General features: G+C 40.5%; 8 protein-coding genes across 14 annotated transcripts in view; 1 reads left to right on the forward strand and 7 right to left on the reverse strand.

The window, feature by feature from the left end:
• LOC148715220 (uncharacterized) overlaps positions 1-652 on the reverse strand; it is a 1,515-nt gene extending 863 nt beyond the window's left edge. Inside the window, exon 1 of the mRNA XM_088722541.2 lies at positions 1-652. This exon is cut by the window's left edge and continues 863 nt beyond it. Within this exon, the coding sequence (XP_088578667.2) occupies positions 1-652 (652 nt within the window).
• A 15,244-nt stretch (positions 653-15,896) lies between these two features.
• Positions 15,897-39,207, forward strand: LOC103723110 (protein disulfide isomerase-like 5-4). 4 transcript variants are annotated; one of them, XM_088723906.2, is made up of 16 exons: positions 15,962-16,097; positions 19,929-20,019; positions 20,747-20,841; positions 20,946-21,003; positions 21,468-21,583; positions 23,010-23,189; positions 25,997-26,054; positions 29,143-29,183; positions 29,289-29,363; positions 35,039-35,095; positions 36,060-36,126; positions 36,304-36,450; positions 38,012-38,239; positions 38,556-38,717; positions 38,791-38,868; positions 38,952-39,207. In XM_088723906.2, exons 1-16 carry the CDS (start codon positions 16,057-16,059, stop codon positions 39,027-39,029), a joined length of 1,572 nt encoding a protein of 523 aa, XP_088580032.2. In that variant the 5' UTR covers positions 15,962-16,056; the 3' UTR covers positions 39,030-39,207. The 4 variants fall into 4 exon arrangements, with proteins under 4 accessions (XP_038981867.3, XP_088580032.2, XP_089786877.1 ...); XM_039125939.3 differs by lacking the exon at positions 21,468-21,583 and having other exon boundaries at positions 15,897-16,097; positions 23,005-23,189; XM_089930751.1 differs by lacking the exon at positions 21,468-21,583 and having other exon boundaries at positions 16,016-16,097.
• A 477-nt stretch (positions 39,208-39,684) lies between these two features.
• On the reverse strand, positions 39,685-40,859 carry LOC103716812 (early nodulin-like protein 9). Its single transcript, XM_008804982.5, has 2 exons — positions 40,412-40,859; positions 39,685-40,311 (listed from the first exon to the last, which is right to left on the reverse strand). Exons 1-2 carry the CDS (start codon positions 40,581-40,583, stop codon positions 39,890-39,892), a joined length of 594 nt encoding a protein of 197 aa, XP_008803204.3. The 5' UTR covers positions 40,584-40,859; the 3' UTR covers positions 39,685-39,889.
• A 3,786-nt stretch (positions 40,860-44,645) lies between these two features.
• On the reverse strand, positions 44,646-45,212 carry LOC149768612 (uncharacterized). The gene has a single exon (XM_089930775.1). It carries the CDS (start codon positions 45,210-45,212, stop codon positions 44,646-44,648), a length of 567 nt encoding a protein of 188 aa, XP_089786901.1.
• Positions 45,213-49,848: 4,636 nt separating this feature from the next.
• LOC149768613 (late embryogenesis abundant protein At1g64065-like) lies at positions 49,849-50,424 on the reverse strand. Its single transcript, XM_089930811.1, has one exon. It carries the CDS (start codon positions 50,422-50,424, stop codon positions 49,849-49,851), a length of 576 nt encoding a protein of 191 aa, XP_089786937.1.
• Positions 50,425-50,884: 460 nt separating this feature from the next.
• Positions 50,885-51,544, reverse strand: LOC148715221 (late embryogenesis abundant protein At1g64065-like). The gene has a single exon (XM_089930828.1). It carries the CDS (start codon positions 51,542-51,544, stop codon positions 50,885-50,887), a length of 660 nt encoding a protein of 219 aa, XP_089786954.1.
• Positions 51,545-53,032: 1,488 nt separating this feature from the next.
• Positions 53,033-59,103, reverse strand: LOC103716813 (WAT1-related protein At5g64700-like). 3 transcript variants are annotated; one of them, XM_008804983.6, is made up of 7 exons: positions 58,790-59,103; positions 58,663-58,725; positions 57,213-57,329; positions 55,130-55,382; positions 54,797-54,955; positions 54,252-54,403; positions 53,034-54,165 (listed from the first exon to the last, which is right to left on the reverse strand). In XM_008804983.6, the coding sequence occupies exons 1-7, from the start codon at positions 58,960-58,962 to the stop codon at positions 54,024-54,026; spliced, it is 1,059 nt and encodes a 352-aa protein (XP_008803205.4). In that variant the 5' UTR covers positions 58,963-59,103; the 3' UTR covers positions 53,034-54,023. The 3 variants fall into 3 exon arrangements, with proteins under 3 accessions (XP_088580078.2, XP_008803205.4, XP_088580081.2); XM_088723952.2 differs by lacking the exon at positions 57,213-57,329 and having other exon boundaries at positions 53,033-54,165; XM_088723955.2 differs by lacking the exons at positions 57,213-57,329; positions 58,663-58,725 and having other exon boundaries at positions 58,790-59,102.
• Positions 59,104-66,250: 7,147 nt separating this feature from the next.
• LOC103716814 (uncharacterized) lies at positions 66,251-69,737 on the reverse strand. Of its 2 annotated transcripts, XM_088723969.2 has the most exons (4): positions 67,593-69,737; positions 67,380-67,513; positions 66,927-67,137; positions 66,251-66,669 (listed from the first exon to the last, which is right to left on the reverse strand). In XM_088723969.2, exon 1 carries the CDS (start codon positions 69,394-69,396, stop codon positions 67,738-67,740), a length of 1,659 nt encoding a protein of 552 aa, XP_088580095.2. In that variant the 5' UTR covers positions 69,397-69,737; the 3' UTR covers positions 66,251-66,669; positions 66,927-67,137; positions 67,380-67,513; positions 67,593-67,737. The 2 variants fall into 2 exon arrangements, with proteins under 2 accessions (XP_088580095.2, XP_089786880.1); XM_089930754.1 differs by having other exon boundaries at positions 67,380-69,684.
• Positions 69,738-70,328: the final 591 nt, after the last annotated feature.

Here is a 70,328-nt window from a genome sequence, read left to right on the forward strand (position 1 = left end):
TCCATGGCCGTTCGGAGGCATTTTCTTCTGTCAGGTCGAGCATAGCTGGGGAGTCGTCTGGCAAGGTGGAATCCACCAGGAAATCGGCAAGCACTTGGGCTTTGAGCGCCGGTCTAGGGCGGTACTCTAGACCGAATTCTCCGAACTCAATTGCCCACTTCGCAGTTCTTCCGGCACGATCAGATCGTTGCAAAATTTGCCTTATGGGTTGATCAATCAGCATGACTATGGTGTGCGCCTGGAAGTATGGTCGAAGTCTGTGGGCCGAGGTGACGAGCGCGTAGACAGTTTTCTCTAGCTTGGAATATCTAGTTTGCGCATCTCGCAGAACCCGGTTAGTATAGAATATGGGCTTCTGGATTTTACCTTCTTCTCGGACCAGCACCGAGCTTACTGTGGCTAGGGAGACCGCAAAGTACAGGAAGAGAATCTCCCCACACTGGGGCTTTGTAAGCAAAGGGGGAGTGGCGAGGTAGCGTCGGAATTCTTCGAAGGCTCGTTGACACTCCTCGGACCATACGAAGTTCTTGGGCTTCTTGAGGATTTTGAAGAAGTGAAGGCACCCCTTGGTTGATCGAGCGACGAATCTTTCAAGAACTATCATCCGACTAGCGAGCTGCCGCACTTCGTGGACAGTCCTCGGCGGTGTCATTTATAGTAATGCTCGGATATTTTCGGGGTTAGCTTCGATCCCCCATTGTGTCACCACGAAGCCGAGGAATTTTCCTAAAGTGACCCCAAAGGTGCACTTCGCAGGGTTAAGCTTCATTCGGTACCTCTAGAGAGTGCAGAACGCTTCTCCCAAGTCAACTATATGGTGACTGGCTGTCTGGCTTTTCACTAGCATGTCTTTGACATAGACCTCCATATTCCGCCCTATTTGATCTTTAAAGATCTTGCTGACAAGCTATTGATAGGTCGCACTGGCGTTCTTCAGCCCAAAAGACATGACCCTGTAACAATAGAGGCTATTGTCAGTAATAAAAGCAGTTTTCTCTTCATTCTCGGATGCCATTTGGATCTGATTATATTCGAAGAAGGCATCCATGAAGGTTAAGAGCTGATGTCCGGAGGTAGCGTCAACGAGTTGGTCGATTCTCGAAGGTGGAAAGCTGTCCTTCGGACAAGCTTTGTTCAGGTTGGTGTAGTCCACACACATGTGTCACTTTCCGTTGGCTTTCTTTACAAGGACAACATTGGCGAGCCAATCGGGGTAGGTGACTTCCCTGATAAAGCTGGCTTTAAGGAGGTTGTCGACTTCTTCAGCTACCACCTGTTATCGGTCAGTTTCCAGGCTCCGCTTTATTATAGACCCTGGACAGCTGCGGTCAGTGTTTGAACTTGCTGAAAAAGCAGGTCAAATCGCTTTGGCAGGACTTGTGGGACATGGTCCGTTGGTGCAGGTACTGCGGGGAGTGGATTTTGACGAGAGCGGCCGGGTGGCGAGATCCGGCTGTTCGATGCACTCTGAGCTCCGTGACTCCTTAGCCTCATGATCATGACTCAGGCCCTTTCTCCAGCGCCATAAATGTTGTGGTTCAAATTTGGCTCGAGGGTGACCACGCCGGAGGAGTCAAAGGAGCCGCCGGTGGTTGGAAGAAGAAGATGGAGGCCACCTCCTCCGTAACGGTGGCAGCGGACCTGCACAAAGCCTCACCGATGTTTCCGGTGAGGGCCCTCCGACGATCAAGTTAAAGTAGGGTAAATTTGGTCCAGCCAAAAAGTTTCTTAGAAGTTATTTGACCGGGCTATTTATAGTTCCGGTGGAGAGGCCCAGATGGTAGAGGCACTGTCCGCCCTCATCAGGAGAGGGGGGCGTGGCTCTGAGCCGAATGGCGCGCAGCTAAGGCTGGTTGATGGCGTGTGGTGCTGTCCGATCTCGAGGACGGTAGGGTGTTGACAGCCACAGCAGAATATTGCCGGAGTAGTCATGGTGTCGTCCTTTGACTGTCGAGGGCCAGCTATCGAAGCGTGGGGCAGTAGTGTTGTAATGTACGGCCACGTAGAATGGCGTGGGTGCACACATGGATGCAATTGTTGGCGAAGCCGAACCCGTTGAAAGGTCGCATCATGCGTTTGGCGAAGTCGGTTAGACGGGTGCTGAGGGTAGCTCGGCTCCCCGTATTCTGAAGTGTGCCCGGTGGAGCGCCCCGAGCTTGGTTGGGGCGGGTCGGCAAATATCCGAGGCCGATGGAGTTTTTGCCGTAGTCCGAAACCGAGCTGATTCTGGGCCGGACCGAGGATTCAACCGGTTGGTATTGGCGTTCATTGGGCCAAAACTAGGGGGCCTTTTAGCTGTGGGCTGGACGATCCATTTTACCCCCCATCACAAGGTCTTATTACTGTGTTACCCTGCAAACAGAACTAATCCAACATGTGCAAGTGCAATTTGTACCCGATTTCTTCACTTGCGAGGTCGTATAACTTGGTTCTTTGCAAGTGTAACTAATCCTTTGGCATTAGTCTTATGTGAAAGTCGATAAGTGGCTTTATTGTATGTGGAACTTTGACTAACATATGCGTACCTCTTTGCATCGCACGAATCCCCTATCGCCATGTAAGATTGGTGCACAAGTAGGGAACGGAGTGACACCATGACTCCATATGTCGCCCTTTTTACTTGTAAGACAATTTCACATCCAAGCTATATCAAAGCTTTTTTTTTTTTGGCATCTATCCACTTTCTAAATAAGGTTTAAATGGATATGAGTGACATGTACCAAGTAACCTATGAAATTTTAATTTTTTTTCCCCAACTGAAAAACTGTTTTTTGGAAGCATTCATGAGACAACATGTATAAGTTTGAAGACTTGTTGGATTGGAAAACTTATATAATTGGAACAAGAGAAAAAAATAGAAATACAAAAGGAATAAAGAAAATAGACGAATACGCTGCTGATTGAGTCCCATGACAAAAAAAAAAGACTTAAAAAAAGAACCATAATCAAATGGACATAGCGACAATGCTTCTCAGCCATGTTTTTACACGGTCCCACCCACTCGTCAACTCAATGAGATCTCTAAGTATATTTCCAGTGTTCTCCTAGGACTCCAGACCATGCAAGTCTCCAGCATTATTTTTTTAGAAAAAAAAAAGGAGAGTATATTTTGAACCCCTCAAATTTGCCCATATTTCATGTTCAATCCTTGGGCTTTAAAAAGTCTCAAGTAAATCCTTGAAGTTACACCCTTTCCTCAGGCCCCCACCATGCATGCCCCTCCATGCCTGACTCTGTTTCGCCTTCTCCTCGTTCTTTGTTCGCGTCATCCTCGCCCTTGTCAATGTTGGTAACACTTTCCCACAAAGACACTATTGGGGAAAGGCCTCGGAAGTACACCAGTTGCCTCCCAAGTCTCGGAAGCACAAGATTGCTGAGGAGCTCAGGAAGTAGATCGATGCATGGTGTGTCCAAGTCTGGGGACCAAGCCAAGGAGCAGATGGAGCAGAGGAATTATGAGATTGCCATCAAGGTGTCACAGCTCGAGGGCTTAGGAAGGAGGTCCGGAAGAAGGATATATATGGAGATCGAACGCCCTTGTCGGACTCTGTTCTGATGAAAAGAGATGGATATGCATGAGAACTCATGGACTTCGTTGGAAGGAAAATTTATGAGCTGGTCAAGGCTTCAGCGGAAAAAGTGAAGGATACGGTAGAGAGGAATAAGGTTCAGCGGCTGAACCATGTTCTTTTCAGAAAAGTCGTGACACATTTGAAAGAAGAGTAGGAAGCCACCAAAGTGGTAGTCTGGTGATAAAGGGACGATAATTTTATCCGAGTTATTCGGGTTCGAAATGTGCGGGCGTCGATTAAATTAAGGGACCGGATGCCCCAAATCCGGACGGCTTGTTGGCAGATATGCTTTCCTGTCGAACATTCTCTGGTAAAGGAGGCCTAGTGGGGGCTGTTACGCGGGTGGGCTGGTCCCTCCCCCTCCTCTCCTATTGATTCACCAAAAAAAGAAGAGTACGAAGGATGATAGTTTTCATCTAGAAGTTGGAAGATAAAGTTGGTATATTTATTTATTTATTTATTTTTTAAGTTAAAACTCCAACAGCATAATTGGCCATAGGGAAAGAGGATGAAGTTTGCTCACTTGCTGATATAATTTCTTAATTGGATGTTAAATGCTTCAGTTGTTTTGAACTAGAGGCGAAACTGAACCGCATTGAACCTTTTTGATGTAAATATCGTAAGAATTATAGTCCAAGAATTGCTGCATCTCTTCTTTATAGCCTGGTGCATTGGAAAATACTATAAAGGAATCTCAACTCAAGATGATTGAACTGTAGCATTTGGTTGAAATGCTCAGGTATGTACCTTACTTCTTGAAAAGTTGTCTACCTGCACACTTAATGATGACATCTATGAATATTGAAATGAGGGTTAGCTCCATGATTTTGTTCCTTACTCATTCTCAAATACCATATGCATTAGCTAGTTGTCTGGTTGGCGATTCCTTCATTTATATTGGTTTTAGTAGGGGATCACCCTTTGAGTCCAGCATCTATGGTTTGAATCTTGTGCAATGAGTTGGGATGCCAAAACCTGAAAAAAGAGGCTTAGCTTACTTAGGAACATTTTATGGATATGTATGTCCATGCATTTAGTTCTGACAAGATATGAAGCACTCCAAATATGATTCCAAGCCAAGTAATTATATCTTATTATTGTGGTTCGAATTTGGCCCGAGGATGACCACACCGGTGGAGTCGAGGGAGCCGCCGGTGGTTGAAAGGGGGAGACGGGAGCCACTTTCTGCGCGACGGTCGTGGACCTGCACAAAGCCTCACTGGTGTTCCCGGTGAGAGCCCTTCGACGATCAAGTTAGAGTGGGGTAAATTTGGTCTAGCCAAACATCCCTTAGAAATTACCTGACCGAGCTATTTATAGCCTCGGTGGAGTGGCCCAGGTGGCGGAGGTATTGTCAGCCCTCATCATGAGGGGGCGTGGCTCTGAATCGAATGGCGCGCAGCTCAGACTGGCTGGTGACGTGTGGTATAGCTCGTTCTTGAAAATGGTAGGGTGTTGATAGTCACGGTAGGGTATGGCCGGAGTAGTCAAGGTCCTGTCTGACGGCTGTTGGCTGGTTATGGAGACATGACACGGTAGTGTGGTGAAGTACGGCCACGTAGGTGGGCCTAGGCCTGCACATGAGTGTGGTCGTTGGCGAGATCGAGCTCGTTAAGTAGTCGCGTCATGCATTTGACGAGGTCGGCTTAGCGGGTGATGGGAGCAGCTCGGCTTCCCGGATTCCGAGATGTGCTTAGTGGAGCGCCCCGAGCTCAAGAGTCGAAGCTTATCGTTAGGGTTGGCGCCCCGAGCTTGGTCGGAGCGGGTCGGTGATTGTCTGGAGGTACCCCGAACTTGGTCGAGGGAGTCGGCGAATGTCTGGAGTTGGTGGAACTTTCAGCGGAGTTCCGAGGATGAGCTGGCCCTGGGCCGAAGTGAAGATTCAGCCGACCGTCGTTGACGTTTACTGAGCCGAAACTGGGCGGCGTTTTAGTTGTGGGCTGGACAATCCATTTTTTCCTCTATCACCTATCTAATAATCTGACAGATTAGTAAAATGGTTGATGGTGTCTAGATTTTTTTTGGGTGCTTGAACAAAATCTATGATTCTGCAAAATCTTTTCCTGTTTGTTTCTCCTCAAGTAGTACTTTCTATTGCCACCATGTTTAAAGTGCGTGCCATATTGGAAGTCCTAGATTTGTTAGGATCAGATATCTATCTGGTCCAGCAACCCAACCCAATCCACAGATGGCAATGGTGCTGATGTTACAAAATTGATAGTTCGATGAACAAGCATCGAGGGTGGTCTATTGAGGATGAGAGGGGCAAAGATTGGGAGGAGATTTGAGAAAAAGAGTATCGAACCCTGAACCCATCATTTGGGTCGACCACATGACACGGCCACATAACCCTAAGGCGATACCCTAGAGATCATGCAAGGTGTAAGATGAATAATTTTCAATAATTTTATAAATTTAAATCAACAGTTAGTAAACAAAATAATCTAACTAAATAAATCCACAATGATCAAATAACTAACTTGTTCGATTACAAAATTTTCAACTATTCATTGGTACTAGAAAATAAATTAACTACTAACTCTAGTGCTCGAACTTCATGCTCAACCCCTCCGAAACTATGCATCTTGCGACTCTGGAAAAAAAATGTAATAGATAGACATGAGCTTTTCAGCCTAGTAAGAATTCTCCATGCACGCACACTAGCATAAATATGGAGAATATCTTTTAGCAAATATAAAGCTAATAAAAAATAGTAAGATTTGCGCATGAATAATCTAATGATTGAATAATGCTTAACAGATCCAATGGTTATATTTATAGAGCACACATATAAGCCATGACAACATAGAATTCAAGTTTAAACAAATAGCGATTCAATTACATGCATATCACCATAAATGAGAATCTCGAGATATATGTCATATATCGCCATAGTTCTATGTAACACATCATGTATCACCCAATCAGCAATTCTATTCAACAGTAATTTAGTGAGGGTACTTATCGTTAACTGATTAATATGTTCCAGATCCTAGAAATATTATCGTTCCAATTAACATCTTAGCCCACAGTTGATATCATATATACCATGTTTCTCGCATGGCAGCTAGTCCAAATGCCCCTCTTTTTCCTAATCATATAGTTATGCAAAAATTTTATTTTATTATAATTAAACATAATTTATCATCTTAATTTGATTTCAGCATTAGATTAGTCACAACCATGCTCCAGCCCATGATAGGCTAAATACATGTCATGCTCCGCCCATGGCCGACAAAAATATCACATTCCACGGCTGACCCACCACGTTTCACACATGATCGACTAGTCCAAATGCCTTCCTTTTTTCCACCCTTATAATTATGTAAAGTTTAATTTAATTATGTCACAACTATGATTAAACATAGTTCATTATCTAAAATTGACTTTTTGGTATTGGACTAGTTACAGCCATGCTTTAGCCCATGGTAGGTCAAAAAAATGCTATATTTTAGGCCAAGACTGACCCGACACATACACCACGTTTCTTGCATGGCCAACCAATTCAGATGCCGTCCATACCCCATCATATATCAAAGTTTTGATTTTTCTTGATTTATAGTCTACATGATCAATCACCAATTAATAAATTTCATAAAAAGTGACTAATTAAGACCATAATCCTTGCAACATCACATCAACACATAATACACATAGTGACATATAAAAAAATACTCGTAATTATGCAGACAATAACATAAATTATTTATTTTAATAAAGGATATATAATGCAACTATTTATAATTTTTTATGTGTAGATGATTGTGTTGAAGAATTCTTACCTCTATCGATGATATACTCAAACATTGAGTAATCATTCCACTCCTCGATTTATGAACTCGAGGATACGGTGTCATGTTCAACACTTTTTGCCTAAATGGTTGTTCCTCTACAGAATTAGGTCGCATCCTCAGATTAATTATAAATAACCATGGTTAATATTGAAATATTGTAGAAGGATGAATAGATGGTCATATAATGTCGGCCTAGAACCCCTAGTTTACAATACCGGCTTCGAATCCTTGGTCATGCAATATTGGCTAGGGGTGGCAATCGGGTCGGGTCAGACATAAACGGGTCGGGTCAGATGTAGGTCGGGTCAGAAAATTGTAAACCTAAACCCGACCTGTTTATTAAACAGGTCAGAAAATTACAACCCGAATCCGACTTGTTTATTAAACGAGTAACCCGATCTGACCCATTTAACCCGTTTAATTAAAAAAAAAATTGGGGCAGCCAGCCCTAGTTTCTTCACGCTACCGCAACCCACTTTCGTGGCTCCGCCTTCCCTTCCTTCCGTCGACCCGCCAACGACCGACTCCTCTCTCTTCCGCCGATGATCGAGGATTCCAAGGAGTCGGTCGTTGGTGGATCGAGAGAGGGAGAGAGACGAGAGAGAGAGAGGCGGGAGGTTAAAGCCGTAAAGGAGAAAAAAAAAGTTTCCTTCTCATCTTCTTCCCCGATCGGCCTCCCTCGCCACAGCTGCGCCTGAGCCGCCACCCCGCACCACCCACGGCCTCCGCCTTGCCGCGTCGCCGCCGGAGCTTCACCGGTCGAACCATCGCCTCCAGATCTGCCGCGACAGCCGCTGTGCCGCCGTTGCAGCGCCGCACCGAGTCGCCACCACTGAGCCCTCCTCCTCCTGGCGGCTCGGCGACGACGACGAGAGCGCTGATCGGGATATCGGATTTGCAGGTGATGATGAACAGAGACTGGATTCGAGGCTTCGAGCGGTGACGATGGGAGCGATGGATTCCGGATATCGGAAACGGATTAGGAAATCAAAAGGCCCAAAGGGGAAAATTGTTTTCTGAAAACACTATGGCCATGATTCACTGATTTGTAAGGGATACAGATTAAAAAATTATTTAATATTTATAGATTAAATAGGTTAAACGGGTCCAATAACTAAAATCTGTATCCGATCCAATTAATAAACAGGTTAAACGGCTCAATCTGTTTACGACCCGAATCTGTTTAGGCCAAATCCGAACCTGTTTATGGCGGGTCGAACACGAATCTGGTTGGCAGGTCGGGTCATATTTTGCCACCCCTAATATTGGTCCGAAACCCTTCCAAGGATCAGCTTGATTCCAAAAGACAGCTTTAGACCCATCATTGGTCTACTAAAACATGTAGAGAGAAAGAGTAAAACATGTAGAGAGAAAGAGTAGAGAGAGTGGAAGAGTGATAAAGAGAAAGAAAGAGAGGAAAGAGAGGAAAGAGAGGGAACCCAGGTTCTCTTCTCAAAAGAGAAAAAGGAAGAGGCTTTAGGAACGGCAACGACACCAGCAACGACCCAAACGACGAGCCATGACCGGTGACGATTGGCCAGATGGGAAGAAGAAGAGAAAGAAAAAGCAGAAAAGAGGTCGAAACACGGGAAGGCTTTGTTCGACTAAATCCGGCGGTCAACGATAAAAGCATGCCTGCCCATCACGGTTGCAACATCCATGGTAGTCGGTGGCTGACGGCGACGTGGAAGAAAAGGAAAAAAACAAAAAAAATAGGGGAGACCCTATTTTAAGGAGTTCTAGCCATCAGTCGATTCAAAAATGGCCGATAGTGGTGGCCTTAGAACTGTGAAGAAGGGGGAAATGAGTTTAGTGGTCATACCTCATCTCCGACGAAGCACCAGACTCCTCATGCCCGACGAAGTTTGGGAAGAAGACAAACTCCTGAAAAAATCTACTTCTTCCAAGACACATGAGGCATAAATAATGTTTTTCTTTCTTTGCTCTAAGATTCGTGCGAGGAGGACATTGGGCCAGTCAATGGATCGAGCTCTTAGAGAGAGATTGGGGGGCTGAATATGGATATGGGGAGGATGGGGCCACGAGGTCACGATGGATTTGTTCTAGTTCCATTTATCTCTTCCCATCTCATCACCTCTAGATATTGAACTTGATTCAGAGTAGTGGCGGAGAGGAGACAAAGGAGAAGAATGGATTTAGTGGAGTCCCATGAACGACTCTAAACCCTAAAATATGGGGTATTTTAGTTCTAAATTAATTTGAAGTCATTGTGTGTTGGTCATATGCTGTAATATCTTAATATCAGGGATAGCTGACAGGATCTATTGCAACAGAAGTAATTTTAAGCAACCAATTGAGACTTGTTAAAATATAAGGGTGCATGTGAGACGTTGAGGAAGTTGAGAGGTCAAAATATAACTTTATTTATTTATTTTATATAAAGGGAACGGTGCGTGCTCTAACACTGCGTACGAGGCCCGAAGGGAGAGAGCCTCATGTTGACGGCACGCCTCGCGTCGACGGCGCGTACCGTGCCAGTGCTGGGTCTGCGCACCGCGCCAAGGGCGAGCTTGGTGCTGGGGCCGCGCCCCCTGATTGGGGCGCGAGGCTCTTGGACGCGTAGGGCCCGCGAGCCCATCTGCAGGCCTTGGTGGTGCTGGGCCCTGGGGCTGGCCGTGAGCCCAGGCCCCTTAGGCCTAGCCTGTAGGGGGGCCATAGGGCCAGGACATGGGGGGCCCACGGGCCTAGGTTGTGGTGGGCCCACTGGCCCAGTCAGCCTTGGGGTCGGGGGTTCTGACTAAGCTGGACTTGCTGGCCCAGGACGAGCAGACCCTGGTTAGGCCCCCTGAGGTACCAGCAGGGCCTTTCCAGTACAGCCCACCCTGTCAGGAGTTGGAGTCAGGGTTGGGGACCTCCCTGCCTGTTGGCCAGGACCTCCCCATGTTTGGCATGTCGAGCGAGCCGCGGCCATGGGATACTCATGAGGGCCTTGGGAGTGGCCCAAATGGGGTCTTCGGTTTGGCCCTCCACCCCCGACCTCGGGTATGCTGAAGGACGCTACCTCAGGTAAGTGCAAGGCGGGGGGGGGGGGGGGGGGGGGGGCGTCCCACACTTGGAGGGGAGCACGACCGAGCCACTGTCGCCAGAAGGGGGTACAGACCATTCTACTATCGTGCAGCGTGTCAGGGCGGCAGTTATGCATGTCGTATCCACTACATACGACGAGGAGGAGGAGCGGGGTAGCCTGGGCGTCGAGCTTGAGGCTGCCCCCGCGACCCTAGGGAAGGATGAGTCTGAGGCCGACTATGTGAATTGTGATCCATGATGATTCTCGCTTGGAATTGTAGAGGGGCGGCCAAGCCGTCCTTCATGTCTTCCTTTAAGCGGTTGGTGCAGGTTCATTGTTCGGAGATCTGTTTCCTCTGTAAGACTCGATTATCTAGCAAGGGGCTTAGACGACTGAGGCGACGCCGGAAGAGGGACTGGGAGACCTATGCAGTTGATTCTCAGGGGTGTCGGGAGGCATTTTGGTCTTGTGGAGGTGAGGAGAGGCGATAGTTGATGTTTTCCACAACTACCCCCAATAGGTAATCTTAGTCGTAACCTGACGCTGCTCCGTGGGTGCTATGTGGTGTGTATGCGAGCACGGATCAGAGGGTTAGGAGAGTCCTCTGGCAGGAGATCACCAACCTGGCTGCCCAGGGTATCTCGATGGTGGTGGTTGGTGACTTCAATTGTATCCAGAGTGAGAGTGAGAAGCGGAGAGGTGCAACCTTCACGGATAGAGTGGATAGGAGGGAGTTCTGTGATTTTGTGTCGCGGAACGGCCTAGTAGACTTAGATTTTTCCGGACCATAGTTTACCTGGTGGAATAATCAGTCTGGCAGTGCTAGGGTTTGGGAGTGATTAGATATGGCCTTTGCATTCTCAGATTGGATCCTTCGATTCCCTACCTGTCGGGTCAGTCACATACCTAGGATTGCCTTAGACCACTGTCCTCTACTACTTTCTACCTCATTGGGACCTACTCATCAAAGCCCCTTCCGCTTTGAGAAGGTCTGGTTGTCGTACCCATAGTCTTGGGATATTGTTCGCAACGCATGGCGTTTTCCGGTGCATGGGGATGCAATGCAACAGGTCTCGCGCAAACTAGAGTTGACCAAGAGACGTCTTCGCCGTTGGAGCCGCGAGATTGTGGGCAATATTTTTTGGCGATTGGAGGGGGCAGAGACCTCGATCGCTGAGTTGCAAAGGAAGGAAGACCTAGGAGGCGTGCTTCCGGAGGACGATATGGCCAATCTTCGGGGGCTACTAGCGACTCACCATTCGCTGCTACGACAATATGAGATTTTCTGGAGACAGAAATCTCGTGTGCAATGGGTAAGTGAGGGTGATCGTAATACTAGCTTCTTTCATCGGACGATGGTTATTCGAAGACAATGGAGCATGATCCACTCTCTGCGAGATGGGTCTGGCCATCGGGTAGAGGGTGAGCTTGCCATCCAATAGGTCTTACTTGATCTTTTCCGCGCCAAATGTACGAAGGATGAGGAGGCTAGTGATGGAGACCACCTTCTGAGGGTGGACGTGGGTGTTGGTGACGTTGAGAGTGCATCCCTAATCCAACCAGTGTTGGCACAGGAGGTGCAGGAGGCAGTCTGGGCCTTGGTGGAGGTATTATTCGACGAGCGGCGGTGGAGACTATTCAATGCTTCTTTAACCAGGCAGCAATGCCTGAGGATTAGAAGGCCATCTTCATCACGCTTATACCTAGGCGTTAGGATGCGGCTGAGCCTTGTCACTTTAGGCCCATTAGTTTGTGCAAAACCTTATACAAGGTTGTGGTGAGAATAATGGTGGGCAGGATGAAGCTCCTTTTGCCTGGTATCATCAGCCAAGAGCAGGAGGCTTTTGCAGCCGGTAGAAATATTTTCCACAATGTCATGTTGGCCCAAGAAGTGATGTGGGATCTTCAACGAGCACCGAACAGCAAAGCTTGATGGCAGTCAAGCTGGATATGGAGAGGGCTTACGACAGAATCAGGTGGAGTTTTCTCCAGTGGGCACTGGAGGCATACGGTTTCCACGGGCGGTAGATTGGATGAGTCATGGGGTGTGTCCGGGGGCCAAAGTTTTCTATCTTAGTCAACGGCACACTGTCATCGTTCTTCGAGTCCACCATGGGGTTGCGGCAGGGATGTCCCTTATCCCCATACTTGTTTATTATCTGTGCTGACATTTTGTCCCGTGCTTTGCAGAGAGTGTGCGCCAGTCGGGAGCTGGAGGCCTATTTTCTAGCACTGGGAGCCCGACCTATTTCCCACTTACTTTTTGTTGATGATTATCTTCTCCTGACCGGGGCACAGATTTTTGAGGCACGAGTTCTTCGCAAGGTGGTGGCGGACTACTGCGCGGCATCTGGCTAGAGAGTGAACTTCATGAAGTCAGCCATTTCTTTCAGCCCCAGCATGGAGACCAGAGTCAGATAGGAGATCTGGGGGATATTGCAGATACCGGAGTAGGAGGGGACGCTGACCTACCTGGGAGTCCCCATCACTGGCCGGAGGCTACGGGTGGCAGAGTGTTCGGGCCTGGTGCAGCGGGTTCAGAGTAGGTTGGATGGATGGAGGGCGTCCTCCCTATCTATGATGGAAAGATTGATATTGATCAGATCAGTGTTGGGATCCATACCGATGTATCTCATGGCCAACATTGTGGTACTGAAGATGATTCGATTAAGGATCGAGCGTCTTCTTTGGAGCTTCTTGTGGGGGTCACACAATGGAGACCATGGAGTGCATCTGGTGGCTTGGGAGCAGGTTTGCCTTCCTACTAGTGAGGGTGGTCTAAGGGTGCAGTCCCTTCTGGAGAGACGTGAGACTTTCATTGCTCGACACGCGGTTCGGTTTATGCTAGAGCCACATGGCCTCTAGAGTCAGATGATGGTAGCCAGATATGGTCGAGGGGTTTCAGAGGTGGCACAGAGATGTCATCGAGTCTCCTTCATGTGGCACGAGATCGGGAGGTACTTGCCGATTGCGTCGGCAAATACCAGGTGGTTGATAGGCGATGGCCGGAGTATTGATGTGACTAGCGATCCGTGGGTGGACACCCTTCCCCTGAGGTGTTGGCCGACCATGGTTGATACAGAGACAGTGGAGGGCTACGGGTGTGCAACCTCCTAGGACCAGGAGGGGCAGAGTGGGATGAGGCCAGACTTCGACAGCTGTTCGGGGTACCTAGCTGTGAGGATCCGGTCCCTTCCATTACCAGGATGTGGAGGGCCAGATGTCAGGGTTTGGGATATCTCAAGCCAGGCCAGTGTTAGACTGGGAGATCTCTACCGTGTTATCCAGTCGGAGCATGAGCCGGGGCCGGATTGTACTTGGATCTGGAGGTCCGGACTCCACCTGAGAGCAGCCCTCTTCTTATGAAAGGTATTCTGGGACCACCTTCCGATGAGAGCAGTGCTGAGCAGGCGTGGCTGGGGGATCCCCGCAGAGTGTAGGACATGTGGAGCTGAGGAGTCAGTGGACCATGTGCTTTTCCAGTATACATGGGCGAGGACGACATGGCAGTGGACAGGGATCCCGCATGGGGCTCGGAGTACGAAGCTACAGTTCCTTCAGGTGATATGGCAGTGGCTGGCCAGTTTGCGGACCTGCCAGGAGGGTATCAAGCGACTTGCACCGCACATCAGATCTGGCTGGCAAGGAATGCTCGTACTCTCGGCGAGCGCAGGGTGTCACCGAGGTTTGTTGCGGAGTTTGCTCGAGCACAGACCACAGAGATCAGGCCCACCTCTTCTTCAGATAAACCTTTGACAGCTCGGGACACCATGGGTTCCCTCTCTACTCCGGCAGCTCCTCAGACGGTGCTTTTCACTTGGGAGCCCCCACCCCCAAGCTTCTTCAAGGTCAACTTCGACGGGTTGGTGCTGGATGGCGGTACGCGAGGAGGTGCAAGCTTTGTCATACGAGGCCCGCACTCTAGGGTGGTTGCAGCAGGTGGCTGCCAGCTGTTTGATACGTCGGTTCCGGGGGCAGAGCTGCGTGCTGCCTGGGCGGGTTTTCGACATGCGTGGGTGGTGCTGCAGGCCAGTTTGATCATTCTGGAGGGCGACTCGGCCACAATTATCGGGTGGATACAGAGGGGGTCGAGGGGTAAGAGCATAGACCATCCCTTGATCCGCGACATAGAGATGATGATGAGAGATAGGAAGCCATTCAGGCCAAGCATGTATTTAGAGAAGCCAATGGGGCAGCCGACTAGGTGGCTATCTCATGGCCTACCACTTAGGGTATATCTTTTGGTTAGAGGAGGAGGAGCTGCCACTGACATTCCGCGAGTTATTGCATTTTGACTTTATTACTGCATGAAGCACCCGCTTTAAGCAAGAAAAAAAAAGAAAGGGAGAGAGCCGAAAACATCTCACTCGGTAGGGATCCCGATTCCTGATGGTGGGGGGGCCGATAGGCTAGTATGGGTCCCGATGGGACGGACGAGGGTACGTGCCAGTGACCTCCGTGCACTGATCGGTAGGGAGCCCGTTCGTCGGATCGAGGGTGGTTGGATATGGAGGCTGCGGATTCACCCGCGTGTGGCTTTATTCATCTGGAAGGTGGCCTGGGGCTGCCTTCCTACGAGGAGTCTGTTAGTTCGGCGTGGCATGGGGGTCTCTCAGTATTGTGAGGAGTGTGCAGAGGTTGAGGAGACGATTGAGCATGTTCTTCTGCAGTGTCCCAGAGCCAGAGAGATATGGAGGAGGTCACCAGTCCTACTACCAGACTCGATAGTCTCTGTGCAGGATTTGATTCAGCTGCTGAGAGCTTCTATGCAGAGTCCCCTTTCTACAGAGGTGGGGATTCTGATGGCATACCTGGCCTACCACATTTGGTTGGACAGGAATGCCGGCCTATTTGAGGGAAGCCGGTCGTCCCCGAGGAGGGTGGTGGAGAGAGCTGTGCTATATGCGAGGGAGATCATAGCGGTTACCGTCCGATTTTCTTCTGGGATAGTCAGGGACACCTGGGGTACTCTCTACGCTGTTTCAGCGCCCCGGTTTGCCTGTGTTTCTTGGGTACCCCCACCCCTTGACTATCTCAAAGTAAATTTCGACGGTAGCCGGTCAGTGGATGGCGCAGCTGGAGGGGTTGGATTTGTGATCAGGGACCACCTTGGCAGGTTGATAGCAGCCGGAGGGAGGCGCACGCCAGGACTCACAGCGGTTGGGGCAGAGTTGCAGGCAGCCTGGGAGGGTATATCCTATGTGCGGCAGGTACTTGGTGCAGAGCGGGTATGCCTTGAGGGAGATTCATCTGTGGTTATCGACTGGATCCGAGGGGCGGATCGATTTGGGGATGGTCACCCCCTCATCCGGGAGATCCGTAGGATGGTGCTACTGTTGGGCGATGTTCAGATAGGACATGTGTTTAGGGAGGCGAACAGGGCTGCAGACTGGGTCGCCTCTTTTGTCGCTCGGCACTCTGGGGATTTTACTTGGATGTCAGCTTCTGATGTTCATCCTTTGTTGCATCTTTTATTTTTCCGTGATTTAGTAGGTTGTACTCAATTTAGAGCAATATGAAATGAAATGAGTAACCGCTTTTACCAAAAAAAAAAAAAAAAAAAAACATCTCACTCTCGCTCTCCTACTTCTTGGATTCAAATAACTGTCATCGGCTAAGGGCGGAGCCGCGGATCGTCTCTCTCATCCTCTCTCCGGAAACCATGATCTCCTCCAGCAAACTCAAATCGGTTGATTTCTACAGGTCAGATCTCTGATCCCTCTCCGAATCTCAGTCTAGATTCCCCGCCTCCTTGGTTCCCGACGAATCGGTGGAAAGTGGCGTTCTTGTCGGATTTTCTTGATCTTGTGATTTTTATTTTTTATTTTTACTTTTTCTTCCGTTAGAATTTGTCTTCAATGCTGTTTTCTTGATCGTTCTCCATGAATCTTGTTTTCTTGGTGATTGGCAACTGTTCTTTTTGGGTTTGGAGTCTCTGGATTTGAATAGCATGGAGAGTGAAACGAGTGTTTTGATTTAGACGAAGAATGTGATGGAGATTTGGAGGGTTGTACGGTGCTAATGCTGCGGGCTTTATTGATTTGTCTGTTTGCCATGGACAACACCGCTTAGTAGGGTTTGTGGAAGTGAGGAAAGGGTTTAGAGTAACGTGTGGTGAAGTAGGATTCATAGTATATTCATCAAGCTATTCGACTGCCCCTCTTACTTCTGGTGCCATCAGCAGATACAGACCTAGCCTATAGCGGACACCAACGCCTTGCCTAACTCATAGCAGCAGTAATGCTCCTATTTATTCCTCTTCTGCTTTAGAAAGAGAGTTAGCCCTGGCTAAAGCTTTTCAGAATTGACTTCTCACTGCCAAAACAGGATAACCATCAACTTCTAGCTTTGGAACATGTCCGATGCTCTGAGGAATCAACCTCTGACATAAGATTTCAAACTTTGCCGATGGAGGGTGGTTTTTAGTAGGCATAGGCTGGATCACAAAGGATAGAATTCCTGCCATCGGTTAGAGTCGCTAGACCGAGACCAGGGGATATAGCTCCAAGCCCAGCTTTTGAAGCAAACTTAGTAGGGTTTGTGGAAGTGGGGAAAAGGGTTTAGAGTAATGTGTGGTGAAGTAGGATTCATCATGTTGGACGAAGGAGATGGAATAAGGCGTACTCTTTGTTTATTTATTTATTTATTTTTTTCCTGCATGAGCATTTTGTGTTGTGAAAGGTAATTAACAGCTCTGCAGAGCAAGTTCTTATTCCAGTTTTATATGGGCTTTTTGTAGTAGGTTTATCTTTTCTGATTCTACCTTTTTTCCTTGGGAATGTTTTAATCCCACACTATTAGTTCCATGAATAATTTTGCATGAGATGAAAATAGGAAAACCAAATTCCCACTAGGTATAGCTAGGCTTTCATCAGCTTAAGTCCAATATCGAACTTTGATGGGCCAGGTGAAAAAATGTTGGATGAGGAATGGCCTTGGACCTTGCCTTATCATACTTTAATGACCTTGCATGCATGTGTGTGCGTGTGCGAGAGAGAGAGAGAGAGAGAGAGAGAGAGAGAGAGAGAGGTTGGAATGTGGGTAAGAGCTGGAGGTAGGCATGATTATGCAGCATGAGGGAAAGCTAGCTTGGCAAGTGGGTCATAAGAGTTCGAGCAAATTGGAAGGCATAGCCAAGCTGTCGGTTCTTGAGGCCTGGCAAGCAAGGTGTGTAGGCAGGCTGAGAAAAGCGATATAAGGTGGGGCTATAAGTAACATGAAGTTGTGGGCCATGCTATGCTGATAGTGTGGAGACAACAATTGATTTCATAAAGTAACTTGTTGGGCCTTACTTGCTCTTTCCATATAGGAAAAAGAGGAAAACATTCCCTATGAACAAACATGTATTCATGGCAATGTTTGGCAACAATACCAAGGTTATGAGATTGTTAGAGAAACAACTGTTGCTGAACAATAATGTTGCATATTTTTTGGGAAGACAAGTTAGGCTATGCCCAATTAGTGTTCATATGTAAAATGCTGATTGATTTGGCACAATTTTGACTCTGATGTCTAAATACACCTCAAATTGGAAATTTGGAAGGCAAAGGGGGTGTAAAGGAGGCAAGCAACAGGTTGAATTGGGTTCAAGCTTCAATGGAAAATCTGGTAGCTTACCTTTGTATTGGAACTATAATCTAGTGAGGACTTTATTGGCGAATAAGTTTATTTGAAAGCTGCAAGAGGGCTACACAAGTTTTCTTTATGTGATTCAGCCTTTATAGTGATCATGGATAAAGGCAACAAACCACGCTTTACTAATTGTAGTTTATTGAGCAAAGCCTGCGACAAGTGGTGACAACAAGAATTTAGCTACGGCAGCCTCGTGGTGGTAATTTAATTCAGTGTCAGAGATTTCTCATGTACAACAAGATTCTTTATTATATTTTTTTTAAAGCTTTAATGCTTTTGATCCTTTTGTTTGGAGCTCAAATGCCATAACCTGGGAAAGCACATGTTGGAATGAATGCACTTCTGACTAGGGCACGAGGCTAATATATATCTGCATATAGAATATGCATCCTTTATGCATGACTCTGTACTAATTGTGCATGTATATACAAGATCTATACACATGACTCATGTATTGACTCATGCAAAGTATAAAAGAACAGATTGAGTGACATCATACAAAACATAGTGTTATTATATGTCTTTACCATGTGTACTATATATTGGCCTACTTTGCTAATCAGCTCTAACATCTTTCTTCCTTTATATCCAACATGAGTCTGTTACTTACAATAAATGTAAAAGTAGAAGAAATTAACTTATTGTCAAGGGGGCAACCTACACAAAAAAGTTTGTATTGGAAGTTTACTATTTAAAGCTTGAAATTATTTGGTTTTTTATAGCTAAAAAATCAGAAGATGCATGTTACATAATAGAAATATTTTAACATATACCAATACATTCCATATTAAATTTAAAGGCTGCACTACTTGGACTCTTAATTTTTAAAGTTTAAGTGCTGACAATTCTGGATAATTGGACATGCTATGAGACGACATGACTATTCCAGCAGTTCAAAAAATGGAGGATCTTACTGACTTTGGAGTATCTTTTCAAAAAACTTTATGGCAATTATTGGCACTTGAATTTTTGACCACGTTACTACTTTAAAAAAATAAACAATATCAGTCTAAAGTGTCCAGACACCTATAGTGAAATGCCACGCCTCCATCTTCTTTTCCTTTATCGTCACCATGTAATGAATTTATAATCAAAAGTGCTAATAACCTTCCTATTTATGCTAGCAGTAAATGTCTCTTGACATATTTATATGTCATAGTTTGATAAATTATGTTGTAGGGAACTGTCTCCATGTCAAGTTTTTTGGAAGTTAAAAGTGTTGTTCATTTGGTATACTTAGACATGTGGCACTTGTGCCAAGTGTCTATGTGACACCAATTTAAAGTCATCTTCAATTTAAATTTATTGGACTTCCATTTGAATGGTGATCTAATACCATTCTCTGGCAGTCGATATGAATAACTTGACTTGAAGTTGACTGGAAGTTTGAAACTCGGTTTTCAGTTTGGTCTTGCCTGGACTAAATGAGCTTCAAATTTGGTGGTCTCAACTCCACTTTCAGCGGTCTTGATAAAAAATGAATAAAAACACAAGAAAACGAATTAAAATTATGGAAAAAAAAAAGAAAGAAAAAGTTAGGTCAATGGAATATATGCTAGCAGTAGTGTGCTACTGTACAAATCATATAGCACGGTACCATATGGACCAATACTTAAATTTCTTTTCTTTGATGTTTGTAATAATTTTACATACATTCTTCGGAATGAAGACATTATGTTTATAATGTGAATTTTAATTGATGTTTATTATGTTTATTAGTATACTGCAAAGAAATAATTGATGTTTGATGCTGAGATTATTATAATGTGAATTTTTTTAATTGTAAATTTTGTGTTTTCCTTGTCAATTGTTTTGTCTGTTCAAGTAAGTTTCTCCCCTTAAAGAGCAACTGCTAGTGCTTCTATTGAATGTATAGCACCTAACACCCTTTATTGAGCACAGGAAAATACCTAGAGACTTGACGGAGGCATCCCTTTCAGGTGCTGGATTATCTATCATTGCAGCATTTTCCATGATGTTTTTATTTGGAATGGTGGGTTCTTTTCTTCCCTTCTTACTTTGTCTTATTAGATAATAGTATGAACAATATAGTATATTAATTTGTGAATACTAAGGAATTCATGAATAAAATAATTAGGTGATTTGTGGAAACATTTTTCACTTTTTAGTGCTTCCATTTTTTTGAGTACTGTTACATATAAAATTTCAATATTGCAATTAAATATTGCGCTTTTTGATAATTAAATACTGACCTGAACCTCCTATCAATTGGACTATTTATTAAAAAAAGAAAAACATTTTGTTAGTTTTTGTTTATCGAGTTGGACCGCTAAGGTGAAAATGGCTCTGATGCCTCTTCCTCATCATTAAATAGGGGCTCTTGATGGTTGAGTAGATGCAAAGTCTGAGAAGGAAAACATAAAAGGAAGGGAGAAACAGTAATTTAAAAATTTAAATGGAGATATTGCTGGAAGATTATCTATTAAATGATTCATATTTTTGATGTGATATAAATGGTAGGTTTTGTTGTGCAAATTGCCGGACTTTCTGAGGTCTGGTTTGAATTGCACTCTGTTAGGTGGTTACGTGCAAAAGTCCCTTCATTTCTTCTTCATCACACTTTTCATGTGTTAATCCACTCCAGCATCTTCACAAAAATGTTGTAAGGGTCAATTATTTCCAACAGAAAATTTTAATTTTAGTTGGTAGTTATGGAGTTAATAATTTCCAGAATGGTTGACTGGGTTCTTGTTTTTCAGGAGTTGAATTCTTACCTGACAGTGAGCACATCTACATCCATAATTGTTGATAAAAGTACAGATACAGAGTTCTTACGCATTGATTTTAACATAAGGTAAAACCATCTTTTGTTTTGTGTTGTGTAAAGATAGTCATCCAGGTCTTTAAAGTTGTCAGCATTTTGTGCACATATCTTACTCAGTAAAATCTATTTTGTAGTTTTCCTGCACTCTCATGCGAATTTGCATCAGTTGACGTGAGTGATGTATTGGGAACAGTAAGTGGCTATTCTTTGTCATATATTGCTGCTGCTTCCTTTTTCCTTGCTTATATCATAGCATTATACCTTACTAGAAATGTGTTCTATTTAGGCACAATTATATCTTATGTTAAGATTCTCTTTTTTTGTGTGTGAGCATACATGCTTGCGTGTGTATGTGTTTACATACATGCATGCATATATGTATGTAAATAAATATAAAAAATTAATTGTACATGGATATATATATATATATATATATATATATATATATATATATATATATATATATATATATATGTATTTGTATATGTATATATAAGAATTGTATGCTCGTACATATGTCAATATACATTTGCAAGCCAAGCATGTGCAAGTATATGCACACGTAACTGTGTATTTAGGTATGATTACATTGCACATTGCGGTGCATATTTGGTCTGATTAAATGACATTTCTTCCATTCTATGTGATAAAATCAGATGGTGTATTGGTCATTCAAGTGGCATGTATATGGTAGATCTGAGTTGGATTTGTTGGTCAGCAGAGAAGAGCAGTGTCTCCATTGTCTTTTGCTGCCTTACAAAATGGCCCTTAGGTTGGTATATTACTGTCAAAAAGGTTACAAAATGTCCCAAAGAAGTCAGTTTGCATCTCAGTTTAACTTTTCAAGGCATCCATAACCAGTGAAAGCTATTGTAATCTGCTTTAATAGGTCAAGGGAATGGATTGTGATAACATGAAATGATTCACCATTTCATGAGTTCTGAACATATTTTATTGTCTTTAAAGCTTCAAATTTATCGGGACAGAAATGTGCATTTATGCTCTGCCTATGCACCTGCTGAGTATTGCTGGAGTAGGATATTCCATGTTGAGCTTTTTGATCATATAATGTCGGACCAACCGATGCAGTGGCAGCTCCAGCATGTCAAACACCAATGCTGTTGATTGCCTCAGTCATGTAATGTGTACTCAAACTCATGTTAATCCAATAATCCGGATTATCCTTGCATGTAACTACATATTGTTGAATTGCTGATGGCATTTAATATTGAAACATCAGCACTTATGGGAACCTTCTATTATGCCAGTCAGAACTGAATACAACTATATTAACATAAAAAAAAGGCGGGTAGGGCATGAGGCTCCTGCCATCACAGGATCTCGGAAGGGTCAGATGTGTACAACTTTACCTCCGCTTGCGAATAAGTTGTTTCCATGTTTCAAACCGAGTCACAATGGAGCAACCTTACTGAATACAACCAGATTAACATAGCAGTCGTAAACAAATTTATTGAGTCTTGCATCCATTTGGTGCATTGTTGCATGCCTATATGTGGGTGCATACTTGTTTTATTCATTGAATAACTTTTCTCAAGGTAAGCTAAGGAACTTGCTGCTGCTAGCATATATTGGATGATGGCTATGAAATAGAGCAATAGTACGAGACTTGATCAATCATGCACATGGGGTGCGTGCATGTCTGTCTCTTGCAATTTTTTGTTGTTTTGTTCTGATATGATAAGTCGATTATGGTGCTGATGTATAAATGATCTATATCAATTATATGTTTGGCTTGATTTATATGCTGCTTTACTAAAACTGCACTTTGTTGGAAGGACACAAGAGATTTCTTGGAAGGCAAGACATTGCTATCACAATTAGCTGAAAGTGTTTGTGACTGTGAAGAATCTATTTTTTTGTGATTATATTGGAAATACTGCAAAAATAGTGGGAAATTCTTTATGTCTTGAGATCCACCATCAATTTAGCATTCATTAGTCCTGCTTCTAAAATCTATGCTGATATTTCTTCCAAGTAAAATAAGTAAATATCTGCCTACCCTAAGAACGTAAATAGAAAATTCTGCACTTCTATTCTTTCATGAGTTTCATCTGTAAAATGGTTTTTCCCAAACAGTTATTTATTTTTGTTACCAAATGTGGATGCTAATCGTTTTTATGTGGGATATCCCTTCTTCTAGTTTAACTTGAGTTCATATTCAATGATTTGCAGAGCAGGTTGAATATTACAAAAACTGTCCGCAAATTTTCGATAGATCCCAATTTAATACCAACAGGATCTGAATTCCACCCTGGAACTGTCCCAAAAATTAATAGACATGGAGATGAAATTGAAGACGAAGATGCTGATGGTTCAGTTTCTTTAACTGCTGACAATTTTGAAAAATTTGCACGTCAGTAAGTAGGCGACTTTAGCTCTCCATATTAATGCACGGTTCCTGTGATACCATAGTTTATTAGTGGCATCATAATTCTTTTTGGTGTGGCCATGTGACATTCAAATATTTTTTGATTTCCATGTCAAATCCATCAGTAGGATTTTGCATTTGCTAGATAGCATCTGAATCTTTGTCTTAGATGCAGCTAATTGTCTAATGTTACAGATAATTGAAGTGATTGGCCAATTGGCCATCTATATGATGCAAGCTAATATGGTGTCTTTGCAATAACCCTGTCAACCAATTTTGGTTAGACTAGGAAAAAATCTCCCTTTATGCATTTAGTCAGAATTGTATTAACTGAATTTCTGTATAAAGGTCAGAGTTGCTGACTGAAGAAGCTGGTTATTGTTTTTCAAAAGTGTATGTGGAGATGTGCTGTGTGCTCTAGTTGTAACTAAGGCTTGAGCTCAGCTGGTACGGATACGATCAAGGTTTTCAGTCTCGTTACTGGACTTCTTCCTGTAAGCAGATCTGTACAGTACACTCCTATATTGTCATTTGGTACATCGCTGGAGACAAGACAGCAGCTGTGCCATGTATCAATAGAGCACTGTATTGAGCTGTTGTACCATACATGTGAAAAGAGGTTGGTATGGTATGCCTTATACGGAGAAGCATAGGTTGGTATGAAGGAGCTCGGATAGGATTGTAGCTCAACTCTCACCAACTCATATAGTGCCCCTTAATATTTTTTATAGCATAAACATTGCCTGGAGGCTTTTAAGATGGACACGTAGTGTCCTAGAAGGTTGGGTGAATTTCTCTCACAAGCATGATGTTCACTTAAGAAAGAAAAGCATTGATGATTACCAAGTGTTTCTAGTCATGAGCTAGTGTTCTCCTAGACATAATGATTGTGAAATGCATTAAATCAGCATGCAACCACAACCAAGTCTCATTGATTTGAATATCAGTTCGAAAGTCATGCGATATATTACCTTCAAATCATGGTTTAAAATTCTGGCCATGCCAGCCCCTTGCTAGCTGGATGCTGATACACAGGGGCTTGGTATGCTTTGGTTTTGGCAAAACAGGTCCAAACAGCCTGGATTGTGTCATATAAAGCTTGGAGTGCTTAGTGCCATTTAATATCAAGCAAGATTTCCTTTAAAGATTTTCCACCCTGTTTTCCACAATTTGAAGGTGGGAATTGCACTGAGAGGCAGTGGGGAGGTTCTTGTTATGAAGATTTGTTCGTTTGGAGCTAGGATTGCTGGAAAATTGTCCATTAGAGTCTAGAAGATGGTAACAAAACATGGTCACTGTTTGTCCAATAATATGTTCAATGTATTCTTTGTTCATTTGTCAAACTAATGCTAGTTCTATAATCTTCTGTCTTCACAATCTTCAGTGTTATACATTAGTTCACTGATTTAATGTGAATTAATTATTCTTCACTTTTTAATGCACAAAGATAGTTGTTCAATGTATTCTATATAATGAGTTATCTAAAATTATAATTACCTAAGAAAAGAAAGTTAAATAGCGATAGAAAAGCTTCAGCTCTGAGTAGGATCATTAGGGAATTTAAATAACTACACTTACCATATTTGTGCACAAACTGGGCATTTAGGCAATAAAATAAAAAAAAACAAATGAAAATTTTGGAGGCCAAAATAGGCTTGTACTGTGTCGGCTCGTACAGTGTGCTGGTATGGTAGGCAGTATGACACTTATCCTACTGACCTCTTGATGGTATGCCTCCATGCCTTGGATGTTTGACACCTTGCTTCAAAATAAACATAAGCATACCCTCAAAACAAGGATGAGCATATGCCAACACTTTCTATTTATATCTATAGACACAGAGAAATCACTAAAATTTGATTAAATCATTGATGAGCCATTCAATTTGAAAATTGATATCATTAAACATTATCACATATTTCTTATGCCTTAATGTGAAAACTAAATATTTTGGATGTTTCTAACTCATGCATCCGGTGGTTATTTGGAGATAAGATGCAATCATTTGATTTGATTTATGGCTTATAAGCATCCAAGCCTACTAAATTTTGGTTTTTATGTTTTTTTCAAGATGTCTATGCAATGTGGGTTGTTAATTTGTATGGCGCAATATATGTTTGGACACATGAATGTTGTTGCCTTGTCTATGTTGTGTCCACTAAATTCATAGGCAAGGAACCTTAAACAAATTTGCCCTTTTGTTTTGAGGCATTTTAGATATTCCCAATTATGATTTGTGAGATGTTCAGTTAATTAGCAAAATGTTGTTTTGGCACTACTAGGATTTGAGCTTGAATTGCAATAGCATGGTTCTAGTTAAACTTCTTTTTCCTTGTACATACATTTATGAATACACGACTTGCGTAGATACTAGTCAAGCTTATTTTTTTTTTTGCATCTATCTATCTTTCTATCTATCTCTCTCTCTAAGACACACAGACACACACACAAGGATGATGCCCTTGCACGGGCCCACTCACACACAATCTATCTATGAGACACACACACATACACAAGGATGATGCCCTTGCTATTAGCTTGATGCATTTCATGCATCTTGAGACTTATGCTCTCTGAGCAATATACTGTTGAAGTTGTAAAATTGAAGTAATGCACTAGCCAAATACTTGTTTGTCTGGGTTCTATTTTGATACTTTATGGGCCTATGGCATGAAAATTCTTGTGCAGTTCAACATTTCATCTAATAAATATTGTAGGAGCATAGACATTTTATAATTACTTACTGCATTTCATGAGCAATCTTCTTATATTTGACATTAAGCGTTTGTTTTTCAGGTATCCCATTTTGGTGGTCAATTTTTATGCACCTTGGTGCTATTGGAGCAAACGCTTGGTAATGTTTGCATTTTTATTGTTGCTATACGTATCATGGTCTGCCGTGCCGGTCTATACCGGCCGGTATGGGCCGGTACGTACCGGTCCTGCCTGGAACCGGTACCGGATCAACGTGGAATCCGGTACCGATAGTTTATTGTTGAAGAACCGGTACGGGACCGGTACGGACCGGTTCGGACCGGTACGGGACCGGTTCGGACCCGTACGGGACAGGTTTCGTACCGGTCCGGGCTGCCACCGGTACGCCGACCGGTACCGCTACGCCGGACCTTGGTACATATACTAAGTTTAAATGTCAGGATATACCTTTATCCTATGGTACCATGGGGAGAGTAAATGACAGCGCTGTGAGGGTAGCTTCATCTTTTAACATGGATCAAATTCTTCAGTGACCCAACAATTCTTTAGCGTTTGGCTGAATAGAGCTTGTCTAGGACCATCATAAGATGTGCAACCCAAATTGTGCATAAGATGGTAGATGTGGCTAAGCCTGACCTATAGGATATATAGAATTCCCAAGCCTATCTGCTGAAACCATGTTCACTTCTGATTCAGCTGACTTGAGCATCAATATTATTTCCATAATGGCAAGCTGCCCATTTCTGGGGTTTAATTGTTCAAAACAATTGATTCTGCCAAACTTGTGAGATCATGAGTGATGGTGCAAGTTTTTGAAGAGATTTAGATGCATGTATGACTGGGTCCTTATGCAGTACTGGTTATATATTATTTTGTAAGTGTTCTATGCCTTATTCTTCACTAAAATTTGCAAAAGATCATCATTTTCCTAAAATTAATATAATGTATGGTTTAATATATCTTGGTCACTCTAAGTCATGCTTCACTGGTTTTTGAATCACTTGTATGGTCTACCGGTTGGAGGGTAGAAGGACAGTCATTTAAACCTCCATGTCTGGTCCAACTTTATCCCAGATTTTCTTTCACTGGCCTGATGGCCCAACCTGGAATGTCAAAATTGGCCCGTTTGTGTTCTACTTTTGTCAATAATAGACTATATTCACTGTAACTTTTTCTACCACTCAAATCACTAACTTGAAAACAAAAATATGCTTAACACCAATCATGCATGTTCTGTCTCTCGTTTTCGTTCCCTTCAGTGCCTTATGGGCAGTGGAACTTCCCCACCTGCCACCTTTTAACGGTTTTCCTTTGCTGCTCTTCCTGTATTTTTTGTCATTTCCTCTTCCCACCCCATGATCTAAAGTATATCTCGTGATGATTCATGCATAGAGGCTGAGGGTCTCTTATATGGAAACAACAATACGTAACTAATCTCTCTGATCCTTATTCACATGGTTCATAAACTGCCATTTTTTTGAATAATACTACAACTTGGTTTGTCTCTATATGAACAGTTCTTTATTGTCTCTATATTTTTTTTTCCAATTACAAGTTTGTCAGTAGTGAAATCCCACTATTTATCATAAATTAGTGGAAGGTAGATAAATTGATGCTAGCATCTTCTCAATGTCATGTATGAGCCACTGTACCGATGCTCCAGTCCTTCATCAAGCAACAATGGTAATGGTAGCAACATGTTGCTCAGTGTGGTGTATGACATTTGGTATTAGAGTTATGTTATCAGCTTCAAAATTCTTGCAACCCGCCAGATTTGCAAGTCATTTGAGGAGATAGAACACCAAGAGCATCTCTTCAAAATAAAATATCTATTCTGATCCTGTAGCTAGGCTGTCCGTGCAATTGCATGGAAAGAGGCCTGCATGCTTATCATGTGCATCTGGTTCCTAGTTATGCTGCCTGCCTGCTATTGATTAGGAGCACTTTATGGCCTACATATGCTACAAAAATTAGGTGTCACACTGTTAGACAAGGCACTGCATTTACTTCATCTCTCTTACGGCTTAGTTACCTGAATTGGGAGGGGAGCTCGAACAGGGAACATGCTTTCAAAGCTGGCGTCTTGCCATAGGTAGAAGATTCTTGCTCAATATTTCTATTATAATCATGGAACACTTTCATCTGTCCCATTATCTTGTGTGGAGATGGGAAGATTTTGGTTGTAGAAAGGCTGAAGCAAATTTACAGTTACAAGTTGAGGCCTAGTCTGTTTAATGTACTTCGTTTCATGTCCATCCCCCTTGGTTCTAATTAGGGAACAAGCACTGTCCAGTTGAGTTAAAGCTCTTCAGTAGTGGTTAATGAAATAGTGGCAGTTATTCATCCCCATAAAAATCCAGAAGCTGACACTATTCATAATTTGCATTTTTGAAGTTGCTCAACTATCTCTTATCTTTCTGGATGCATGGGCGTTGATGCAGCTTGTTCATTCTATTTCCTAGAGCACAAATCAATAGGAGTGAACGTCTTTGCCTTCAATGTACACTAAGACAAAATTCTTATCCATTTGTAGATGGAACTCGACAACAACTAGGTTTAGAGGGAAGTTGTGAACATTACATTCATGCATTACCTTCATACCAAAGCTACCACGATTGATGATATTAGTCCAAGTGTTGATAACATGACCCTGATTGTCAACTTCAGATTGATTGGAATTGAAATCATTTAGGTTGAAAGTCATAGTACTGATACTTAAAGTAGTTAACCAGATACCTACTGCAGCCCAAGCAGCCAAGAAGAAATGTATGGAACAAGAATTGTTGAAACTAGCATATTGTAATATCAATCTGCCAAAATAACCATGGGCACCTATGATATTATAAGTTTCTTCCTCTTGACTGAATCTGTAACGTTCATTAGTAGACTCATTTTTAGTGGTTTTTCTGATCAAACTAGAGATTGCCAAGGGACCATGGATAGCACTGAATAGGGAGCCGCTACATACGCCGGCTACACCCAACATGTGAAATAGATGCATAAGGATATTGCACTCCATGTAAAATACAATCATTAAAGGCATACCATCAGAGAAACTTCCTGGATCAATAGGGTAGGTCAAAAAAACAATAGCAGCAGCTGCAACAAAAGCTGAATATGCAACATTATTAAAGATAATTATTAAACAAAAACATCATTATGAAATAAGTCTTTTGAGTTGTATTCGCCTTCAATTTTGGGTTTTTAAATTTGACAATTTGCTCCAGAAACCATCATGGGAGAGGACTGCTAAAATAATGAGACAAAGGTAACATGCAATATCTTCTTTTATTACTCTTTTGTTTAAATTGAATGTTGTTCACCTATACTTGGGGAGGATTTTTTTTTAACTTTTATTTATGAATATCTACAGATATGATCCTGAAATGGATGGACGTATTCTCTTGGGAAAGGTTGATTGTACTGAAGAAGGTGGACTATGCAGGAGGTATTTTCCATCGCAGCATTTACTCATTGTGGCATTAATTCCATGTAAATTGGATGCTAAGTTGATATCTTGCACTGCTTTCTTATACAAGTTTGAGATGACATGAAATTCTCCTCCATTCCTTATGTATATCTTATATTATTTATCTTATTAGAAATTGAGATGTCAACTTCTTTCCCATTGTCTTGCATGAGAAGATCTGGCGGTTAGGGTATTTTATGTATGGCAGGGGTTTGAGTGCTCAGAAACTCGGTGATTGGGAGAAGCTATTTCTGCTATTACCTGCACCAAATCTACCAAGTACAACATCCATAAAACTTGTCAGCAATGCATTCTTTCTGTTTAAATTTGAAAATTATGAATCCATAAAAGAAGAACGAGGTCACCTCGAATGCTTTATTGTACTCATCATAATTAACAAGTGAAATTAAACTTGAAACTTGAAGCCTGCTTTATGTTTAACTTTTGTTAGATTGATGTCGAAGATCAAAATGTGATTCGGCCCCCAAAGAAAGGTTTTAATTGGAGATTCTGAATGTATTTCATGCTCTTTTGGATTAGCTATGAAATTAACCCTGCTGCTTGTAATGGACATAATCCTTGTACCTTGCCTGAGCATGTTGCAGTGCATCAAACTTTTGTATAAAGTGTTAATAAGATAGTTATAGACTTTTACCTTCTAGAGAAGAGCAAAATGACAACTTTGGTTACGTAGGAAGACATGATTGAGGAGCATGATGATCCCTTTCTAAATTGTAAGGGTGCATATGTTCGGATAAAAGGTCAAGAAATATTTTTGGAAACTTCAACATGCTTGATGTAACTGTGTTCATGCAGTTCGATGTTTGGATACTGATACCAAGATTGTATGTGCCTGTTAGATGTCTCTTCTTATGAGATCTACATATTTGAGAAGACGAAGTTCCACATATTTGAGAAGATGAACATATTTCAGCATCTCCATATCGCCTCTATATATATAATTTACATTAAAACAAGAATTGTTGTGTCACAACTGGGACTTGGACTGGTTGGCCGGTGGCACGGGTCAGTATGCCCCTGTGCCATTCTATGCTGGGCTCGTATCGACACAGTAGAGGAGGCGGAGGAGAGGGACGGAGAGAGAAGGGTGGCGAAGGCCGGTGGAGGGCCGGGGAGCCATGCGGGGGGTGGAGGAGAGGCTTCGCCTCTGGTGAGGGGAGCCCTTTTTTATTTTCAAAAATTTATCACTTAAAATTTTCAAAAATAATAAGGGCCCCCTCCGGGACTTCTTTTTAGAACGAAATAGGGGAACCAAAGGCGGAGCTTCTCCTCCACCCCTTCACGCAGCTCCCTGACCCTCCGTCGGCCGGCCGCCACGCTCTCTACCTCTCTCTCCTCTCCCTCCCTCCCTGCTTTTTCTTTTTCTCTTTCCTTCTCCTTCCCTCCTCCGTCCCAATTTCTTGTTTTGGTTATTAGAATCATCCCGGTCTGCTGCCGGTACGACTTGGTACACTCCGAACCAGACGGTTCAGGACAATTCCACATGACCATGCATTAAAGCATACAACTCTGTATTTTCATATCATTTGATAGGGTTTTAACGTGCTGAAATGGTTGTTTTGCTGTATCCTGTCCAACATTTTGGAGGATGCGTGATATGTTAAAATGAGAATACATGCCGCTGTCCTTGACTGAGTATCATCAGTCTAGCTGAGAAGACAGAGGTGCTCATTGACATTTAAAGTCCACAATGTGAGATGAGTACCATTTAATTTTTTCACATTCATTCTTACATTTGGAACTTTGCTTGCGCAGTCCTCATCTTTTCCACATTGTGCTTATTGTTGAAACATTGGAAAAGTTTGGCTTATTCATATTGTCATTTTTTGTCTCAGTGATTATTTAAATTTTTACTTGTAATGTATGATCTGCAGCCATTTAATTGCTGATGATTTTCATGTTTCATTGTGAAATTTTTGATGACTGATTTTAGAAACACTTCATCCATTACAAGTTTTGATAATTCTGTTCTGGCAGTGGCATTGTATTCTCCCAGGCACTTGGTCATTGTTCTTGCCTCTTGGTCACTTGTTTTTTCATTTTCGTTGTTTTTTTAAGAAATAAATTGGTAATACTACCTTTTAAGTTTGAATATAAAACTTCTCCCATGTGTATGTGCTGGTGGCTATTCTTTCCCTAATTTTTAATTATTGAACTTCTTCCCAAGTTCTTGGAAAATTCTTTATATTCCAAATCTTTTCTCCTATCCTGATTGTTCCTGAACCCTTATCTTGTGGCTATTCTCATGTCTGCATGAATAATCTGACATTCTACTTCAGTTGATATGAAACTTTCACCTTCTGACAAATAGCTTGGTATTTTAGTCTGGATTTTAATTCGGAATTTCTTGATGCAGGAGCAGGAAAATTAGGGGTAATCCTATGGTTCTAGTCTGAAAATTGATGTGGCAGGCAGTATGGAGCATAGACTGCTGAAAACCTGAGACATGGAAGATGTCTCAAGAAATTTTGAACTGCACATTGCATGCTACTTGTTAGCGATCACCATGTCATGAACATGCTTTAGAAGAGAGATAAAGGAGATAAAATTAGGAGGAATGAGATAACCAAAAAAAAGGATTGGATATGGTACTTTGCCCTGTGAATTAAAATGCTGGTCTGCATGGTTGATATGCGACCATGCATACCATGCCAGATTGCCAATGCTTTACAGGCATCCAGTACTGGCACAAAAGCTGATGCATGCCAGTGCTTGGCATGCTGTGGTGCCTTTCCATGCCAAGCACTGGCATAACACTGCATAATATGGTACATTTGATGCAACTATGAGACTGGCGTCCTGCCAGCATGCAATACCCCAATCCTTGCCTCTGCCAAAGGGCAATCATTAAGCTGCTCCTATAGTCATGCAGGCAGGTGACTGGTTCCACTCATAATGCTTATTAACTAGTTTTTCTGCATGTTCTAGAACTGCCTCCAGGTCTGGCTAAAAGGTTTTGTCAGTGCACTTTTTTTATTAGCAAAAAATGCAATGGAATTCAGATTTAGCAAACTGAGCACAGAAGATAATTAAATATTATATGAGCAGGAATCCTTTTAACAAGTTTGCTTTGTTGGATACATTGACCCTGCTTGAGAAACCAGATCTGCTTGATGCCTAAGTAGAGGTCTTCTCCCCCAAGGTTACTATGGTTAATATGAAAAAAAATGTTACTGTTGCTATTACAATTACCATAAATTGGAGAGTACTGATGAAAAGTTATAATATTGTTGAGGCAAATTACTGGCCTCATACCACAACAAAGAGAGGTTTGTAAATGTGAAGAGAAAATAAATGTTGTACAGTTGGATGTGGCAATCTTTCTAGAATTTAAGTAAAGATCCAAAAGAATCACAAGGCAATGTAGCTAGTGAATGGTGATCAAGCTTTGATTGAAACCCTTGATATGCCACATCCATGTCACTTCTATACTTGATAAAGTGGCCTATTTGGGATAATCTTGTTTAGATCTTTAGGTTTTTGTGTTGCTGACGAATTTCAGTGTTATATATTTGAGTCTAGCTAAGGTGTCTGGCAAGGTTCAGAAATGAAATCCCTCATGTGCAAGTTCCAACATAGATGCTTCATTTACCATCACTGATCATTGTGCTTGTCTGCCTGTGCTGTCATGCCCCCCTGTAGTATAAGAGAAATGATGAAATATGTAATCAGTTTGGGATGCATTTAAAGGATATCACATGCAAATATTTTGATGCAGGCTTCCTATTCTGTTGCTTGGCATTACCTCATGCAAGAAGGGTTTTGTTCAAGGTCCGCCGTACCGGTACCGGTCGGCGTACCGGTGGCCGGCCGGACCGGTACGGTACCGGTCCGGTACGGTACCGGTACGGTACCGGTAACGTACCGCCCGGTACGCGGTGGTTTCAAAAACCACAGCGCGCGGTGCTGTGGTTCTTAAAAAAAAAAAAATCGTACCGGTGCGAACCGCACTGGTACGAGGCCGGTACCGGCCGGTACGGGCCCGAACCGGCCGGTACGCACCTGTACCGGCCGGTTCGGATAAAAAACCGGAAAATACCGGTTTTTTATCCGTTCCGGTACCGGTCTAGGACCGGACCGGTACGTACCGGCCGGTACGGCATTCCATGGTTTTGTTCATAACCAAAGGCTTAGAAACTCTTTTCCATTTAAATATAGAGCTGATATGTTGCTAGATGCACCACCTAAGCACTTCCAGATGTTACATTTTTTACTTTTCCAAATTATAGCATGATGATACAATACTGATAATTCACATGCACAGCACGTAATTATTTATGACATAGCAAAATATACACCATAAAATGCTATAAAAATTATACTTTGGCATTTAGATTATTGGATTACTTCTTATAGCTTTTCTAGTAGATAGTATACAATTTGAAACATGCTACTGCTGATGATTGCAATATAATCCACAAACTATCATGTTATAGGGTAGCCAAATTCTTAACAATGACAGGTAACTAATTTTTGCATGATTTACCAGTTTTGTCATTCTTATTATTTCATAATTAATAATTTTTAAAAATATTTTATGTTTGATATGCGTTGTGTTTAGTGAATTGATAAATTTTATCAATTTTTGTTGTCTAATAGGGTACTACACCATGCTGACTTGTCATGCATTATGGTGATATGCAGAAATATAGGCTAACACAACCCGGCTGTCAATGATAGGGGCCGATACATGTACAGACCCATGTCACTAACCTTGTGAAGGGGTATTCACCGTATGACATAAAATCATACTGACCGTTGTATTTAGTAACACCTTTTATCAATGTTAGACAGGAAACCTAGCGCTTTATGTCAATAAAAGACTGACAATAGTCCTAAAGTGTGCTAGAAGAAATAATATGCTTACAAATTTAATCATTTGTTGAAGTAAGAATTAGCATGCCGTTCAGTCTACAGGGAAATGTCAATTTTCAGATAGTCTGATTTTATTGTGCAATATGCTGCATACTGTTGACTGTCTAGAAATGCCCTATTTTAAAATCAAGTCGTCTTAGAGATATGTTTTTCTTATGCCCCTCATCTGCACCTCCCCAACAGAAAAAAAAAGCAAAGAAAGAAAACCCACCCACCCCATTTTGAATAAGTTATTATGATTTGATTGAATACCTATGCAAATATTCAATATAAATTTAATCTATTTATTGTAGGTTAATTAGCCTTTTATTTTCTAAAAAAAGAATTTAATTTGGAATGCCTAAAGGAAAAGGAAAGGAAATTTTTTAGAAGAAAGAAGACGAGAGAAGAGCAGAGAATAAAAGAATAAACAAAAACAACAAGAACGAATGTAAGATGATAGTTCAAAAAGAAACTATGAAATTGTTAGATAAGAATTACATAGAAAGTTTCTTTTCAAAAGTCTGGTACTTTTCATCCCATTGTAGAACTTTAGAAATTTATTTAATCTCCTGAATCAAGAGATTGTTTTTTATTTATGACAATGCTCCATATCTTCTATGAATAAAAGTTGGATTTTGCAATCCACAAACATTAAAATGATTATGCAATAGCATGTTATTGTAGAAGTTTCTTTCCAAGTTGCTTTATAAGTTCTGTCGTTGTATCGTTCTTCTTGTTGAAGATTGAGCTGATTTGGTTATTTGAAATTTGTGCAGGCATCATATCCAGGGCTACCCATCTATTCGCATTTTCCGCAGGGGGAATGATATTAAGTAAGCTGGAAACTAAGCAAAACTTGCCATTTCTTTTGATGAGTTTTGATCTAATAACGTGTAGTTTTATTACTTATGTCTTCTCCTTTAAATAGAAATTGCAGTTCATATCTATGTGAGACTCATCATGCCTCTCCAAGCAACTCTTCTGAGAAGTCTTTAGTGTCTTATATTATTAGTCCAGTAATAATCAAGATGCCAGTTTTATCCTATTGCTGCTCTGTTATTTAAAATTTTGAGCTACATTGCTACTCTTTTGAGCCCTCTTCATATTGCTTAGTAATTTATATCACTGTTTCTTGAAAGGTAATTTGCATAATAGGTCTCCCAAAAATAAGGGTTCGATGTAACGGGTATCAGGGAGAGAATATTATTTAGTTTTAGTCATACATTGAATTATCTTAAGCATGCTCAAATTCTATATGTTTCTTTTCGACCCTCCTTTAGCACGACCATCTATTTTGATCCCTTAAATGGAGGAATATTTAGCCTGAGATATTTTTCTTTTTTAATATGCCTCACCTCTGCTTCTAGAACTCCTATTGTTTGAAAAGAAATTGTGCTAAAATTCCTCTATGTGAGCCTTATGCAACATAGATATTTAAAAATCCTATTAATGAAGGAAGAAACAAGTGAGCATTGAGTAAATACTTGACGTTATGGGCAACCTAGTCCTCTGAGCTTCGTGCATAAGTAAAATTTGCCTGCAAATTTGTTTTATGTACTTTTGATATGTTTAAAATTCTCTTAGTTGCTTTTAATTGTTGTCGTTCATGCTTATAAAATTTCAAGTACTACATTTTCTACGAGGCTGAATTAGCTTTTGTTGATGTTGTCAATTAACTTCTGCTGTCTTCCATTTTCCTGGGCTAGCAAGTAGTCTTTTAGAATGTTAATGGTCATGTTGTTATATCTTATTTGCTGTTTAGTTAAATAACTGTGATTACTATATCATCTGCCACAGGGAAAATCATGGCCACCATGAACATGAATCTTATCATGGAGAACGGGACACAGAAAGTTTAGTTGTGGTATGCTTATTGTTTCGATTTAAATTTGATGTGCAGTAATTAATCATCGGCACTGTCATTGCACATCATTGCCTTATAGTGTACTCGTCTATCATAAGAGTTAGGCATATGCATTGTCACTTTATTTGTTAGCCCTGTTAACTGGTTTAACTGCTTGTTTGGAGTTCTTAATTTTAGGCAATGGAAACTCTGGTTGCACCTGTTTCAAGAGAGTTCCATAAACTAGCATTGGATGACAAATCTGGTCAAACCATCGATACAGCAAAACGGCCTGCACCATTGACTAGTGGGTGTAGAATAGAAGGTTTTGTGCTTGTCAAAAAGGTAAAATAAGCTTCTGCACTGAATTCATTCACCATTTTGAGTTTGCAGAATCTTCTATATATGTCTTAGAAAAACAATACTATGGCCTGTTCGGGAGATAATTTCAGAAATGAAAATTGTATAATATGTGCCAGAATGATCTGTAGATGATTTAATGTCTTCTTAATTTAGATATTCTGGTATATTTGACTAGAACCATTAAACCTTTTCTCATCTAGGTACGATGCTGTTCTCTGTGATGAAACTAACAGTTCCACTCACAAAGATGCGATGCATTGACATCAAGTGTCATGCAACTGTTGATTTTTGTGATAAAAATGTTCAGTATGGTAAGCATGGCATTTAATTTGTTATCTGGAAGACTAATGTGATGATTTAGCAAATATATAAATTCTTCCTTGTTAAATTAATTATTCCCTTGTTCCATATACATTTTTCTTAGGTGTACTAAACTGGCAGATTGTTATATATTTGCTTTCTCAAGCTCAAAAGAGGTTGCGAAAGACATGAGCAGACCAACAAAAATGAGGGAGAATTAGAGGCATTCAGATTATGTTAAATGCATAAAGAATGAGATTGCTGGAGTACCTAATATGAACAATTCTTATTAATTATGTTATTAGAATTAAAGAGGCCACACCTAGGATAGAAAGAGGTAAGGTCTGGTGGATGGAACAAAATGGTGACTTGTTGCCGTGTTCTATTTAATGAGATCAAAAACTAGTATGATGTTAGCTGTCTGCCTCTTCATGATATTTTTTGCATTAGATTGACACGAGTGGTAGCATTGGTTTTCTAGTGTTGTGCTTCTTCCATCTCATAAGCTCCTCAAACCCTATTATCAATTAGTACTTGTATTATATATGTCCTCCCTCCTTTTTTACATATCTATTTATTAAATGAAGGAGCATCCATAGACCTGTTTCTAGAGATAATGCATCAACAACGCCATTGCAGAGATGGTGCTTCAGCATTACGCAAAACAATCTTTACACCACCAATTGGCAAGTTAATATATGCGTGCATGCATGTTGGCCTAACCAATTGGTATTTAGAATTTTTGAATTTCAGTACTTTCACTACCTACGCACACCATCCTATTGTTCCATACCAGTGTATGGCTTCCCCAACCCAGAATCTTGATTTCGGTCTTCTCAGCTTTACGAAGCAATAATAGGATGTTCTTTGAAGCTCAAATAATTTGTCAGTTCTTTGGCATTTCCAAACCTAGAGCACATTGCCTTCGAACATCTCCTGTCTGAAGAGGGAATTGGACTATGCTTACCTTATATTGAAAGAGGACAAATACCGAAATAGGATCTGAAGGACCAGATGTTAGTAATGTATGATGAAACGTGATTACTAAATCCAGCTTAGATTACTTGGGTGAAGCTTGTTGGCTATATGTTTATCTGGGTATCACCATCTGTTTCATTACAAATCTAGAGTGTTTGTTGTTGGCTTGAATATGTCAGTGATCAACTTGAATAAACCATGGAATTTACTTGTTTGTTTGCAAAAAGTGTATAATTTTTTTTTTTCCTGTTTTCTGATTATGCAGGTTCCAGGTAGCCTTGTCATCTCAGCCCGCTCAGGAGCGCACTCCTTTGATCCATCTCAAATAAATGTCTCGCATGTCATTTCACAATTTTCATTTGGTAAGAAGCTCACCCCACGGATGCTGTCTGAAGCGAAGAGGCTATCACCCTATGTTGGTGGAAGCCATGATCGATTAACAGGTCGATCATACATCACTAATCATGCTGATGATGTTAATGCAAATGTTACTGTAAGTCTCGGAACCATTTCTATGTACTTAAATTTGTTTGATTGATCAGATACCTTGTTACTGTTTGATGCTCCATCATGATATCAGTAGTTGACGCTTAGTTTAGCATTAGCAGCACGAACACCAAGCCATAACTTATTTTCGAGGAATTGGACAGGAAGTGAAATATTGACTTCCTATATTTACACTGTTTTGATGTTTCTAATGATAATCACCTGTCAGATAGCAATGAACAGGAGTTACCTATTTGTACCATGCCGATTATGAAATAGAGGCTGTGAAGAGAGATCTAAATGTACCCTCTTTGGATTTGCAGATTGAGCATTACCTTCAATTGGTAAAGACTGAGATAGCATCAAGAAAATCTTCTCGGGAGGTTAAATTGCTAGAGGAGTATGAGTATACAGCCCACAATAGTTTGGTGCACAGTCTGCATATTCCTGCTGCCAAATTCCATTTTGAGCCCTCTCCTATGCAGGCTGGTTTCTGACACTTGGATACACATTTACCAAATTCAAAATCTGTGAGCTCATCTTTATTTTGAATTTCAGGTCTTGGTAACTGAAGTTCCAAAATCCTTCTCGCACTTCATTACAAATGTTTGTGCTATCATTGGAGGCATTTTTACGGTTTGCACTCGATCTCTTTAGATGATATCTTCGGTTTTGTACTGCCAAATGCGTATGAAAAATTTGACCTTATTGGCTTTCAGGTTGCTGGAATATTGGATTCTATCCTGCACAATACGATCCGGCTTATGAGAAAGGTTGAATTAGGAAAACAATTTTGATGGGCAAAGGTGAAATATTGGTTGTACAACGGGTCCAAAGTTTTGCTCATTCCCCTAGTTAGCAATTCCATTTTGAATGCTTTCACTCATAGCAGATGATGCTTTTTGTCACAAGACGCATGCATTAGTGTAATTAAAACCTGGCAAATGCATATATAGAAAATATTGCTTCCCAAAACCATTCCTTCGAATTGAAGAATTCCAGACCGTTCCTTGCATCAGGGGCAATACTCCTGTGTTCTTTCAGCTGCCATCGGTGGACCTTGTGACTCGGGAATTATTCATCAGTTAGTTAACGCCCCTAGAGAGAACATTCAAAATGGAAAATAGGAAAAAATAAAACCAAGCGAGACAAGGCTTGAGCATAGGTGCTTGTCACAATTTACCTGTTCGTCAGTGGACTGTTTTGATACTGTCGTTGCTTTTTTTTTTGTTCGACTTTCTCGGCTAGCTAGTGAAATACTGCAGGTTGAACTACCAATCCTTACTTTTATTTTTATTGTTTCAAAGTCATAAATCTTTGCTCTTAATGTTTTAACTTTAAAGGTTTCACAACATATATTAGTTTAGTCTAGTTCCATCTTCTTTTTGGACTTTGAGAATGAAAACTGAAAACAAGCTACCAAATGATGCCTGCAGCTTGTGTTACAACCGTGAAGGCTAGTATTGAAGCCAAGCTACCGAAATTTAAAAATAAATAAAATAATCTGTCATTTAACCAAGCTGAGCTTATTGATGAGTCATACAATTTCTCACCCAAGCCAAGTAAATAAATTTCACATACCTTCACTCTCAGCAAAACAATCTCACTCCAACCAAATGAATAAATCTCAGAAACATTAATTCTCAACAAAAGACACTTAAAGAACATTGTACAATATCACGAGGAGAGCACCAAGTGTGCCCATGAAGTCCACAACCTTTACGGAAGCCCCATTTGAAGGGGGAGTAGGTGTGGACTCCCCGCCGGCGGGAGCTGATAATGGTACAATCTCTACCACACCCGAAGCAGGTGCAGGAGGTGATGGAGAAGAAACCGGTGAAGGAGAAGGTGCCAGGCTTGTTCCATTGCCACGGCTTGCCATGACCACAACCGCCAACTTCTCGTTCTTTTGGCAGTTCTCTTTGTTTCCACTGATGAAGTAGAAGGGACCTGATTGGGTGAACGTAAACACCGTGTTTCCATCATCGAACCGATCAATGAATGTTGATGTGTCACAACTATTGTACGCATTCGCATCCACTAGAAGTACCGAGTCCTGGTCGGGTAGGTAAGCAAAAACTGCAGCATTAACAAATATCCAGTGTCAACTTGAGCTACAGATTTTAACCGTCTTCTAATTGAATAAGAGCTGAGACGGATTGGTTTATTGACGACTTACGTAGAGAGTCACCAATTTGAAACCGGGTTTTTTCGGCCCATTGGTTGAGTGACATTGCACTGGGGGATGGCACAGCCCACCCTTTGGAGCCTCCCACCTTGAACTGTGCTGCGGCAGCCATTGATGCAAGGAGAACGAAACACAGAAGCACCGAACCATGGAAGTTTGCCATGAGGGAAGATCCGAGTGGACTGTCGTGGGAAAATGGGATTAAGATAAACTAAGGCTCGGGTTGAAGTATGCAAGGAAGGTTGTAGTGGTCTGAGGTATTTGTAGGCCTACTTGCAACCCGAAGTCTGATGTTAAAATTCCTATCCCTTCTTTTTTGTCCCCGATATCTTAGCACCTGGAGTAAAGCATTGTCTTTCAAGGACTTTTGCATCTATTCTGCGGCATTGCTCCCTGGAAGTAATCCTTTGCTTCCAGCCTTGAGAATATTCATGTCTTGTAAATCAGGATAGCGGTGTCATAAAACCAGCTGTTCATACTGAGTTGGGATGGGCCAGCTCACGACCTGATCACCCGTCACATATCACAAGTCACTAGGCTAGACTTAGGTAGTCGGGTTCGAATGTTTATCATTTTTTATATTGAAGATTAAGATGGCCTTGTGTTGGTGTTTGGATCAGATTTCCTATTTTCAGCCCAATAGGTGGTTGTGAAGCGTCGGACGCAAGCACGACATGGACTCCGGAGGTACCTTATGAGCTGAAGAGGAGGAGTTACTGAGAGTACTCCAAACTTTACTGTTTTCTGATTTTATTAGGTATATCCATACTCGAACTGTATAAAGCACCTGTTTTCAGCCAAAAAAAAAAAAGGAAAAAAAAAAAGCACACCTTGAATGCAGCAGCGAATGTTGTGCTAAGGCCCGGATGGCATGAAATAGACTGCTCTCCAAATTTTTGGATGGTTTTACGATTTTCTCTGAAGAAATGTAAATGAAAATAGCCAGATTGAGGCTTGGCATGCAACACTCAAAATATGGGCCACCTTGTGCCCCCGGATAACCCGAGTTAGCTGTTATCGTTCATGGATTTATGTAAAAAGCTTGCTTCCATTGAGTCCTAGAGGTGTAACGTGGGCTGTGCAAGACATTTTCGGCTCATTCATGGCAATTTTGAAAAATGACCAAAATATATGCTGCCTTTCATATGCTTAAAATTTTCGATTCCCTCTCTCCCTCACTCACGGATAGAACTTATGAACTTTCCAATCTCTTGTTTTTTCTTTTTCTTTTTTTCCTTTTTGTTTTTTGATGATAAGGGAAGCTGGAAGAGCAGCCACCCGGCTTTTATTAAAGATCAAAGACCACGAGAATTTACAAGAGTTTTGGCAGAGTGATACAAGAGAGGGGGGTAGTAGAGATACAGAGTTAGAGCATTATAACGGGAAGAAAGAAGCAATACTGAGCCGAAAAACAACAAAATGAACTTCTCAAGAAAACATGGTGCTAAGCTTGAAAAAATGATAGCTCTTTTTTTTTTTTTTTTTAATCGGCGCCTTACGCTAGTCGAGCATGAGTGCACCCCGAGCAATCTGAAGTGAGTATTTAACATAGAGTAGGCAGGACCATCTCAATACTCTCCTAGAGGAAACCTCCTGAACGGTGCGCAGCATGGGATACAACCTAGTCGGCTGTCATGTTCGTCTTCCGAAAAATGCGCGCGACTCTGAATGCAACAAGCTCTCTCGAGATCCCACGTATGTCGTGAAGCAACGGGTGTAGCCCTTCATTGCTATGACTTTCATGTATCCAGTCAATCACTGTGGTTGAGTCGCCCTCCAAGTAAATGTTACCTGTGCCCAACGCAGGCCTAGGGTGAGCCCTCCTAGGCGGCTCTCAGCTCTATTCTGATAACCAACTCCTCGAAGGTGCGTCATCTGGCTACTGCAATGAACCTAGACTCATGGTCTCTCATTCAAAGCCCACTCCTCCTCTGTCTGCACCATCCAAGACACTGTTGTCAAAGTTTATCTTGAGAAAACTAAATGGTGGGGGCTTCCAGAAAGCGAGAGGCAACCTCTTTTCAAGTGGAGCAGATTGAATCCCTCAACAAGGTATGAGTAGATTAGTGATCTCCGCTGGATCTTTGAACGCAAGGCCTGGACTAATTTCCAGCCACCATCAATGCACAGTTAAGCACAACACAAACAAACGCATCCATTCGAAGTTGAGATTTACACTTTCCCGTCTTGTTATGCTTCTTAAGATGTTGGATATTTCTTAACGGTTTTAAATGAGCTACCCCACCGGCAAAATACGTAAATGGAGTTCATCCTCTGGAGCTAGCATACTGATGGCTTCTGCCAATGCTATGGTTTCAAAAAAGGTGTCACAACATATCAACAGAGAGTAGAGTTGAAATGTGGAAAGAAGAAACAGAGAATTGTAGGCTCTCTCTCCATCACACCAAAAGACTTCTCAAACACCATTCAGAAAATGAGGCAAATTTTTCACCTTATATTAGCTTTTTAGCAATATTGGGGTCCATCTAGTTGTAGCTTTCCAAGACAAGAAATTTCAGTAAGAATGTTCCTCAAAAAGAAGTCCTATGAGCATTTATGCTTTGACGAGGAAAACCTCGCACTAGTATTTCTCTTGGCCCTCACCACTAGGAGCGGCTCAATATATTTGGAGGCTTAAGGCTGTTTTATCTTTGAGGCCTTTTCTGCAGTGGGCCAGTCTAAGGCGAACTCACATGAGGGCTTTTTTTCTTTCTTTTTTATTTTTGAAGCTTTTTCTGCGGTGGGCCTTTTTTAGGCCGGGGCCTTAAGCGACCGTTTAAGTCGTCTAAGAGTTGGGTCGACCCTGCTCACCACTGGCAAAAATATTTGTGTTATACAAGGCGCATAGCATGGCTGACTGCACTATGCCGAGCTCGCACGTGTGTGTTTACCAGCCTACTTCCCCCAAAGTCTAACTTGGGCTTCATAGGATGAGATTTCTAGTTAAGTACAAGAACTTACTTTCATATATCTGGCGAGATTAAAAAAGAAAGTAGTTTAAAGCAATTGAACTAACAAAAATTTTGGGGGTGAGGTTGGTTTTATTTTTTTTTAAATTTAAATTTCTTCTAAATTAAAAATTCCAACACCTATAACAATGCAAGCTGGTAAGCAGCAGAGCTTGAGGCCTCTTCTAGATTTGGCGTTCATCAGGGTCATAGGCCTGTTAGAGCATTTCAAATGCAAATCATGAAGAGCTTCGGCCTCAAACTTTTGATGCTTAAGTGGCTCATAAGGGTTCGCCTTTGAAACAAAATTCCATGGTTTTATAAAAAGATCAAGAATTTAAAGCTTACATAATCCCAAATATTAAATGTGGTTAAGGAACATACCTATTTTGATTCTCTTGATATCAGGCCAGTATCTAATTTTTATACCGTCCTGACCTCATACAGAAACCACAGCTGAATATATTAAATTCGCATTAAATCACTTGCACAACTGAATTTAAATGCTCATTAAATCGCTTCGTTCCGTGGGGTGGTTCAGGTTCCTCGTTGTTTTCCCTTTCCCCTTTCCCTTTTTTTTTCCCTTCTTTCCCTTATTTTTCAATAGCTTTCTTTTTTTTTTCTTTCCTTCTTTTCTAGAGAATAAAAGTGGATCGGATAATATCTGTTCGAATTCGTTTTGGTATCCGAATCTATGCGAATATGAATAGAAATTTGAGTATCCAACTAATATCCATATCTATATCTATATTCATAAAAAAAAATAGATATAGATATAGATAGACAATATCTAATCCATATCCGAATATCCAATTTTAGTTGCAACTCTATTTAATTTTATATGACGCTCATGTATTTTTTTAAAAAATAAATAACCACATTAATATACTATTAATTTGATTTATCATCCATTTAGAAATATCTTTGATTCTGTGTCATAAAGTTTAATTATCTAATTTATAGCCATATTTACATTTATATTGTTGATATCCGATTTGTATCCATATCCGTTTTATCTATATCTGTATTTGTCAAACAAAACAAATATAGATATAGATATACTAGCATCTGATCCGAATTCAACCTAATTCTTTGGTTTATTTATTTCTTTTGGATTATTTTTTTTTTACCTTTCATTACTATTCTAACTAAACACTGACACAAAGCCAACGCTAAAATGACATGGAAACAAAATCCAGGTGCGTTTTATTCGATCAAAAAGTAACAACTACTGCCAACAAGAATGTAATTTCAATAAAATAAAGAGAACAAAATAATCAAATTTTAACTTTCGAATGGCAGGTAGAGCTGATGCTACTCGTCATAAGAAAAACGCTAATATCGCATGAGACCCGAGTCGATGCGTGCAACTTGAAGATGTCGAGAAGGATCACGTCCCCCTCCAGGTTCGACGAGGACGTAAAATTTAAGGATCCTGAAACAACATCTGGCAAGAAAGAGGGGTTCAAGATGATCTTCCCGGCCTGAAGATCCGCCACTGTGGGTATAACATCTGTTGCTCGGGCATCGATGGTGCCTGCCTCGATTGATGCCACCCCAACCAACACCCCTCGGTAGTAGATGGAAGTCGTCGTGTTATCATACTTGAAGCCTGCACGGTTCCGGTTCTTGACGAAGACATCTAAACCTAGCGATACGTTTAGTGTCAGAACGGGGAGGAGTCCGAATTCCATGTTTCTGAGATACACCGGCTTCGCCACAACTTCTGGTTGCTTTGGTTTGAACATGGTGAAGTATAAGATCACAAAAGTCACAACGAGGAGAATAATGATGACAGCCGCCACGAGGCAACAGATCATGAGGCACCTTCGAGTGCTCCTCATGATCTCTCAGGCCTTTTGAATCACTGCAAAGCAAGCTGGCAGTTGCCTCGAGTCTCAAAGCTGGGCAAGCCTTTGAGACTTTCCCAGGACTGATGAAGAAGAAACCAGGTTGATGGATGGGAAGGGCATTCGGACTCGCAGGACGCTTGCAAGGTGGGTGAAAAAGGATGTTTAAATGCTTTGTTTTGGAGAAGGAATTTTTGATGCTGGGAGTAAGTTTGTGGAGATGAAAACAAAATAGAGAGGGGTAGGAAATGGGAGGATGGAGTTTCCCAGGTGGCCATTCTTTGAGGGATCCGTCTGTTTTGGTGCTGCAGCGCGTTTCGCTCATTTCTTTTGGACGTTACGACTCTTATGGTTGGGCCCTCGGTGACTTCGGAACTTTTGGTACCGTCGGGTTTGAAGGCTTTGAAAGAGCAATGCCCCCGCCCCAAGTTTTCTAAGTCAGCTTCCATTGATATGTTTTGGACGGTGGTAGAAGGGTGGGGTTGATTTTATGATCAGAGATCCGAACTCTAGATCTGAAGTTTAGGATGGTTGCAGCCGGTGGGTTTCCAATTTTTGGTGTTTCTGTCATTGGAGCGGAGCTGAGGGCAGCTTGTGCTGGTCTGTGTCATGCTCGGTATATATTGCTGGCTAACGCAATTCTGCACAAAGGTGACTCGACTGGATTCGAGGTGCACTAGTGATATAGGTGGCCATTATTCTTTGCTCTGAAATATCTGGGGCATGGCAAACAGAGACATTGCCTTTTGGGCTAAATAAGTTTATAAAGAAGATAATAGAGCTGCGGACTCGGTGGCTTCTTTTGTAGCCAATTATTCTGAGGGAGTTCTCTGGACTGGTGAGAGGGAGCTTCTCAAAGTGTTCTGTGACTTGTTACTTTTTAACTTTTTAGATGTATTCATACTAGAGTTGTAGCAAAAAAAAAACCTACCCTATTCCCTGTCTGTATCTAATCCAATCTCCGTATCCGATTCAACCATCAGTTTTTGTGTACTAAAGTGGCAACTGCTGATTGGTTCGACGGTATAGGGATCCAAGATGTTAATTAGGGTTCAGGTTGAGCTCTGAAAGATTGGTTGTAGCGGTCTGAGGTATTTGTAGGCCTCTTTGCAACCCGAAGTCTGACGTTAAAGTTCCGATCCCTTCGTTTTTTCCCCGATATCTTACCACCTGGATTAAAGCATATGGGCTCTATATGTTCAGAATTACCTTTCAAGTAAAAAGAAGCAATTAAGGGTTGCCAAAATGTGCTTAGTGAGGAACCATCCGATGTTTAAGTAGGCAGAGTTTTAAAAGGAATGGCAAAAATCTGAGATGAGCAACGAGGTGAGAGCGAGGTAAAAAGTTTTATATCTAAGGTTTCCCGCTTGGTTTATATAGAGAGGAGGATGAGACTCCGTCATCATCTAGTCACACGATCTTTGAACAAGCTATTATACTCTTTCCTTGTCTATTGCTCTAATAAATATATAAAATTTTTTGCATGTAAACCCGAAATATGTGAAATTGCATGATACCCTCGCAAAATGTTATTTACATGTATACCCTTATAAATGTTTCTTTTTGCATATCTACCCATTATATAAGGATATTTCAATTATTTTTAATTTTAAATCGCTAATTTTTTGACGGCGTTAAATAGTGTGGACATATATATATATATATATATATATATATATATATATATATATATATATATATATATATATATATATATATATATATATGTGGAAGAAAAAAAAGGAAAAAAAGGGTATACACACAAAACAAGTATTTTATAAGGATATACATGTAGATATCAATTTTAGAAGGATAATTATGCAAAATTTAATATTTAGGAGGATAAGTACGTGAACAAATTTAATTTTTTATGCACTTATTCTCTCTCTCTCTCTCTCTCTCTCTCTCTCTCTCTCTCTCTATATATATATATATATATATATATATATATATATATATATATTAAAAGAAACCACAACTGAATTTAAATTTTCATTAAATGCTCTTTCAATCGCTCAGTTCCGCGGAGTGCTTCACGTCTCTTAACCTTTCCCCTTGAACTTTTCTTTCTTTCATTTCTTCTTTCCTTTATTTTGCTTTTTCCTTTCTTTCCTTCTTTCTTTTTTTTCTTCTTTTCTTCATTTATTTTTTTCTATTTTTCCCTTCAGTGAATTATAATATAATAATTACAATTCCAATTGAACAAGGACACGAAGCCATCGCTAAAATGATGCAGAAACAAAATCTAAGCATATTTTTTCTATCAAAAATTAACTAACTACTGCCCAACAAGAATATAATTTCAACAAAAATAAACAAAACAAAATAATCAAAGTCTAATTTTTGAATTGCAGATAGAGCTGCGGCAGTTTCTCGTCATAACAAAAACATTTACACTGCATGAGACATGAGTTGATGCTTGCAACTTAAAGATCTTGAGAAGGATCGTCCCCCTTCAGATTCGACGACGTCAAATTCAAGGACCCTAAAGCAATATCTGGCAAGAAATGGATGCCACAATCACACCTTGAACACGGTACCGAATGTTGCGTTCAAGGCCGGCCCGAGCCCTAGGCGACTGAGGCGGTCGCCTAAGGCCCCGGGCCAATGGAAGGCCTCCGGGAGGCTGACCAAAAGGAAGCAAAGGCCCCGATCTGGGGCTGGCTACGAGTCTTCTCCCTTGATGGAAAGGAGGTGGAGAGTTTTCTGGCCTGCAAAGGGGCAATTTGGGATGTTGGGGACGGTAGTTTTGTTTTGGGTGGGGAGAGCGAGAGAGAGAGAGAGAGAGAGGAGGGATTTGGTTGGCTTGATAGACGCCTGAAGCCACTCTTATCTTTCATCGCTTCTCTTTTTTGGTTTTGGTCTTGGTTTTCCTTCCCTCACATTACTCCTGATCCAGCTGGGCCATCCGGAAGAAAGATAGGGGGATTGGAGATGGACTTCTTCGAGGGTGGAGATTCTTTTAGTTTTCTCCTCTCGGTTTCTTCTCCCCTCTTGGGTGGTAGAGAGAGAAAAGGAGGGAGGGGGTTTAATGGCTGTTGTGCTGGGATGTTGCAGTTGCCGCTTGGGTACTTACTTGAAGGGGAGATGGTGGGATGGGGTGAATTTCCCATAATGACCCTGCTTTCTCTTATAGAGAGGTTTCTTTATGAAAAAATTATTTTCTTTACCTTGACCATGAAGTGCCATAGGATGACCTTTTCCTATTTGGCTCTTGCTTGACATGGTAAACAGTATTGCCAAGCATTATCTCAGTTATTTAATCAGTTTCATGGCCCTTCATTTAGTATAATTACTTTTACGTGCTTCCATTCAAGAATTATATTAATTTAAAAAGGCTTCTTGTCTATCTTTGTTAGGTTCATGTATTTTTGTTAAAATAGTGTACTTGATAGCTATCTATTTTTATATATTTTTTTAAGTATTTTATATTTATTAAAAAAATTATTAAAAAAAAAGGCCTCGTTCATTGGATTCGCCTTAGGCCCCAGAATGTATTGAGCCGCCCCTGGTTGCGTTAAGGCCCCATGGCATGAAACAGCCTCTTTTCTAAAAAGTATTGGAAGGTCTCACGATTTTCTTTTATAAAAAAATGAAAATAGTCACATTGAGAATTGGCATTATTTTTCATGGATTCATATATAAAGCCCACTTCCAATATCGAGCCCTAGAGGTATAATGTGGGCTGAGCAAGACATAGTTTCAAAGTTGTCCTCTATTTTACCCATGGTATGCAGTATCGGTCTAAACCGAATGGTACAGAATGTAAGTATACCAAAAAATTTCGTACCGTAGCACGCCGATACTATGCAAATGTGACACTAGTATGGAGTCCGGTATTAAAATGGGGAACTTTGATTTCACCTTATTGTAGTAGTTACGAGCACCATAAGAAATCACCCATTAATCATACTTACGTTCTCTTGGTAAGAATGAATGATCCTTGTGTGAATCATTAAACCATGTCTCCTGCCTTCAAAAGCAAGTTAAAATTCCAGGGTCGGTAAACCCGATGGTCCAATATTTAATCGAGAGAGAACTAAAATCAACAAAACTGCTCGCCTAAAGTACCTGAGGATAGATTATAGTACGCTTCATGTATTTTCCCAGTCATAAGTAGGAAAGACCTACATAATGTATCAAATTCTTCAGACTCGTCACATCTGCAGAATTTTCATAAGACCTGGTCCGCAATATGATTCGTTTCCAATTGTTCTTGGTCTCTGATATTTGGATTTCTTGGCCTAAGTAATGGATCAGGTATAGATCATATTAGAGTCCAGTTACAAAATCATCTGGATCAGGTGAGATGGGGCCATGTACCTGAACCTGTAATTCAAGTATTTTTGTTCATCACCCTCGCAAGGACGGAGTTTTTTTTTTCCACAGCGACATGCTTGGTGTGTTGCTCCAAAATCCTCAGAAAGAAAAAAAAGGGGAAAAAAAAAAACAGGCCACTTGGTAAGAAAAGGGTGCAACAAAAGACAGTGCAATCTGCTTCATTCCAACTGATCAACACTAATATTAAGTTCACATCAAAAGGATCACATAAATTCAAGCAAGTTACTGCTGATCTTTTTTATCAAAACATGACATCATTTTTGTTGTCCTTTCAAAAAGAAAAACAATATCAAATTTTAATTTTTGATCTGCAATTAGATTCGCTAGTGCTAGTCTGAAGAAAAATGCTCATATCACATGATATATGAATTGACCCATGTTTCTTGAAGATCTTAAGGAAGACCACTTTCCCCTCTATGCTCAATAATGCTGTAAAATTCAAGGAACCTGATAAGATATCTTGAGAGAAACACTTGTTGGAGATCAACTTCAGCGCTTGAAGCTCCGCCACAGTGCTTATGTTCGTTGTTGAACGTGCATCGATTCTTCCTGCCTCGATCGGTGCCTGCCCGACAAACACCTCCCGGTAATATATTGAAGTTGTTGTGTTATGGTACATAAAGTCTTCATAGTTGGAGTTCTTGATGCCAACATCTAAACCTAGTGTTAGGTTTAGTGTAAGAGACGGAAAGACTCCCAAATCTAAGTGCTGGAGATCAGCTGGCTTCACCTCAACTTGGGGATCCTTTGGCATGAAGATGGTGAACCATAAGATCACAAGAGCAACAACGAGGAGCAGGCCTACAACGACGCAAGCTGGAAAGCAGCAGAGCTTGAGGCCTCTTCTAGATTTGGCGTTCATCATGTTCATAGGCTTCTTAGAGCATGTCAAATGCAAATTTCGAAGACCTTTAGTCTCAAAATTTTGATGCTTGAGTGGTTCATAAGGGTTCGCCTTTGAAACAAAATTCCATGGTTTTATAAAGGTCAAGAATTTAAAGCTTACATAATCCCAAAAGTTAGATGTGGTTCGGCAACATACCTATTTTGTTTCTCTTGATATCAGGTCAGCATCTAATTATTTTTATACCGTCCTGACCTCCACAACTGAATATATTAAATTCACATTAAATCACTTGCACAACTAAATTTAAATGCTCATTAAATCGCTTGGTTCCGCAGGGTGGTTCAGGTTCTTTCACTGTTTTTCCCTTCCCCTTTTCCCTTTTCTTCTTTCCTTGATTTTCCTTCAGCTTCCATGCATCCTTTCTTTCCTTTTTCTTCTTCCTTCCTTCATTTATTCCTTTCCTTTTTTTTCCCTTCGTTTAATTATAATACACAAAGCCATCGCTAAAATGGCATAGAAACAAAATCCAGTAACTGCTGCCAACAAGAATTAATGTAATTTCCACAGAATAATCAAAGTCTAATTTTTGAATTGCAGATAGAGCTGCTGTTTTCGTCATAACAAAAACGCTTATATCACATGAGACATGAATCGATGCGTGTAACTTAAAGATCTTGAGAAGGATCGCCTTCCCCTCCAGGTTCGACGAGGACGTCAAATTTAAGGACCCTGAAGCAATATCCGGCAAGAAATAGCGGTTGGAGATGATCTTCTCGACCTGAAGATCCGCCACGGTGGTTATATTCTTTGTTGCATGGGCATCGATGCTGCCTGCCTCCAATGGTGGCAGCCCAACTAATACACCTCGGTAGTAGATGGAAGTCGTCGTGATATCGTACTCGAAGGCTGCATAGTTCGGGTTCTTGATGAAGATATCTATATCTAGCGATATCTTTATCGTCGGAGTGGGGAAGAGTCCAAATTCTATGCTTCGGATATTCACCGGCGTCTCCACAACTTGCGGTTGCTTTGGTTTGAGCATGGCGAAGTATAAGATCACAAGAGTCACAATGAGGAGTATAATGCTGATAGATGTCACAAGGCAACAAATCATGAGGCACCTTCGATTACCTTTCATGATGTCCTAGCTAGGCTTGTTGAATCACTGCAAAGCAAACTGGCAGTCGTCTCGAGTCTCAAAGCTTCGATCCTTCAAGAGTCTATGGAGGGGAGCAAGCCTTTGTGATTTTCCCAAAAATAATGAAGAAGAAACCTATGAGAGGAATTGTTTCACCTGTAATCTCTCATCATGTTCATGGAAATGCTGTGTTTATATACAAGCTGTCAAATAATCAAATCCCAATAATATAGGAAAATTACAACAACCATGGAGAATCATAAAATGACAATATAGAATCATATAATGATAATACAGGAAAGTAATCACAGCTATGATAGGAAGATAATCGCAGCCATTATATAAGGGTAATCGAATTTGGTTCAACCATAGTTATCTTCTTAGAATGGGATGCCATGTTTGGAAGATGATCAAGTTTCCAGCAATATTATCCTTCTAAGAATGAATAGCAATACTGCCGTGATTACTTCCTATGATAACTTAACAATTGCTGGGTTTGTGTTGACCAAGCATTGGATTGCGACAAAAGGTTGATGGACGCCGTCTTGCTCCTTTGTTCACTTTTTTCTGATGTAAAAGGGGAGGCAGAAAGGAGCCATCCGGTGCGAGAAAAAGAAGCTAAAGAGTTATTAAAATATACATAAATAAATATACCTCATCCTATCAGCTTAAGCTTTTAGGACAAGTGTGATTTCAATATGGTATCAGAATAGAGATTTTGAGTTCGTATCAACTTAAGCTTTAGGACAAGTGATGATTTCAACAATGGTACCGACTTTACATCAGCATCCATACATGAAGCCCACAAATGCAGTCCAAATAAATCATTTGGATTTTGTTGTGGTGCTTACCAAAATTTTTATAGAAATTTTTATTTAATATTTTGTTACTTTTTTTTTGTAAAATGAATGGTCCTGATTTTTTTTTCCCATGGCAACTGGTTATATTCTTGCAAAATTCAGGTACGAATTGCAAGCGTTATAGTTTGGACCTAATCTAAAGACGATGACTCATGTAATTTTTACAACTTTGAAGGTGATGGTGGTGATGTAATTTTTGCGACTTCATGGGGTAAAAATTGAATAATCTAATACTAGTTAATAGCCCCCCGTCTTTCTCGCCGATCCGCTCCACCTTCCGTCAGCCGATCGGAACAGGGCGGCCGCCTTCTCCGACAATGTCGGCCGGCCATTGCTTCGTCGCCGACAAATCTGTTCATGCCGGATCCATCTCAGAGCAGGCGATCATGGTGGCCATCGAGATGTGGCTGTCGTCTTAAAGTGGCCGCCGTTCTCCTACGATCTCGCACCTCCCACGAGAGGGGGAGGGGAATGGGATTAAGGCGAACACGGGGGCGCGGGGTAGGGAACAGAGAAGGGGAGAGAGAGGTGGGGGTGGGGGGTTGGGATTTGGGAACAGAGAAGGGGAGAGAGGTGGGGAAGGGAGGGGGTGGACCGAGTGGGGGTTTGAAACCATGACAATCCCCAACTGTTTTAGACCCAGTCGTCCTATGTCGTTCTGGGTTCTTTGTTAGAGACTTAGCCTTAAAATATAAAAATTACTTGGTTGAAATTTTTTTAAAAAAAAAGATGAGTAAGTAGCATTTTTATAAAAATAATTTTTTTATATTTTATGAAATAAGTATATGAGGGGCAAAAAAAAAGCTATTTTTATTTATTAAAAATAATTTTTTTTATTAAGAATATAATAGATATTTTATATAACTTTTCAAGGAAAAAAAAAAACTCAACGGAACATAAGATACTCTAAAATATACCATTTTTTCATGGTCAACTAAACATACCAAAATTTTTTTCAGGCATCATATTCTCAGAAATCAATTTTTCAAAAAAAAAATCTTTCCACAAACCAAATGAGTTATTGATCTTTTGTTTCAGGTGTAGTATAGCCAAGGCTCGGAAAATTAAAGATGGATATGAATTTTATGTTACTTTACTTCATTATGGTGTGCCTTTTTCCTTGCCCCCGAAAATTTTCATCTTTGTATTGATCTACTAATGATATCAATATTGTTCTATTAGGAAATAGAGGATCTGTAGAGAAATAAAGGATCTGTGGAGAAATAGAGGATCTGCGGATCCACCAAAAAATAGAAGATTTTCGGATATTGATTCATTCGGAAACAGAGATCGATAGATCACAATAAAAGAAAAAAAAACAAAAAAAAACAGCTTTATATCTCTGTTCTATCATATTCGGTACATCTCAGGAGTTGTATATACTCGTGTACTAACTCTATATAAGAAAAATAATATAAACTGATATAGAATCACATAATAATGAAAAATATTACTGACTAATACGAGTTGTTATGTGATCCCTAAAATCACTCTAACAATATCTAACAAATAAAAATAATATATGTTATTACAAAATCATATTAATAAAGAAAAATATTATGAGTGATGCAGGTTGTTAGTGATCCCTAAAATTATACTAATATTTACTCTTGTAATTTTTATGCTGGTATTGGTGCTTCTTTCTCCTCCAGGCAAGCTTCTTCATTCTCCCTTATTTGCATTTTTCTGTCTTTTTCTTCTCGGCTCTTTCCCCAGAGAACACAGTAAAGGCCTCCAACCATGAAAACTCCACTTAGAATGCTGCAACGACATATTACAATAGTAAAGTTCCCTTTCAGGCATAATAGTATAAAATGGACGGAAGATTTGATGAAGCTGAAGGACACCTTCCCAAATTAATCATTTCTCCAAGAAGAAAAGAGGAGCATATGATTTGGATAATTAGAGTTATTGGTGAGGTCATAGCGCAGAAAACAGGGCCCTTCTTCTCAATAGTCCATGATTGCAAGTAATATGTGGCTGCAGTGGCCACGATACCCTGTCATGCATCACTTGATCAGTCCATTATTATATTATTTTTTGTCACCAAACAAGTAGTTCAGATTTTTTTTTTCTTATTTCTTGGAGTAAGGCATGAGCAGCAAATTGATATGATACATTGTAAACAAGCTATGTTGCAGAAAATTTAAGTCTTTTAGCTTAACTCTACATTGAACATCGAATAAAGTGTTAACATATAAAGGCATTATTTCAAATGAAGGGGTGCAATAGCTAGGCTAGAGCCAGTTTGCAAAATTCAATTCTCCATTTGGATATTCTTCGAAAGCTTTAGGTGGTCTCTGTGAGGAAGGATTGGCAATTCTACGCTATGATGGAGCAAAGAGTGCAGACGAAAAAAATTCTTAGAAGAAAAGAAAAGAAAAATACTTACGCCATAAGCCACGGAGAGGAGATTCATGTTGAAGCCTAGCTTCCACCGAGAAAAGTCCCTCTCGAAAGCTAGAGCTATGAAGAATGACTGAATGGTGCTACACAGACACTGATGAGTGGTGAATAGAAGCTTGGCAGGGTACTCCATCAACACATATCCCTAGTGGAAGTTAAATCATTCTCTCATGAGAACAGAGGATAGAACCAAATTTTTTAGGCCTGTTCTTAGTCCTATTTGCAAATTATACTACCTTAATCTAATTTGTATGATAAAATGCAGGAACAGAGGACTTGGATAATTGGGAAATCTGGTGCTTAGAGCTTAGAAGCATACCTGCAGGACCATCCATAGAGACATTGCCGTAGTGGAAATGGTCATAAGGAGGGTCCCCAAGGCCCATCTCTTGGTAGAATGGGAGCGAGCTCCATCAGTGTGACTGGTTCCAAGGCCAAGGAAGTGGTGATGGTTGAAAGATTTTAACTGGGGTCCCTTGTAGAAGGCCATTGTCAGGATGCCACCTAGGCAGAGTGCAAGTCCAGCAACTTTGGCAAGTCCCTGAAGCCTTTTGATCTTAATGGTTTCTAGTCTATCATGAAACAATGATAACGCATGATTAAAGATCTAAGGATAACATTTTTTCTTCCAAGAAAGATAAACAAGCTCTGTTTTTTTTTTTTTTTTGTTCAGAAAAGAAGGGCATACTATGGGCTGCTAGGCTCGGCTAAATTTAATTGAATGACTTGGGGGTTGTCTCATTTTGATGTAGTGCCTAGCAACCAAAGATTCTAGGTTCAAATCTTTTAGTGGAACATCTCCAAAATTATTAGGATATAAGTAATTATTATATGGATATGCGTCCCTCCCTTTCCCTCTCAATAAATTAAAGAATAGAGAAAAGGGGGAGGGGAGAGTCATAATTTGGAAACACCTGGATCGAAATGCTTTGGAAAAGAAGGCCTCAAGTTTGGAACCTAGGTCCTCCCCCTTTCGGTGGGATGCTCCAGAGAGTGGACTTCGTCCAATTCATTTTGAAACAGAGAGTAGGGCAAGCAAGGTAGCCCAATTATAGAAGTGGTGAGCTGAGAATTTTTTTTTAAAAAAAAAAGTTAAATTTTTTTTATAAAAAAAATGATGTGTTTAGAGTACGAAGAAGATTAGTTACGATCATTCACAAATTTAAAAAGGTTTTCTTTTTATGGTTTACTATGGAGCTTGAATGACAAAGCATAAATGGATAAACACAACAAATTTAATATTCGCAATCTGATTACTAAAAATTTGTTTGGTTCGCAGAAAGAGGAGGAGGAAAAGTATGGTCAACAAAAAAAATAGAGAATTACCTCATATTTGGTGGGAGTTTTCAAAGAAAAGAGATAGAAAAGTAGCTTTTCTATGAAAATAAGATTTCCATACTTAATGAAAAAGAAAAAGTCCAATTCTCCCTGATTGGAAATAGGGATATTATTTTTTAAAAAAGTATCCTTAAACTTTTCGATATAATGAGGTAAGATTTTTTCTCTTTATTAAGGGTACAATCGATATTTTACATAACTTTTTAAAAAAAGTAGATACTTAACCAAATATAAGATACTCTGTAATGGGTCATCTTTTTCATTGTCAACCAAACATACATAAAATGACCTTTTCAGATATCATATATTTAATTATTAATTTTTTAAAAAAAGTTTAAGTAAAAAAAAATTGCAAACAAAATGGTACCTAAAGGTTTAAATTAATTCCATCAGCTTGCATCATAAAGTCCACCGAGATAGGCTTGGAAAGAAGGTAGGGTGGCAAAAGTGCACTAGTGTTTTTTTTGGTAAATAAAGTGCTCGTGCTAAATATGGGCTTGAAGTGTGTCACGTACTTTTTTTAATTTATCAACAACATGTCATGCTTCAGCTTGTCGCCCATTAGAAAAAAGCAAGCAAGCTTGAGAAAGACACAAGATTTAACTATCTTTAGGGTTGCAATCCACTCCTGGTTGCCTCCACCTCTTGCGTTTCATACTGCAATCACAATATGAGCAACGCAACGCACTTGCCACAAATCAGAAGTTGACCTGATCGCGATACTTATACTAATTTTGTTTTATGACATCTGATGTTCCTACTGAGTTGAGAGATTTGTTGTTTGCTGACACCATTGGATGTCTATATTCTTGTATGCATGGCTTGGCATCTTGGTATCGGATCCTGTACCGGTGTCACTCTAGCATAGTATCAATACGATACGGTACAACACCTATACTGGGTACCGGTATCGAACCGGTATAGCATAGTACGTCCTATACTACCCGATTTAGGCCGGTACCCCATATTTTGTTTTTATGGTTTTAGACACCAATTCAACCCAAAAAAAAGAAAAGAAAAGAAAAGAAAAGATAGGACTTTTAAATAATATGATCAAGCCATACCTAAATAGAACAGCGAAAACAAAGGTAACCACAGGAACAGAATTTATCATTGCAGCTGCTGATGTGGTTGTTGTATAATCAAGACCAATGGAAAATGTATTTAAGAATATAACAAACCTAGATAGAACAAAAAAGAAAAGTAGTTAGAAAAAGATTACAAATCTTATATATTGGGTAAATGTACAACTTCTTAGACATTAGACTTGTTTAATGTAGAGAAATAGTATATTATACCCAAACTAGCTATGGAGGATCAACTCATAGGCATATGAATTATAGGCTAAGGGAGATAATGCTGAATGAAATTTTAATGGAAATTTAAATAGAAAAGGAGATTAACAAAAAATTAATGTTATATAATCTTGCAATGTACATATCATCAGTATGGTCATAAGGAGGAGCATATAGTGCTGCTCTTCCTTCTTTTTCTAGAATAACAATGAGTGTGCACCATCTGCAAGAGTTTTTTCTTTACTTATCTTTTTCTTTTCTTTTCTTTTCTTTTTATGTTTTTGTTGAGACTATCTGCAAGGATCACCAATGTCACATACGTGGAGAAATGTCTCTGATTCCCAAGATTCAAAAAAAAGGAAATGTAGCTAAGCTTCATAGGAAAATATCAGATGACGATCAATCCACCATCTTTCTCTACATGTGGAATTTACTCATCCTGCAAGCAATGAGATAGCACTATCCTCAAGATAAAACGAGTACTCTCCAAGTTGGCTACTAGCCTAAGTTGTTTTCTTAATAATAGCCTACAACAAAAGTTGAGTGTAGCTTTAGAAATGCCATAGTCATCCATTTGATATCAGCCATATGCTAAACCTACAGGTAACAGGCAAAACAGACCTTCAAGCTTCATGAACCACAAACTTCACCATCCCAATATGTAGTGTTTAAAACTTTCCTCAATAATAGCCAACAACAAGAGTTAAATGCATCTTAAGAAATGCCACAGTCATCAATTTGATACGAACCCCAGCTAAATTTGCAAGTAATAGGCAAAAGGGACCTTCAAGCCACATAAACAACAAACTTCACTATCCTAATATGCAGTGCTCAAGAAACCAGTCTCCATCCAAATTTAATAACCAGTTTTAGACCATTGCCCGAATCCTATTTACTTGATAGTAGATTTTATTTTCATTCTTTATGGTTATATTGTTTATATTTATTTTTATTATTAAATTTTACTTAAAAATCTAATTCGCATCCAAATAATATTCGACTTATATCTTTATTATTTAAAATAAATATAAATATGCTTTATATCTAATTTATATCTGTATCCATTTAGAACAAATATAAATATCAAATTTAAAATAAGTTTAATATTATATCTGTATTTATATTTACTGAAAAAAATATAGCTACACTTATGAATCCAAAGGAAACTATTTTTTTTTAATTTTGGCTAAAATATGAAATTTGATTAAAAAAAACTTACCCCACTAAAGCAAGCAGGAAAATCTTGAGGCAGACCTTAACTGATAGTTGTGGAGCCCTTTCCCTAAAGAACAGAGTAGCAATCAATAATGAAGGTTCGAAATCCAAGAGAGAGGAGCAACCAATACCTTTCAAGTAGCAAAGCCAGTGGTGCCACAGAGAGAGTGCCGATCAGCTGTCTATAGAACACATAAACGTACGTGCTCATGCCTCCATCGAAGGCAGCCTTGGTGAGAATCTGCATGACCGCATATATGAATCTAATGAGAAAGGCGACCGCATAAACCTTCATATCCTTCATGACTGGAGTTAGGTTAGAGCTTCTCTAGAATCTGGACGGGAAGGATGGATATATAGAGGGATGGTTCGGAGGCCAAATAGAAATTTAGCTCCTAAAGAGAAACGGGTGGAGTAAAAAGCGGAGGCAGCAGGAGTGGGCTAGGCTCTGTCTTATAGTTTTCATTTTAGATTTTTCATATATACATATCCTTGCAAAAATAATTTCTTATATTTTTACCCTTCAAATTTATTATTTACTTATATACCTTTCAAATTATCTTTTTTTTTTTAATATGGATCCCCTCTTTCTAGCTTTTTGGCCGATAATATTAATAAATAATTATTTTAAGCATCATTATTACTCTTTTATATTAATATTTTTAAAGAATTTAACATTCAGTTTGTATCTAGAAGCGCTATGTTTTTATATAATTTTTTAAGAATATTAATGCAAAATGATAATCAAATCATTTGCACTTAGAATAGTTATTTATTAATACCGTCAACCCAAAGTCTAATGAGAGGACATTTAAGTCAAAAAGGATAATTTGATGTGTGCGTCGAAATTGTGATTTTTGATAAAAAATATATTATAATCTATATTAATATATATATATATATATATATATATATATATATAACGATTTTTTTTTAGTTCGAATCTTTTATATAGCATGCTTTTGCACTGTAGAGTGCTGTTCTGAATGGTTACCACATCATTCATTTCAAAAACAAAACAAATGGCTACCTTTCATTGTGGGAGCGGTGCTCGATGCCATAGCATCCAAAAAAAAGACGCACTTATGCTCTGCAGAGGATATTGATTTTTTTTTCATCTATTGTAAGAGAGATAGAGTCTTTATCATACTTTTCTCGGATAGATAGCTAATTTGATGGCCGACCGGAAGTGCAAAAAGGATGACAAGGAAGTTTAAGTGATTGGATTCCTAGCCACCAGCAGCACTCTAACATGCCAAACCTCCCATTAAAAATAATTTGATTAAATAAAACAGATTAACAAATGTTGGCTCTGTGCGTGAGAGAGAGAAGAGAGAGAGAGAGAGGGAAGAAATCTAGCATCGGGCAATTGTTTCTAAGGAAGATTAGAGCGAAAAGTCTCTTTTATGTTAATTCTTTGCTCGGGGGATGCTATTATTCTTTTCTTTGTTCTCTTGTTCTTCTCTAATCATTTTTTGTATTAATTAATAAAAAAATTTAGACACTCTGTCCCCATTACTCTCTTAGGAGATGTTCGATTGGAGCATATGACCTACGATGGAGCCTTATGCTATGCAAACATTTTTTATAAAAAAAATTTTCTGGTGATAAAATGCACACAGATTTAGAATGGCCATGCTTGGTCCAACTACCGTATGTCCATTTTTCTAGTGTAGGCTATTCCATTTCTATATTCATCTTGAAACAGGCTTATGCCTAATCCTTTATGCGCTCTTTTAGTTGTAGCTCTAAAATTAAAGTTATATTATGAGTCCGGAGGATTCTGAGGGAGTATCGTGCGGTGTCTGGATAGCAGGTCAACTTGGCGGTTACTTGCTTCAGCCCGAAGATCCATCCAAGTGTGAAGGCTTCTATCACCGGAATCCTAGGGATTGGGGAGCAGGAGGGAACTTTGAGATATCTCGAGGTCTCGATCACAGGTCGGCGTCTCCGCAGGAGGGAGCGCTCCTCCGTGGAGCAGAGCGTCAAGCGCATGCTAGAGGATGGCAGGCGAGCACTCTGTCTATGATGGGCAGGGCCGGCCCAACCCTTAGGCGACTGAGACGGTCGCCTAAGGCTCCGGCCTAAAGAAAGCCCACTGCAAAAAAGGTTTCAAAGATAAAATGAAAAAAAGAGAGGCCCCATTGTGAATTTGCCTTAAGCCGGCCCACTGCAGGTAAGGCCTCAAAGACAAAATGGCCTTAGGCCCCTAAATACATTGGGCCGCTCCTGATGATGGGCAGTGTCATCCTGATACAATCAGTTCTCAGCTCGATCTCTATTTACCTGTTATCCAATACTGTTGTGCCTCTCGTAGCACTGCGGTGCATGGAGCGACTGTTTAAAAACTTCATTTGGGGGCGGCAAGGGGGAAGTAGTGGTGTCCACCTGTTGGCGTGGGATATGATTTGTCAGTCAACCAGCAGTAGTGGGCTGGAAGTCCACTTCCTGATTGAGCGATGAGAGGTCCTCGTGACCAAATTGGCGGCTAGGTTTCTTCTGGAGCCGTAGAGTCTCTAGGGCTCCCTAATGAGGGCCAAGTACGGAGATCCGACCGACCCAACAGTCTTCCACATAGGCTGGCGCAGCTCCTTCATCTGGAGAGAGATTTGTGCCCGTGCCTCGACTTTTCTTCCGACGATTAGGTGGGATAATGGAGATGGGTGGGCTATCTACGTCTTGGAGGACAGATGGTTGTCTGAGGTACCGCAGTGTGGTTGGCCCACCTTGTTTGACCCTAGGTGGTTGGATGGGTGTAGAGTCTATGATCTGTTTGTACCAAAAGATCGGAAGTGGAACGAGGATCTCATCCGGCGGGCATTTGGGGAGCAGTTGGCCGAGCGGATCCTGTACTGCCGATTCCCATAGGAGAGGCTGTGGACAGGAGGGTCTAGAGGGAGATTAGGAGGTCAGAGGTGAAAGCCCGAGACTTACTCGAGTTGGTTAGGAGGTCTTCGACTCGGCGGTTTGATGGGGGCTGGATCTAAAGGCTACGTATCCGCCCCAAAGTAGCCTTGTTCATCTAGAAGGTGGCGTAGGGGTGCCTGCCTACCAGAGGCGTGCTGGCTCGGCGAGGAGTGAGGACTCCTCCAGTTTGTGTGGTCTTGCCGAAGGTGAAGGAGTCCATTCTATGTCCTTATTGGATGTCCGTTGGCCGCTCAGATTTGGGGATGTGCCTTGGCCTCCTCCGAGCCACGACAGGAATGGTTGTCAATCTGGGACTTTCCTGGCTTCCTGCAAACTTTCTTACGGAGGCCCGACCTTGAGAAACAGAGGATCAATGTTGCCTATCTAGCCTACCACTGTTGGCTGGATAGAAACACCCTGATCTTCGAGGACAACACAGTGCATCCAAGGGTCGTGGCAGACAGAGCCCTACTTCATGCTGCGGAGGTCATTGGCACTACTGCGTCGTCATCACTAGGAACGGCTAGGGACATCTAGGACTCTCATTCTTCCATTGCAACGTCCAGGATCTTACTTGTCTTCTGGGAGCCCCCACCCTATAGCTTTCTCAAAGTGAACTTCAACAGTAGTGTTGGTGAGGGAGGGAGTAGTGGAGGTGTGAGATTTGTCATCAAAGCCTAAGACGCCAGACTGGTAGCGGAAGGGGGTCGACGAATCTTCGATACTTCGGTTATTAGTGCCGAGCTTAGGGCCCCATAGGAAGGCACCACCTATGCGAGGCATGTCTTGGGAGCGGACTGCATCCTCCTCGAATGAGACTCGGCCACGGTAATCGAGTGGGTTCGGGGTCGGCACGATACTACCGGCGGGGTGCCACTGCTCCACAACATATTCGGACTTTTGGGAGTGTGACTTCTTTTGGGCCACACATATTTATAAAGAGGCGAATAGTGCAGTTGACTGGGTTGCCTTTTACGTAGCTCATCACTCTGGTAGTTTTATTTAGGAGGACCACATGTCTGCTCCTTCCCCTTTGTGCAATCTTCTTTTTTCTGATCTTATTGGCTGCACCCGTCGTGTGTGAGACGTTGTTGTACCAAAAAAAATTATATTATGACAACCAATATAATATAAATGGTACTACTACCAAAAATATTATAATTATTTCAGTGCTATAATAAAGTATTACAATATTATAATTATATTTTATTTTATGTTATGTAACATGGTATTGTATAATAATTATTAATAATATGATTATACTATAACAATATTTCTATAATAATACTAAAATAAATATCTAGTATTTATGGTATTCCTATATAACTAATATTAGAATAATATTAATACAATATAATATTAATTATATTATATTATAATATTTTCTTAACATAATAATATCAATATTACTGGAAACTTTACTTTTCAACTATTCCAAAATTTTTAATGACTAAACAGATTTTAGCATAAATATCTCGTATAGTTTTTTATATTCCCATTTTCTTATGCTCGCGATCTTCCGGAAGAAAAAAAAAACGAAAGAAAATACCCGAACTGACGTTGATGTCCAGGATTCTCATTGGTGATCAAGCTGGCAATCTGTACGGTGACAGCTGAAAAAGGCAGGAAAAAAAATACGAAACTTTGTCATGTTGTTCATGATTTTTTTTTTACTTTGGGTATTGTTCATGATTTGATCGATAAATCGTAAAGTCACCCCGGCTACGACAAACTGCACCAATCCTCTCGTTCCACGTTGGCGCAAGGAAAAGACAAAGTTCGCCCAGCATTGCCTCTGGCTTTCCTCAAGTCACAAGTCAATACGGGCGTCATCCGGCCCAAAGCAGCCCATGGGTGTGGTCGGTAAAGCCGGCAAAAGATGGGCTATAGTCTGAAAACCACTATGCTGAGAATTTCAATTACGGGCACCAAATCCTGCAGCACATTTGGTCCACCATCTAGATATCGAAACAAAAATTAAATCGAAATAATCATATCCTTTCTTCGATATATTTAGTTTATAATTAAAATCAAGATAAGATTTGAATTTAATTAAATGATTGGAATGAAAATTACTTATTTCCAATTCTATTTTTTCTAAAAGTTCAACTTCTTCCAACCAAATATACTTTTTGTGTTGGTATCCTCATCCTATTAGCCATAACACTAGGTCCACTCTATTCTTCCATATTCATGAGTTGAAACGATATCGAACCTGACATAATTGGACTTGACATAACCCCGACTCAATGTTACGGATCCATACTTCTTTGCTCTTCATTCACAGTCTTAATGAAGTAGGAGAAAATTTGTTCCCCTTTTTCTCAAAAAATTTAAAAAGGAAATTACAGATCTATACTCCATGGCACAAAGCCTCAAACTAGTAGAGTGGTAGATCTGATCAATGTACCAAGTTAATGGACCAGGCCTTGTTACAAGCATTTTATTTGTATTTTGGAATTCATTTTATATCCAAGTATCTTAGATTCTAGACCATACCTCATCTTCTCTTTTTTTTTGTTCTTTTTTTTCCGTTTCGGATCCTTGATTTTATATGCAAAGTCCATACCAACATCCCTTCTGGCTAACAAAGCCAAATCCATTTGACGACACATTAACATTCGGTGGTGAAATATTATTTGTTTTTGGTACAACGGCGGCTCAGGTCCTACGGGTGTGGATACGACCAACAAAATCCAAAAATAACAAAGCAGAAAAAGACTTCAGCACTATCTCGCGCTCCTTCCAAACAAAACCTCTAGAATATATTACTTGACGTAAGATGATATTTCTTTTTCAAATAATCATACAAAACATTTCAAACTATTTATAAATTTTTAATTTTTTTCTAAATTTTAATTTAGTGTAATTAGATTATCAAATTTATAAATTCATTCAACTCAAATTCTGGCTATAAATTCTATTTAGCTGCTGTGATAGAATTGTCATTTAATATCACATGATATCACGTGATAGTTTCGTCGTAACAGTCGTACAGAATTTATAGTCAGAATATGAATTGAACGAATGTAAAAATTCGATGATCTAATTATACTAAATTAAAATTTATAAAAAACTAATTTTTTTAAATAATTTAAAATTTTGTATAATTTTTATTTATTTTAACTGTAATAAAAAAAAAGAAAGAAGAGTCCTGCGCAAATGGAAGACCTTTGCATACCCTACTGACAAATGTTCCCTAGTACACTAGTGCCAGACGCGTCAATCGCCCATGGCCGTAAGAAAAAACTTGGGTCCGTGATGCCTCAAAAAACATCGTTAGAGAGGAGGTAGCAATATGGTTGGCCTCTGATTTCTGGTTTCGTAACATGTGCTGGACTCTGTTCCCTTTTGTTAACACTTGTACGCAAGTGTATATGTATACATACACACACATAAGCACAAACACCATCACCTCTCCTAGGATCTTGTCGATCGATCTCCTTTCATATTTGATCATTATCTCCTCTTCTAGGATCTAGTTGATCGATCTCCATTCAGATTCCATCAAACCAATATTAGATGATGGGGATCCAACATATCTATCATTGATAATCCAAACTATTGTATATGATCTATTACTTTTATGGTGTTTCTACAACAAAAACTGTGCAATTTGAAAACCGAAGTTTATGCATCAAGTCATCAAAAAATATGTATTACTTCGTTAAGCTTAAACTATACAATTTTTGCCTACTTGATATATAGGTTACATATCTCTAAATCACATAAATTTTTTTATATAAATAATTTTAAATATAGTAGATCATGTTCAACAGCTTGGAACATCGATCTTCGACTCACATCATCTACTATTAATCTGACTGATCTAAGTGGACTTTCACTTGATTATATCCTAGTGAAACCCTCCCTCTCTTTTTTTTTTCTATACACACACACATATAGACATTATGTATGTATATATACACACACATACACAATGTATATATACACACACACACATACACAATGTGTATATATATATATATATATATATATATATATATATATATATATATATATATATATATATATATATATATATATATATATATATATATATATATATATATATATATATATATATATATATATATATAAGAGGGAGAAAGAGAAAGAGTGATGATAATTGATAAAGAAGAAGTTATATATAAAGCACCTTAGCCATGGAGGCTGAAGACCTCAATGAAAGGTGGTATCTCTTCCAGTGGCATCATAATTTTCTTTTTCTTTATTTTTTTTTGTTTGATAATTGCATAATTTCCTGCAGTTATTAGGGATCCTAGGTTCAAAAATCTACATTTAATTGCACATTTAGTTGCATTAATGAATTTCCTGAAAATCAGAAGAAACAGGCAATTTACTAATTGCAATTTTATTTTCAATCATGCTCCTTGTAGAACTTCTAACCCAACCTTTCAAGAGAATGAAGCATGCAAACAAGTTGATCCAGCATTGTCAACTGTAATTTGAACAGCTGCCTCTAGATATATTTTTGTTTCAAAATATTCACCCAAAAATCCTCAGCAGGATTAATTACAAATGGATTGTGTTAACCATGATTTCTATGTAGTTTCTCTATCATCGGGTCCTCCCCCTTTTGCTGTTATTGAGTTTGTCTCTGAGAGCCCTTAGGACATAATGGATAAGTTCCACAACACCATCATTTCTCACAGACCATAAAATGGTGCAAACAACAATAAAGAAAATTTAATTTCCAATAGCCAAGAGCAAACTTGAATTGCCTGAATACAATTTTGCTCTTGCATCATTAGGAAAGTTGCAGCTATGTGGCTGTCCAGAGAAAAGCAATAAAATAGTCTATAAGAGGCAGAGAAAATGATACAAAAACGATATGAGTTCTATCAAATTCTTGGCATCTCCGAGTTGCTATCCATCTTAAAAGGGAAAAAAAAGAAAATTTAAAATTTAAAAACAAACATTTCTCCTGGTATATCTCAATGTCAACATGACAGCCTAAAGAGCATCTCTACAAGATTAGCCAATTCACTATAGTGTCAATAGCCTCAAGTCAGTAAGTAGAGCAGTTACCTAACAGAAAACAAAGCACCAGCTACCCATGAAAACTGATTCCAGCAGTCACCTGAAAGAACAGCAATTTGAGCAAATTAAACTAAATGTGAGGGTAGTATGATAGCGCAAGTAAACAGGGTAAAGGCTTCATCGCGAAACCTATCAGGAAATTATATATTTGATAAGTGACGAGATATAGATAAAAAGAATGATCAGAGCATGAAAATCTAAAAATTTAGAGGCCTGGACCCTGAGAGTCCTGACAAACTTGTGCACGCGGTATAGAAATTCCTAGGTAGAGACTAGAGATTGACTATGTCTAAGTACCAAGGGAGTCTGCTGGTTGTTGTCATTCTGGAAGGTATGCTTGGATAGTAGTCCACCCTTTCCGGCAGTGAATTGATGGGGCAAGTTCCTAAGGAGGCCTTCCGCCATTTGCCCAAAAAATCACAATTCTCTGGTCACCATCCAAAAGGGCATATTTGATTTGAAGAATGCACATGCTCATTTTGACAATACAATAGAAGCCCCTGCACTCCTGAAATTATAACATATTACATGAAATCAAGTATTACAAATTGCATAGGAATGATTTTCTAGGAACATCATGACTTCTTAGTTCAACAGAATCATGTCATAGATTGGCCTTTTCATATTGCAGAATTTGAAGTAATTTATGCTCAAAGAATCAAACTATCATAAGAATACATGAATAGCCGACAATATTAGCTCTACTATGAAATAAGGTTTGATAGCAAGTGCCTTGCAACCAGTTCTTACATTCCAAGTAGTTGGCTTCCACATGAGATTCGTCCGGTACAGCACGAAAATCAACTTCCATCCTTTCCCTGCCTCCCAATGTGACTGGAAGCATATGGAAGAACCTTCTAAGCTGGCCAACATACATAAATGCTCTGGAAAAGGAAAGCTGCATATGCACATGAAGCAATACAACCAATTCATAAAACATATTGATGGCTTCCTCATTTTTACCTTTGATCTGAATGCTGGTATTCCAAGTTATAAATTGGTTTCGGAAACATTTTCCCATCACCCATCTTCTTTAGTTTTGTTAAACTGTTCTGCAGTGATAATCGCAGATAGACTAATTTATGACAGCATCAGTATCCATCTTATCTCAGCCGTATGACGGAACCAATTTCTCAGCATCCCGGAGTCTCCCTGCCCTACCATCTGAAAGAATTTGACGAGTCTTGGCATTGACTTGTTGCCCTTTATGGCTCATCTCTTCTAGATAATGCTCAGCTCTATCAAAATTCCCTGCCTTGCACAAACCATATACCAACATATTATAGATAACTGAGTTTGGTTCAAAACCATGCCTTTCCATATCACACAATAGCTCTTCTGCAGCATCAAATTGTTCAGTATCACAAAAACCCTCTACCATGGTCGAATAGGTGATTAGATCAGGTTTAAGGCCCCGCCTTTCCATAGCACCTATTAGCCCTTGTGCAGCCTCAACTTTACCAATCTTGCAGAAACCATCCATCAATGTGGTATACATAACCACATCCGGTTTGAATCCTTTCTCCATGATCTCCTCAAAAAGCTTGCTGGCTTCCTCCATCTTCCCCAATTTGCAAAACCCGCTGATCAAACTATTGTAAGAAGCGATATCATTGAATCCACTAGCTTCTATTGCACGAAAGAGCTGCAGTGCAATTTCCACTCTGCCTCCTTTGCACAACCCATCGAGCAACGTGCCATACATTTGCTTGTCAGGCTCTAACCCTTGTTGCCTCATCACATCCAAAAGATTTAGCGTCTCTTCTAGCTTCCCATCTCTATAAAGCCCACTAATAACTGTTGTGTAGGTGACTATATTCGGCCGAAGACCGCATATCACCATCTGGTCTAACATTCTCATTGCATTGTCTGCCTGCCCATTAACGCAGAGCCCATGAATCATAGTATTATAGGTCACCACATTGGGTGCCACTCCCTTCTCTGGCATCTCGGAAAAAAGCATCTTTGCTTCGATTATCATCCTCTTTCGACACAAGACATCAATAAAACTAGTATAAGAGACAACATCTCCCGCAATTCCTGATTTACTCATCCTCCCATAGAGAGCCTTTGCTGCATGGATCTTAAACTGCTTAGACAACGCAGTCAGAACACAGTTACAATTAACCATGCTCGGTTCCAATCCAAGTTGCAACATTTCCTGAATCAAACCCAAGCCCAGCTCCGAATTTGAGCAACCTCGCGACACGAGACCAATCAACATGGCATAGGTGTAGCCATTTGGACTCGGCCCATTCTCCCTCATCTCACGTAGAACCTTAAAAGCATCGGAAACTCGGTTTTCATTGCAGAAGCCCTTGATCACAGTGTTGAAGGAGACAATATCGGGGCGGTAACTTCGTTCGCGGATTTCGTCGAACACCTTGAGGGCGAGGTCCAGTTGGCGCGTCTGGCAATAGCAGTGGATGAGGATGTTGAGGGAGACCAAATCGGCGGAGAGACCGGACTCGCGGAGCGAGTGGTAGAGGGAGATGACGGACTCGAACTGGCGGGATTTGGAGAGATGGGCGAAGACGAGGTTGACGGAGGTAGCGGGAGGACGGGAGAGGGGGGAGTGGAAAGAGCGACGGAGGACGGAGACGGCGGCGGGGACGTCGCCGGAGTCGAGGTGGGATCGGAGGAGGTCGTCGAGGCGGTGGGGCGGGGGATCAGCCGGAGAATGGGCAGCGACGGCAAGGGCTCGAACCCTAGAAGAAGAAGAAACACTATTTATGAGAAGAAGCGTTGTCCTTCGTACAGAGATCATTTTTTTTCCTTTTCTTTCTTTTCTTTTCGGCGGCGGCGAGGAAGAAGAATACGATGCTCCACCGCAGGAGAGGTTATAATGTTATATGCAAGAATTGCCCATCCACAGTGCTTCTTGCTTTATTTCAAAAATGAATTTTGATGAAGCCCGCCCGCCGGTGATGATTAGGCGGGAGTGGTATTTATGACCAGAAACCATGGTGCCACATTGCTGCGAAGGATCTCGTTCCTTCGAAGCCCTGGTATTTGAGGCGGAGCTCAGAGCAGCATAAGAAGAACTTTTCTATATGAGATATGTTTTGGAGGCTGGTTGTATCATCCTAAGGAGAACTCAGTCTCATTGATTGCGTGCCTTTGGAAGGAGGGGTAGAAGAAGGTGGAGCATCCGCTTCTGAGCGACATATGATGGATGCCACGGGAGTGCCGGGCTCTCCAGGTCAGTCATGTCCTTCAGCAGGTGAACTAAGTTGCTGACTATGAGCCGTCTTATTTGCTGCTTATCATTCGGAAGAGTTTATCTGGACCAGCACTCTTCAATTTCTTTTGCTTTGTGTAGCCTTTTTACTTGTGATGTAGCTGGTTGTGCTCAAACTAGAGCAGTACAAGCAATCGATTCACCAAAAAAAAAATATCTATTAATATTTACATTTTTTTATAAACTATTACAGAAAAAGTACTGCTATCAATCACCGCTAATCATCATGGCTCAACTGATCTGAAATGTGATTAAGCAGTGATTAGTACCGGGTGATGTATAGCTTTTGCTTCACATGAAAGTTTCATACATTAAATTCAAGATAAGTTGGTAATATAACAAGTGCCGGCTAGTGGGTTGCACGCACTATTTTTAAATTCATACTAGAATACCATGGTACTCAGGTAGAAATATACTCAAGGAAGTAATTACTACAATCATTTTTATTGGACATGTGA

Source organism: Phoenix dactylifera, chromosome 1 (genome assembly GCF_051530095.1).
Source record: "Phoenix dactylifera cultivar Ajwa chromosome 1, Ajwa_hap1_PhDact_Kaust_v1.1, whole genome shotgun sequence".
In the NCBI taxonomy this organism is placed as follows: domain Eukaryota; kingdom Viridiplantae; phylum Streptophyta; class Magnoliopsida; order Arecales; family Arecaceae; genus Phoenix; species Phoenix dactylifera.

What these genes read in the sequence shown, in the direction of transcription:
- LOC103716812 (XM_008804982.5), bottom strand. Translation starts at nt 40,583, where the DNA reads ATGGCAAACTTCCATGGTTCGGTGCTTCTGTGTTTCGTTCTCCTTGCA. An exon ending in TCAAATTGGTGACTCTCTAC is followed by an intron (nt 40,312 to 40,411) that starts GTAAGTCGTCAA and finishes TTAATGCTGCAG; the next exon opens with TTTTTGCTTACCTACCCGAC.
- LOC149768612 (XM_089930775.1), bottom strand. Translation starts at nt 45,212, where the DNA reads ATGAGGAGCACTCGAAGGTGCCTCATGATCTGTTGCCTCGTGGCGGCT.
- LOC103723110 (XM_088723906.2), top strand. Translation starts at nt 16,057, where the DNA reads ATGATCTCCTCCAGCAAACTCAAATCGGTTGATTTCTACAG. An exon ending in AAATCGGTTGATTTCTACAG is followed by an intron (nt 16,098 to 19,928) that starts GTCAGATCTCTG and finishes TATTGAGCACAG; the next exon opens with GAAAATACCTAGAGACTTGA. An exon ending in TTTGAAAAATTTGCACGTCA is followed by an intron (nt 23,190 to 25,996) that starts GTAAGTAGGCGA and finishes TTTGTTTTTCAG; the next exon opens with GTATCCCATTTTGGTGGTCA.
- LOC103716814 (XM_088723969.2), bottom strand. Translation starts at nt 69,396, where the DNA reads ATGATCTCTGTACGAAGGACAACGCTTCTTCTCATAAATAGTGTTTCT.
- LOC103716813 (XM_008804983.6), bottom strand. Translation starts at nt 58,962, where the DNA reads ATGAAGGATATGAAGGTTTATGCGGTCGCCTTTCTCATTAGATTCATA. An exon ending in CTGGCTTTGCTACTTGAAAG is followed by an intron (nt 58,726 to 58,789) that starts GTATTGGTTGCT and finishes TCTGTTCTTTAG; the next exon opens with GGAAAGGGCTCCACAACTAT. An exon ending in GAAATGATTAATTTGGGAAG is followed by an intron (nt 54,166 to 54,251) that starts GTGTCCTTCAGC and finishes ATGTCGTTGCAG; the next exon opens with CATTCTAAGTGGAGTTTTCA.
- LOC149768613 (XM_089930811.1), bottom strand. Translation starts at nt 50,424, where the DNA reads ATGATGAACGCCAAATCTAGAAGAGGCCTCAAGCTCTGCTGCTTTCCA.
- LOC148715221 (XM_089930828.1), bottom strand. Translation starts at nt 51,544, where the DNA reads ATGAAAGGTAATCGAAGGTGCCTCATGATTTGTTGCCTTGTGACATCT.